The following is a 72089-nucleotide window of genomic DNA, read 5'->3' as shown; positions in this document are numbered from 1 at the left end:
CCATTTATGAGATTCACCTATGCTAGAAGGATTTTTAGGAGGATTTCCACTTACAAACATATCTCGCCATTTGGCCTATCTGGTGGAGATGTCGTTTCACTATATTTTGGTGAAATACTCTTTATTAACTAAGTACATTGAAGTTGTGGGTGTTTTGGGTCAATAAGAATCATTTGGAAACAATCTCATGCACTAGTAAAATATGTACAATTACTGAGAATTGTCATCGAGAACGAAAGAATGCTCTCGGGAATATTAATATCACTGAGAGCAAAGGATTGCCCTCGTAGATAGTTGTTAATATTACTAAGAGTAAAGGATTATCATCGATGATAATTATTATTACCGAGAGAAATTGGATACCGCTCTTAGCGATATTCATTTAATATTATCATCAAGAGCTCCCGACAACGTCCTCGGTAAAAGTATTATTGTTTTGCCCTAATTTCGCATCTGTCTCTTTCTTCTTCCACTCTCTTCCTCTCGGTTGCTCCTTCTCTCCCGGTCCATCGAGTCCACTTGCCTTAACCATCTAAAATTGGCATTGAATCGCACATCGCTCTATGAGTTTCTAAGGATCCCTGTCAGAGCCACATGGATAGAGATCAATGCGTTTAACAATTACTAAACTTTGTTCAATGCGCTACTGGAAGGTTAAAGATTGTGTGTCATTGCGTTAAATGTGCAAATCGACACTTTAAAAAATCAGAATCATGAACCGTTTATCTTAGAAAGTCAATAAAAACAAGTTGTTTACGTTCCAAATATGTTATCAAGTCCAAGTTGGAAAATTGTGGCGATAATAAATCCACGTTATTCGAACATCTAATTAAGGTTTAATGGTATTTTATTTAATTTAATTAGTTAAAATTATGTTACATCATTTTTTTAAGAGGGGAGATGATACTTAAACATAATAAATCAAGTTATAGAGGAGGCATGTCTGGGTAGCTCGAGAATCTTTAGAGGAAAACCGATCTCCTCGAGGTGGGTGTCTTTAATGAGCTAAATGGCTCACCTGACCATGTGGATCCGAGGTTTCCAAAGGTTGAGATGACGAAGACATCATCCTCCCAGCCATGGTATATATTATTACTCTTTGAATACATAAAAAATCAATTGTTAATGTTGTCTAGTACTTTTGCAGGATCTACATCAAAGAGAAATTGTCGGAGCAAAAATAAGAACAATGCTCTCTCGAAATTGATCACGGGTCAGAAAATAACAATACAATTCTGGCTAAGTGGGAATGTGTGTTGCGACAACGACACAATATGGTTCAAACATATTGGGATTGTGGTTCAGGACCCCACTGTGATATCACATTCATTGTGTATTGCATTGATCAGACTTGAGCTCCACCGACAAAGAACATCTTTGGAAGTCGATAACGGTAAGTTTTTAATATCTTATTTTATTATATTTCATTATTTACACATAATAATAATTAATGAATAACTTAATCATGTGTCTTTGCAGAATCATTTTGAGGTAGTGTTGGAACCTATCGAGCATTATCGGCAACAGATAATAGAACATGTTAAAGTGGTTTGGGATAGGTTCTGATGTGATATTAAACGAAATCATGTTAAAGCTCATTGATGGGGATGTAGCAGCTATCAGAGCAAATATCTCGGATGAATATTCGCAAGATGATTGTAATTACATTTTGGAGCGCCACTTTCTTCGAGACGATTTTCAGGTGAATCTTTAAATTCTAAACTTTATGCTTGTTTACAATGTAATTAAGTATTAATTGATATTTTCAAAAATATGTAAGAAGTGAGCAAAATTCTAAAAACATGAAGAATGTTTGATCGACACATCATGTGGGGAGTGTGTCATTCTCTCAAGTGGAAGCAAAACTGGTAAGTTTATTTATTCGAGAGTCAATAATATGTTAACTATATTTTTATAATTAACATTAACATTTAATTTTACAAGAGATTACTACGAATAAGGCGTCATCACACATTGATCTTTTCTACTAGACACATAGTAGAAAAGGAACATGAGAGGACTCTACTCGTGTGGTGGATCACCATGTATAGGAGAAGATTGTAAGTGTACTTCATATTTCACTTACTTATTGATTATATAATTATCTAATCAATTTTTTTCATTTTTGTAGGATGCAATGTGTCAAACAATGGAGAAAAATCCTGATATATCCGAATATGAGCTGATCGAGAATATTTTTGGACGACAAGGGAACAATAGGGTCATTGGGATGAAATTTGTGGAGAGGCCCACAAAGTTTCGAGGAGATTTGTAGAGTGAAACCCAATCGCAGCGGAGGGAGCAAGAGCTCGAGCAGTTGCGTAGTGAATTACAAGTTGAGTCTTCGAGGAAAATAGAAAATCTGATGTCTCGATTACAAGAGCAAGCAAATGTGATACAAAAGCAAGCACTTGAGACATAAAGACAACTGGAAAGACAAAGAGAAGAATTACAGAACTAGCTAACGACGTTTATGGCGAGATATCCTCCACTTCCCCCTCCGGATCAGTCTGGTATATGATATTATTTAGAACTAGCTTTTATCTTTTAAATTTTGACTAGTATATGATGGATTTTTGGATGATTGTACTTTTGAATGAACTGTGATTTTGGTTTATTGGTATATGAAATTTGGTATATTTTTGTTATGATTTTGTGTATGATTTCTGAAATTATTTTAGTTTAAATAGTTATAATCGGTTTTACAACTATTTTATTTAAATAAAAATGATTATCACGAAAGCAATAGACGTCTGCTCTCGATAATATTTAAGAGTACTACCGAGAGCTAAAGAAAGGCTCTCGAAAATGATTTCAGATTATCACCGAGAGCATTGGCTCTACTCTCGGTAAAAGAATTGAATTATCACCGAGAGTGATTAGTGCTCTCGGTAATAAATTATCTCTGACGACTTCAAATGCTTTCGGTAATACTAATTTTTCTTTCACCGACAGTCGAATTACCGACACCTTTCGAGAGCATTTGTCACCCTCGATGAAAACCATCACTGACGATAATTAGTATTTCACCGAGAATTTTTGCCCTCATTAAAAGCAATTTTTATTTTAGATAATTTAAAATATAAAAATTAACAAAAAATAATAGAGAAACTCCCAATTACACAACATATGTAACATTTAGTTTTTTAAGTCTGACAATCTATTTCATATTTAGGTAATTCAAATTTCAAAATAAAAAATTTCTACACGTACCAATTGCACTGTTAAATTTTATAATTAAATGTAATATAGTTCCACTTTCGAACAATTTAAGATGAACTTTGTGTGAGCAACCAATGTTTTCTAGCGTTTAAAAATTCTTTTACTTGAAGCACTATTAGGACATTCGAGAAACTGGAAATTGAAATAAGAGAATTTGTATTGAACCTATGCCATTCTTTGTTCATCTAGAGTAATATCAGTATGTGCTCTTTTAACTTCCGGGTAGGCGGGGTCCTTTTATTTAGAAATGACTATTTATCTTTATTAAATAACTCTCAAAAGTGTTTTTACAGGAGAGATTGAAAAAGGTGAAAACACAAACCGTCTCACATCAATACAAATAACAAAGCAAAATAAACTATGTCACAAAAAAATAGAAAGTAATCTGTAAAAGCCTAAAATTTTAACTTATCACATAAGTCCATCACCTTCTCATTACTAATTCTTTCACTCTTGACAAATAAGTTAAATATGAAATGCCATATGAAGGCCTCACCAATATTTAGTTATAATCAACCTCATTTTGTAATTATTTTTATCAATTTTAGATAATTTTTAAAAATTCTAACATTTCACTACCTCATAATCTCATATATCAATGACTAGAACAAACATTTATAGAGGTTTGAAGAGAATTTACTTTTAATTCTTTTAGTGATCCACTGTATATTTGATTTTCTATTATTTTCATGTGTATCCTTAAGTCAACATACAACTATTAAACTTTCTCTACAATTGTGGGAAAAAAATACTCACAAAATATGTGATCCAAATTTTCATTTTGAAGTAGTTTGCATTGACACTAGTGGATTCTTAACATTCGTTTTGATTTTAATGAAAGTACTGGAACTATCACTTTCTTAATAACTTGAAGAGTGTCTCAGCCATGGTTAACTTGTAGATGAATTGTCTAAGAAGTCTCAAACATTCTAGGTCTGTCTAGATCATGCCTAGAATGATCTCTTAAACTCGTGGGTTTTTTCCCCATTTTTGGAAATTTTTAATGAAATAATGCTAGGTCGTTTTTTCAAAAAAAAAGTCTCAAACATTTGTTTTGATTTTGGGACTTAGAATCTCTTGTATTCCTCTTTGAAGAATCATTAATCATATGACATTAGGGCTGGTTGTAGCTAGCTCATTCTACAAATGTCCTGGCCTTCTTTGGTTTGGGTTATTTGAATAACAAAAAAAAACATCATTTCACTCTCATCTCATCTCATCTATCATATCACTCAATTAATTAACCAAAATACTAAGACATTATTCGATTTGAGTTATTTTAATAACTCAAATATCATTTCACTATTTTTTATCCATCATATCACTCAATCATTAACAAAAATATTAAAATATTCTTTATTTTTTATTATTATTTTTTATTATTATTTTTTATTTTATTTATATATATTAATACATTTTAAGTCTTTTTACCAAAAATAATCATTACCTACTCAAAATCATCGACAAACATTATTTTTTTCTCCCATTAGATTATTTTAAAAAAACACATATCCGAATAAATTCAAAAATACTCTCTATATTAAATTATTAATTTTTATATTATTATAATATATTAACACTCCTTAAATTTTCTTGCTAAAAATATATATCTCCTCAAAATCACTATCCATCAATACTTTTTCAAATAATCACACACATATATATATATATAATGATGCTTAATTTTTAAAGTATTCGGATTGTCGGGTCGAGAGTTGTGGTTAATTTTGATAGATATGTGAGAGTAAATTGATACTTAAGTTGGATTGTGGGTTGACCCGGCCATAAACTTGAAACGGTTAAAAATAAAATTAAAAATGTTATATGTATATTTCGAACTTGCAACCTAACAAAACAAGTATAATATTTTAACCAGTTAGGATAATAATACTTTATATTTTAAATTCAAGAACACCAAATTTTATGAACGCGGAACATTTTTAACTAACTAATCTATCTATATATATATATATATATATATATATATATATATATATATATATATATATATATATATATATATATATATATATATATATATATATATAATATGATGCTTAATTAATTTTTAAAGTATCTGAATTGCCGGGTCGAGAGCTATGGTTAATTTGGATATATATGTGAGAGTAAATGGATATTTAGGTCGGATTGTGGGTTGACCCGCCCATAACTTAAAACGGTTAAAAATAAAATTAAAAATGATATATGTATGTTTCGAACTTGTAACCTAGCAAAACAAGTACAATATTTTAACCAAGTGTGATTGGGATATGGTTTGTCGAGGGATAATAGGTCGGTATTAATTGAAAGTGGTTAAAAAAGTATGAATCAAATATTTGATTGACCAAAGTGTTAGGTCACGATATTAAACATTAAAAAATATGAATCAAATATTTGATTAACCAAAATGAAAATGTAAGGTCACAAGATGGGATGTTAATTCGGAAAAAATATGTGATGAGATATGTGAGAAGATAAGTTGTTTAGCGAAGTGAATAATATGTAAAATGAGAACGTTTTATTTGTATTTTAATATATTATTCGTGTTTTATTTAAAAAATTTAAACATTGAATATATATTATTATTATTTTTTTATTAAATTTATTTTATTTATATTTTTATCCGTATTTATCGCACACAAATCTTTCTAGTTTTTTTTTTTTTTTTTAAATCTCAATCTGAACAAAACTTTCACAAAATTTTTTATGGGAGTTAGGCCTATCAATCTTGTGATGCAAACAACTAAAATATCTGTTGAGTTCTAAGTTGGCCTTTGAGTATTGAGCTTTGTGATTTATCTTTTTGTATTTTTGTATGTTTCTTATTTATGAACTCTTTTTTTATGAACAAATGAGAACCTATACACGATATGCATATATTATTAGGGTTTACTTTACACCTTAGGTTTATGGTAGATAATGAAAAGATTCTTTTTAAAAAAAGGATCTTAATCATTTTTGAAAAGTAAATGATTTGTAATCATGAATATAAAATGACCTAATCATTACAAAGGGCAAATAAGTCACTATATAGAAATGGCATGAAGGAAGTACCGAAATGATACAACTAATATGGAAATCAATAAAGCCTGGTTTGGTGGTAAGAATTCTCAACAAAATCACTCTACATATATAGAGAGTAAATTATAATACTCTAAAGGTCATTTTATTGAGAACCTGATTAACAAAATTTAAATAGTCATTTCTAAAAGCATAGTATTAATAAAAGCAAGACCTAAAATTACAGTAAATATTTGTGCGAGATCTTATGTATATCTTCCAAAAAAATTCACTATTTCAACACCACTAAATAATCAATAAGATTGTAACACATTAACTAGTATAAAGTTATACTAATTTTACTAGCTAATGTATCCATCATTAATCCTAATAAGTGAAAGATAAAATGATGGTTGGAATAGATAGAATAACATTTGCTATAATTGCTTTAATTTTCTTGTAACTAACTCGCATTTTTCATTATGGTTGTGAATTTTGAAACAAGTGCAATAAACGCAAATAGTTCAAAGATGAGAAAAAAAGAAGGGAAGATAACTAAAGGGGATATATATATATATATAAACAAAACCCTCCCAATTTGATAAAATTGACATTGATTAAAGAAAACTGAGTCTTCATGAAAATAGAAAACATGTTCGAGTGATCAAATCCTCCTACCTATTTATTGAACACCCAATTTTCTTATGCAATTAAATGAACATAAATTTGGATCGATCTGGTATCCTCATGATAAGGAAAAATCCCAACTTTTCTTTACCATAATTGGGTATTTGAAAACAACCAAACATAATAAGTTATAATAGTTTGAGAACCCAAGAAAATATAAATCATTTGAAACCATTCACTAATATTAATCAAGTTTAAAATGATGCAAGAAAAATATCCCTTTATTTATTTTTCAAAACGATATTGCGACTTTTCAATCTATGCGAAATATCCCTTAAAAACGATAAAAAAAAATACAGATTTTTGTATGGTTGTTTTCATATTTAAGTCGAAGTCACTCTTTCATAAACATTTTTGTATACTTTGTTTTGATAAAACAGGAGATAGTACATGAAATTTCTAGGGTCATCCTCATTTTTATGCTAATAGTAGAAAATTAACTCTTTTTTTTTTCAAAAAGAATAAAGAAGATAGGATAATTAATTAATACATATAGCATCTCTCAAAATATAAATTTTATATATAATGAAATTCAATAACCCGTGCAATTATTAGTAATGATAACCAAGATTTAAATCCCAAACTAACAAAAATAAATATAGCATGATTATGAAAAGTATAGGATACCCTATATCAATTAATTAATAATTTAGTACCTTAGGGTTTTGTAAAGTTCAACCTCATGAATCTAAAACTCTCTAGCTAAGGATCAACGGTTGTCCTCCTGTCATCACCGGTCAATCCTCTAGGTAAAGATTGTTGAAACTGATGATGCCCATGTAAACCGATGATTTGGTCGTAGTTATTATTATTATTACTATTGTTGTTGTTTGCGGTCGGTGTTCTTAAGTAATCAACCACTTGTTGTTGTTGTTGTGGCTGTTGTTGATACTGGCTGCTGATGTTATTACTTGGAAAGAACTGATGATGATGATAATTATTATTATTATTATTACTATTGGCACCGCCGCTGTTGAAAGGGTTGATCCCGTAATTACTGAGTGATTGATACTTGGATAGTTCCGATTTGGCACATGATAGATCGATCTGGAGCTGTCGGAGCTGGTGTTGGAGGAGAGAGATTACTCCGACACAACCGTAGACTGGGTCGCGGAGACGCATGTCGGCTTCGTATGCTAGCGAGTTCACGGCGTCTTCCCGTTGGTGGGGATGAAGTTCGTTGAGAAGCTTTGTAACGTTGCTAGCTCCGAACACTTTGTGAACGTTTGCAAATTTTTGTGGCTGGTCGGGAGGGAAATAGGGCGCGAAAACGCACTCTGGCTGGCATTTTCGGCGGAGGAATTTGCATGCGGCGCAGGGGGAGCTGGTTGATGAGGAAGAAGACATGTGTATAGTTTTTTTTTTCTTTTTTTGTTATGGTATATGATGAAGATTGAAGATCTGGATCAGCTAACGAGGAGCTCTCCTGACAAAAGAAAACATTCAATTATATACATAGAGATCTGTTAGGGAGAGAAATAATGAAGAGATTTATGATTATTAAGGTTATATATTGTACTAAACATACTATAATTTTGCAATCTTCCCAAAAATATAGACTATATAGACTAGTGAAATGTTTAATATTGAGTCCATGAAATAAATGAAACTATCTTTTTGATAGTTGTTGACAAAGCATACCTCTTTCCACGATTTGCTTTTGCAAGAATATATTTGAGTGGTAAGGGTAGAGGATCACAAAATTCAAGTTATTAGGGTTTTGTGGGGAAGAAGAGAGGAGAGAGAAAGTAGGAAGAAGAAGATGAAGATGATGATGATGAGGGTTTTAATTACCAGCTGGTTTTGAAGATCGGATCTCGTGTATGTGTATGTATGTATGAATGAACATTACAATGAAAATAAATAATGGGGGCCCATTATTTCTTACTCTCGCTCTTCCCTAGGCAGCATCACTCATTCACTATGTGAGAGAGAGAAAGAAAGAGAGAGATGTTGCTTGAATTTCATCCAATGTCAAAGACCCATATTCTAAGGAAGCTTTAAAGTTAGTTCATGTGCCTATAAAGAAGAGATTTTTAGCCATAACATTCATAACCCTATAAATGAATTATGAAAAATAATATATATATATATAGGTAGCTATATATGTATAAATAATGATGAATTAACAAGTTTTGATATTGGTGTAGGTTCTTGTTAATCAATAATCAATCTCACATAGAAAAAAATAGTTAATGAAAATAAATATTTGTCAGGGAAGGAAACATTAATTAATACCCATCAATGAATGAATGAATATGTTTGGTGGCTGATCAAAATCCTTGTGTCTCGATTTCTTCGGTCAAATCTCTTTCTTTAAAAGATGGAGATGATGAATAATAATATTAGCTCGGATCTTGCGAAACCTTTTTGAAGCTTTTCAAACTCCTGCCCTTTTGTCTCCTGTTTCAAAGCTTCTTTATTTTTTTCTCTCTCTCTGAAAGCTGCAAACAGTGAGTGAATGAACGAGTTAGTGTGAGAATCGTCTAGTCTACAGAAGTAGGAGGGGACAAAGCAGATTGATCCTTTTATTTTCCTGTACAGTGGGACTTGGACTATTCACCTTTTTGAATGGAGAAGAATTTATGGGGATATTTGTCTATGCCAGACTACAAAACCCTTTTTTTTTTTTCTATTATTCTTTTTTTAACATATATATTTAAAACCATCTCACTCAAATTTTTTAAAAAATTGACTCATACTAGTTACTATATTATTAATTTGTGATAAATATATATAAATCACCTAATTAGAGTTTGTTTGATTATTTGTTATTTGAGGGTTTTTTTTTTATATAGTTTTGTCTAAAATAAATGTTTTTATTTTGCTTTTTAATTTGTTTAATTACTAAAATCTTATTTTTTATTTAAAATTTTAAATTAATAAAAATAAAGTAGAGGTATTTTAGTTAAAGAAATAAGTGATTTAATGATTAAGATAATAATAATAATAATATAGAGAATTTATAAAAAAAAAACTAGGTAAAAGTTTCTGAAACATCTCAAAAATCTCAATCAAACAAGCTCTTAGAGCTTGGTTGATGTTTTTTTTTTTCAATTTTTTTGTTTAAAATAAATATGTTGTATGAGATTTTAACTGGTGTAATTACTAATTAAAATGTATGTTTGTATTTTAAATTTGATAAAAATAAAGTAGGAGAATTTTAGTATTTTAAGATCAAATGAGTGATTTAATGATTAAACTAACAATGATATGATAAAAAAAAAAATTATAAAGAAAAACTGTTAAAAATCCAAAGAAAAACCTAAAAATCATATGGACTCTTAGGGCTTGTTCTATATAAGTTTTTTAGAGTAAACTTTGTATTTAAAAAAAAATCATAATATACATAATTTTTAGAAAATGTGTTTTTTTTAAATGACTTACAGAGTTATATATAATAATAAAATATTTTTTTTTGTAATAATTAAAAGATATTTTAAATTTTAATTAATAAATTAAGTAACGTGATTAATGAAAAAGTATATAAAATGATATTTAATTATATTATAATTTTTATTTAAAAACCAATCCAACAAGTTTTCGTTACAAACAAAAACAATTAAAATGAATCAAGTTTAGTACTCCTATTTATGTCAAAGTTTAGGTCTTTCATTTTAGTCTTAGACCATTTTTTTATTCCTTTTGAACTTGAGTTTATTTTCTTTTCTGAATTTAACTTGAGTTTATTTTCTAAAATAAGTTAATATGATTCCGACCCATGGAAATTGACTTCTTGAAAACATTTTTAATGAATATGATATTTGGTGTATTAGCCTAAGACTTTTTACATTTAGCTATTCAAGTGAGTTTAAGCTTTTTAATTCTCTTAATTTTATCTTCAATCTCAAAAAAAAATTGAACTTGTTTCAACGTATTTGAGATCATCATTTTTATTAGTATTAATTTCTCATCAAACATTTACAAAGCATACATGATACATTGAGCCCATTCAATAATCCATTTTTGAAGTCTCTCTTTATATATTTAATTTATTGTAATTCGATAAATAAATGAAAACTTTAGACAAGATGAAGAGTATTACACAAAAAGGTTTAATTATATAAATTTTATAGCAATTAATCATATATCTTGTTTCGCTTTTAGTTTTTTTTTATAATGTTTTTCGATAGTTTGTTTTGTCATTAATTAAAAGTATAGACTATAACATTAAGTGTTTTTTTTTATTGGGTGTCACTCCAATATTTGGTGTTCTAAAATATATGAAGTAATAAAATAGTTTATATTTAAAATATATAATAATTTGTTATTAAATTTATTTAAACAATTAAGTACTCTTTTAATATGTACTAATCATGGATCATGCATATGGTTCTTCTTTTAGTCTAACAATCTTGTCTTGCTTGTAAAATTGTGTAAAATCAAAATGCAGTATAGAATAACTAAGCACATAAAGAATGTGATTGGTTATTTACTAGAGAAAATGTTTGTATGGAAATGAAAATATTCACTTTAATTATATACAGATTATAAGTAATGAATTGTTTATTAATAATAATAATAATTAAGCACATAAAGATGGTGAATTGAAGGCATACCCGCAAGAATAGGAAATACTTATGTAATGTTCACATGACAATTAATGGAACTTAAATTTTTAGCTCAATGTAATGTTTAATTAATTAATTTTTTTTATTTAGTGCTACTTTACATAAAACTGAATATAAGCATAAAAAGAAGAAGAATTTGTAGAGTATGAGCATAAAATATAGGTAAAATAAAAAATTATATACTTTAGTAATGGTTGCTCCCTTGAACATTATATTCAATGATATGATATATAAGAAATTTAATTATGATTAATAAGGACATTTGTTGGAAAATGTTAAATAGGAGAGTAATAAAAAAAACTAGTAACTTCTAAAATAAAATTAGCTATATGAACATCAAATAGAGCGCTTGAATAATCATAAAAAATTAATATGGAGAGATTTACGTCGAATTTAACTTATTTGAGAACATTAACACATGAAGCGGTAACAATATTTATGATAATGTTTTTCTGCATAAATTTAATTGTTGTTTGGCCGTCTATTAATGTTCTTATGAGTTTTCTTTTTGGTGTTTGTAACTTAAGACCAATTCGGTTCTAACTTTTTCTTACATATTTTTTATTGGGGTTTTCATCATATTTTTTAAAATTTGCATGACTATGAATTAGTGAAATGGTTCTATCTTTTAAAATATATATATATATATATATATATATATATATATATATATATATATATATATATATATATATATATATATATATATATATATATATATATATATATATATATATATATATATATATATCAAATCAGTTGAAATAATAATCAAAATTAAGAATTTTAGGATTTTCAATTGATCTCTTATACAACTATATATTTCATAATCTCCAGTCATTAATTTTTAATGTTATTTAAAAATCTTTTATTTATTTTTTCATTAAATCTTTAACATAATTGAAGACTGATATGCATCATTTAAGAATAAATTAGATCAATTTGATAATTGTTTGTTTGTGGAAAGTGCTAAGCAAAGTAAAACATACGATCCATATGAACAACAAGTGTTTGTCTCTAATAATGTTTTCTTTTCAGGAAAGGAATTTATTCAAGAAAATAGCGGGGAAGAGACATGTCAACCAAAACCACACAATGAGATTACAATAGAACTTGATATACTCAAACATATAGACATGAAGAAGAGACTTGTCAACCAAAACCACATATGCATTCATATGTTGGGTTGTTCAACTATCAAGTTTAGATGTCTATTGTCCTTGGATGGGAAGCTTTTCCTCACCGATAGATCTAGCACCTCTAGAATTTCACCTAGCCCCGTCAAGATGTCGATCGAGATTGGGAAGACAATGATGTCGGAACTGCCAATCAGATTGGAATGTGAAGTTGGGAGGCTTTCTCTGATTCCAAGAGAGATGTTTTCGCCCATCAGATGGAGCCACCTCTACTAGCGAACCAAAATCCTTTTGCTGACTAATCCTATGGCTCGACTTCTGGGAAAGACTCAACACTCGTGATCGTATCAGCAAGTATATGAGCATTCCGGACGCGAGCTGTCTTCTATGCAAAGGAAATGAAGAAACCATAGATCATCTATTTAGGAGCTGTTGTATTGTTTCGGAGCTTTGGAACAGATTCTATATGAGCGAATGGAGCCAAGGGAAATAGATTTGCAACAAGCGTGTTCAAGTGCAGCTTTGGAGCAGTGGTGTATAACATTTGTCAAGAACGGAATGCAAGGGTATATGGTAGAACCCACAGGAGCGTTGAAGAGTTATGGAAAGATATTGTATCGGATTCCAGCGCCCTCGCAGAAACGTGGAGAAGAATTCCAAGCACGGAGCAGAATTGGAATATCTGTAGGAACTGGAATTTACCATTTTTTGAACTCACTAGAATTGAAAGCATTGTAATCAGATAATTCATTTATGTTTTTAGTTTTTTAGCTTTTATTCAAAAATGTTACGACTTCAAAATCATTCTAGGCCTGTCTAGAATGATCTTTTAAACTTGTGGTTTTTTTTTCCCGTTTTTGAGAATTTTTAATGAAATGACGTTAAGTCATTTTCCAAAAAAAAAAAATCCTTTTACTGACGTCGATAATATTCTCAATGGAGGGCTTGCTATTTTTTAGCCTTTGATGTATCCTTGTTGTGATTTTTGTTTTTCTAATGTATGTTTACGATTGGATTTTGATTTATTTGACAATTTATGTGAAAGCTTGTGTAATATTTTTTTATAATATTTTAAAAAGATTTTGGGAGAGAAGTGATATTTTATTTTATTTTGTTTATTTAGCCTTGCATTACAGAGCCTTAATATATAAGCTAAAAAATAACTGATAAATCTTTTTAATAAATATGAGAATTTTACCCTTACACTCAATTTAGGGAAATAATGTAATAAAAGTTATAATTCTCTAATAATATCTAATCAATATGGTGAAAGTTACACCACATTAATTTTAACACCCCTTAATGTGTTGTCAGATTCCAAATTTAGCTTGGAGTTGAAACTTTTTTCTTTGGAGTGCTTTTGTGAGAATGTCAAATATATGTTCATTAGATCGACAAAACTCAAATTGAATTTCTTTGTATTTTATCGCTTGTTAGATAAAATGATGATTGAGTGTTATATGTTGAGTTCGATTGTGGTGATTTGGGTTCTTATCCATAACAGTTGTAGACTTGTTGTCGTAGTACATTATGACTCCTTCATTCTGATGATGACCGAGGTCAGCTAAATTTTTTGAAGCCATATTATTTGTGAAGTGGCTAGTGATGCTGAGACATATTCAACCTTGGTAGATGACTGTGCAATAAAAAAAAATTCTTAGACAACAATGAGACACCAAAATAAAAACAGTATCCCGATATGATTTTCATGTCGTCTAAGGATTGACCAAGATCACTGTCACAATTACTAACAAGGTTAAGTGCATGATTTTTCAGAAAGCTCGGACCGAGATTGGTTATTCCTTTGACATATAGTAAGACTCACTTTGTTGTATCGATGTGGTAATGGTCAAGCCTTTTCATAAATCTTGAAAGTAGGATTGCAACATATATGAGATCAGGTCGGGTTACTATAAGATATAGTAAATTACCGATAAGGTTAGGCATGGCAAAGTGGACCCGACGGTTCTAGTACCCAAAGAAACCAAATCGATCGATTCATGTAGTTTCTTTGAGTTTCGATTTTGGGGAAAAATTGAGTCAGAACCAATCGGTTTGGGTACCTAGTGAATAAACTGAGTCCAGAACCGAACCAAAATTAACTTAATAATCTATTTCAAAAATCTAAATTTACTTTCTTTTCTTCTAACTTTGGCCATCTAGACCTCTAAATCTCTCCGTCCGCCACCCAACAAAGAAGTCAATATTCTTATCATTCATCATCGTCTACCCTTACTCCGGTGAGACTTCCCTTGATTATTCTGGTAGCTGCAACATTGGTGGTTCTGAGGACAAGACTTCAATATTTCTATAGAATTTTGTCAGTATTTGAAGATCCCAAAATTAGACTCAAGCATCAAGTTCTTTTGCAAAGCTCCAAAAGGTAATGGGTTTTGTCAGTTCTTTATGAGGCTAAAAAAGCTAGAGTGAAGCTTCTACTAGAAATAAATGAATCAAGAATCGCTATCACCACTGACATGTGGACTTTCACATACCAACAGAAATTGTATATGGTTGTGACATCATATTTTATCGATAATAAATGGGTCTTGCAATGTTTTTTTGTTGAGATTTATATACGTACCATGTCCATATAAGAGAGAAACTTTGGTCAATGTGTTAACGAGTATATTTTTAGAATATAATTTGGACTTCAAATTATCAACCATCACCGTTGACAATTGCTCTACAAATGATGTAATGGTTTAAGATATGGTGCGTAGGCTGCACAAAAGTCATTATTTATCTAACGATGAATATGTTCATATGCGTTGTTGTGTACATATTTTTAATTTGATTGTGAAAGATGAGTTATATGTCATTAAGTCTTCAATTGAGAAAGTACATGATAGTGTCGTGTATTGGTTGGCTTCGCCTAGAAGAATTGAGGAATTTGAAGATAATGTAAGGACACTTGAAATTCACATGGGTAATAAATTGTCTCTAGATTGTCCAACTCGATAGAATTCAACTTTTTTTATGCTAAGAACTACTTTGCAATATAAGTTGATTTTTTGTCGATGCTCTCTTCGGGATAGACAATACAAACACGAGCCAAACAATAATGAGTGGATCTTGCCCAAGAAATATGTGAAAGACTTAAACTATTTTTCAATGTGACTTAGTAGTTTTCTTCAACAAAATATAATACGTCCAATATATGTTTTTTCTAAAATATGTGAGATTAAGTTGACTTTCTCTACTTGGATAGAGTCTCCCAATGAAAAGATCCAAGATATGACAATTTTAATGATGTCAAAGTTTGACAAATATTGGTTAGATACACATATCTTGATGGTTGTTGCTTGTATTTTTTATCCGAGGAGTAAATTGAATTTGGTTCAATATTACTATACACGTTTTTACCCATGTGAATGGAAAACAAAGTTAGATGAAGTGCATCAAAAGTTTTATCATTTGTTGAAGGAATACACAAATAATATTTTCAATTCCCCAATGACCACGAGTGACACAAATATTCTCCGATCAATGAGTATTATCTATCCTACAGACTTTACTAGCTTTTGTGAGAGCGACAAATATATGAACACACAAATGAAATTTGAGTTAGATATGTATTTGGAGGAAAAATTGCTCCCAACAACCATGAATATTGAAGTTCATGGACACAAATATAAATTTGGACCTAGATTGCGATAATAATTTTGGTATAATTTTACCATTTACGATCATAATTTATAAACGCTTTTAGCTAACTATTTTTGAATTTTTATAGACGTAGATGACGTTGAGGAGAGGATTGAAGAATAAAGATTTCAAAATTTTGATATATTTTGGAGAAAATGTATTTTGAATTTGATATATATTGGAGATATATTATTTTGTTTAGGTTAGATGTAGTATTTTGTTTGCTAAAATTGATTTTGGATTTGTGAAAAAAAACTTAAGTTGTATACTATATTAGATAGATATGTAATTTTGTGCTTAAATAGAGGAAACATATCTTTCACATTCTTGTTGCTAATGACTAGTTACTGGACTTTTCTAAATAGATTGAAAATTTCTGATTCTATAAATTTTAAGATGACATTCATCTAGTTTATGCAGATTGAGATGATGAGTTCTTCTTAGTTGGCTAGTTCCAAATATATGTAACATATATTAACTTTCTCTAAATTTTTGTATAGGATTGCTTAAAATTAATTTTTTTTATCTTATTTTAAAAAGGGTAAAAATAATATTTTAACAGGTGTAAATAAATATTAAATTATCAATTAGATAAAAAAAATTAGGCAAATTAAAAAAATATAAAAAAATAATTCTAAACTTCCAAATCTAAAAATCGAGTTGGGGTCGGGTCGGGTACCCATCGGGTCGGAACCGATCAAATTCGGGTCAATCATGGATCCGGTTTTTCATGGGCAATATTGGATCCGATTCGATTTGAGTCCCCAAAAACCCGACATTTTTCCATGTCTAGATAAGACTATAGTAATGAGTGACATCTATTACTTCTCCTCCATCTTTTTTCTTCAATTTTCCCCCCATAATGAGTGGTCTAGAGACGAGATTATATCCCAACATGTTGAATTTTTTCAAAATCTTTTCTGCATACATCTTTTGACAAATAAAGACCGTAGCTTCTTCACATGCCCAAGAAATGTCGAAGTAGACCCATATCACTCATTTCATACTTTTAAGTCATGTCATCTTTGAACTCTTTTATCATCTTTTTGTTTTTCTAATGAAAATTAGATTATCAATATAAAGGTGACTATAAGAACATCGATATCTCGTATGTTGAAATACAAGGTTGCTTCATTCTTACTCCTCTCAAATCATGTTCAATTGAAATAGTTGTCGATCTCACTATATCAAACGCGTGTTTAAATAGTTGACTAATTAAAACTCAAGTTATCCTCTCGTTCATTTACTTGTATTTAACTTTGACTGAAATGCACTCTGTATTGGTTTTTCGGGGTGTCTAGATAATCATTACTCAAATGATTCGAAGGATGACATCACTTCTTTAGACTGTGAGTATTAATAGATCATTTGTTTCTTTAATGACGGCTACGATTGGATCGTATTTTTTAGGAAGGCAGATGAGAATCTTTCGCATCATTCTCTAGTATGTGACATCTTCACTGTGAGATTTCATTTGATTGACTAAATCAAAGATTTTGGTCGATAACTCCATAGTGTCTCTATCTTCTTCATTTTTGTATTTTCAAATTCTCTAAGTAGTTATTAGAGCTTAATTGTTCTGACTTTCACATCTTCTTGAAATTCACTCTACAAGATCTCACATGTCTCTTTTGTTGTATTGGCACGCATGATTTTGGGAAAGATTGCTTTATTGATGTCGGTTTCTTCCTTTAGCTCATTCACTCAATTCTCCACAATCTCTCATTCGTTAAGAGATCGAAAGATAGTCTTCATCTTTATGTACCAGAAATCATAGTTTTTGCATTAAACTCTAGAATGAGATGGTTGATATTTGTTGAAACCATTAATTTGGGTGGATTTGTAAAAAGTTTTGCTTGATTGGTTAAATCTTGGAGGATTTAATAGATTAGTATAAGGCTTTGTAGATTGGTAGAACCTAGGGAGGGTCTAATACCAAATGTTAAAATATTTTGAAGAGACTTTGGTATTTTTTTGTTTATTTAGCTTTACATTACAAATTCTTAATATATATGTTATAAAATAACTGAAAAATAGTGATAATCAATATGGGGGTTCTACCGTTTTGCTCATATTTGATTGAAATAAAATTTAGGAAAATAATATAATTTATAGTTATAATTACTCATAACATCTAATTAATATGGTGAATGTTATACCACATTAATTTTAACAATGTTTACCATAAATATGACTTTTATGTAAATGTGGAATATTAAAATTATTTATGGACAACTGTAACCGCTCTGTGGGTAGCTATTGATTCATTTGAAAAAGTTTAGAGGAATTTATTTATGTAATAGAATTTTATATGAATGCAAATGTATAAGTGGAAAATAGGGTCGAGATGGATGATAACTGGTGTATTGTCTCTTTCAAAAAAACAAGAGAAATAGTGATAGATTGAGAAAGGATGTAAGAGACATTGATGTTAAAAATGTCTTAGTAAACCAAAATAAAGAAGAGTGCATAAATTCAGATGAGAAAAGTGACATATGTGTCATAAGTATCCTCATTTCAAATTAAAAAGAGGAAGATGTTGGAATGTCCAAAGAATAAAAGAAGTAAAGAAGAGTGAAAACGATTTGTAGGTTTTCAAGAACCAACACTAAAAGTTAAAGAAGCATAAAAAGTAAACAAGTTAGCAAGAAAGATACTAGTAGCTAAAACAAAGACAATGTCGATCAATTATTTAGGACTCTAGGATCGATTCCACCATTGCATGGAAGGTATGAGGTCTAAACGATAGAGGCAGGAAAAACTTATTGATATCTTCTTTCATGTGGTGGAATGTGATATTATTTGTTTTAGCGAGACCAAAATTGTTAAAGTTGAATTGAGTTGATTATAGATTAAATGAGAGTGTTTGTAAATAGAGATTGGTGGAGTGGGTGGCTTTAAACTCGATTGGTGCTTCTAGTGGAAACCTAATGGCATGAAACGCAGAGCTTTTCGAAATGATTATGTTGTTATTCGTGAATTCTCTATTAATGTTAGATTCTAAAATCGCTAGATAATTTTAATTGGAGGTTATCGACAATTTACAATCCATTGATAAGTGTGACAAGAAAGAGATATTTTAGTGAGCTCAATGACATCAAAGGATTTATAATCTATGACAATCGTTATAGGTGATATAAATGTTGTGAGGAATCCTAAAGAGAGGAGTGGTGCTAAATGATTAATAAGCGAAATGGCTAATTTCTCTGATTTTATTGAAGGATCGTGCATCATTGATCCATTTTTTAAGAGTGAAAAGTACACATGAAAAGGTAATGACTTGATCTTGCTAGGATTTGAATCCCTCAAATCTAACCTACTTAAAACAATATGTAAAAATGCAAGAAAAAGAATAACACAAGAAGACACAGATTTATAGTGGTTCAATCAAAAGAGCTATGTCCACTTTAGATGCCACATGATTTCATTATGAAGAAGACAAATCTAGAGTTTTTGCCTCACATTTTGTCTCTCTAGAATTTGTCTTAATATGTAAACCCTTAACAATAACATATTTATAGGGTAAATATTCAGGTAATAAAACATAAATATCTCTTGGTCAGATCCAAACTCAAACCCAAACACAAACTCAATAAACTCTAATTAACTTATGTAGAGTTTAGTATAAGTGTGGGCTCCACAACTCAACAATATCTCACTTGGAGACTACGTCATCTTCTCTCAATCGATAGTAGTTTTCCATTTGTCTTAATGAAGAAGGTCAACTGAAGTTGCGCACAACTTCAGTTTCTCGTTTGTTACAACTTTTGTCAGCATATAAGTTGGATTCTCTCTCCTGGGAATATTCTCAAGAGTTAACAATACATCTTCTAAAATTGATCGGATGAAATGATAACGAACATGTATATGCTTCGTCTTGTCACGATAAATCAAAATTTTTGCCAAATAATTGACACTCTAATTTTTCGCATCGCAACACACTTCCCTAGTAGTCTTGACCAAATTTCACAAAAAGAGTTGCAACTACATCATATCCGATCCTTAGCAGTTTATGTCACAAACATACTTTACTTGACAACTTAAAAGTGCAACAATCTTTTTAGTTTTGAAACTCAGCCGATTGTAATATCTTCCAGAGTATATATGTATCATGTTGTGCTCTTCTTATTATCAACATCACCACCACCATTGTCAGCATCACCATATCCTTCCAAAACCATATTAGACTTTCGAAAACACAAAGTGAGACTCATAATTTCTCTTAAGTATCGTAGTATTCACTTTATTACTTCCTAAATTTATACGGGTTGCTCATAAATCTGCTAACAACTCTCACTGCATGTCCAATATTTGGTCGTGTGCAAACCATCACATATATAATACAACCAATAGAAAAGACATATAGAACGATAACCATGTAATTTTTCTTATTCTCTATTGAAGGCGACTTATCTTTAGATAGTCTAAAGTGATTAGCTAAGGGGTAGTAACTGGTTTTGAATCATACAAGTTGAATCTAGTGAGAACTTTCTTCACGCATTTTTCTTGTGAAAGTTTGAGAACTTTTTTATCCCTAAAGATCCTTATCCCAAGGATTTGTTTTACAACACTCAAATCCTTCATTTCAAACTTCTTAGACAACTATTTCTTTAGTTTGTTAATCTCATACAAGTTTTCTCCAGAAATTAACATATCATCAACGTAGATGAGAAAAATAATATAGGATTTTTCAAATCTCTTGATATAGTAGCAATGATTAGCTTCACACCTCATAATATTGTTGTATTTTATTAAGCTATTAAATTTCTTGTAATATTGTCTTGGAGCCTATTTCAAACCATACAGAGTCTTCTGAAGCTTACACACAAGCTCAATTTTTTCTTTTATCTCAAAGCTTTGTGGTTGTCGCATGTAGTCTTTTCATTCAAATCACCGTGAAGAAAAGCAATTTTGACATTTATTAGTTGAAGATGAATGTCTTCTTTCACAACTAAACTCAAAATAATTTTGATTTTCATCACCTTAACCACTAGAGAGAAAATCTCATTGTAGTCAATAACTTGATTCTATAGAAATTCTTTCACAACTAATATTGCCTTGTACCTCATGGTTTTATCATGTTCTTCTATAATCTTGAAAATTCATTTGTTGTGAAGTGCTTTCATTCTATTTGGTGGCTCGATGAGCTCCCAAGTCTGATTTGACGTCAAAGAGTCTATCTCATTTAGACTGACTCCTACTATTCTTCGACATAGACATGCTCTTACCTCGGTTGAAATTTGTATCAACATTTATGGTAGAACCTTTGAATGTTTCACTAGAATCAATTTTACAAACATCTTCAGTAAAAATGCGATTTCTAACTTCAATAAGTTTCAATTTAGAATTTCAATAGAGTTATTAATTGATGCCCTTATAGATTCTCAGCTATTTGGTAGAGATGCTAACAAAATTAGTGCACTCACTTTGTCTTCAAAATCAATCTCAACAAATAATAATTGATTTACAATTGTATTAAATTCGTTCAAATGAGTAGGACAGAAGTACCATCAATCATTCTTAAATTGAAGAGCCTTTTCAGTATATATATTTTGTTGTTAGTAGATGTTTTCTCATACATATCAGAAAGAGTTTTCATTAGACCCATGACGGTCTTCTCATTTGCAATATTGTGAACAACAGTCTTGGCTAGCGTTAATCAGACAACTCCCAAAACCCGTCTATCAAGAAGTTTTCATTCACCTTCATCCATATTCTATAGTTTCTCATCTTCCATTTGCATGCATCCTCTAGAACGCATAATTTATTCCATCGAATCTTCCAATGACATGTCATATACTGTTCTCGCCTTCCATCATTTCAAATGCTCTAATCTAGTCTAGCAACTCGAATATCAGTTGTTAGGATTTGGATCCCCCAAATCTGACCTACTTAAAATGATCTATAAAAACGCAAGAAAAAAAAGAACACAAGAAGACTCATATTTATAGTGGTTCACTCAAAAGAGTTACGTCAACTTCAATCGCCACCTGATTTCATTATGAAGAAGAAGAATACATAATTTTTGCCTCACATTTTATCTCTCTAGATTTTGTCTTAATATGTAAAACTTTTATCAATAACATATTTATAAGATAAACATTCAAACATGAATAACTCTTGGTCAGACCCAAGTTCAAACCCAAACTCAATAAATTTTAATTAACTTTTATAGAGTTTATTATAAGTATAGGCTTCATAACTCAACAAATATTTCGAATTTATTAATTCATTTTCTATCAAATATTTTCTAGTCATGCGAGGCTCTTTACCGCCCAATCATATATTTTTTTTTGTCATGAAAGCTATTATTATAACTCTGCCTTCTAGATTTGATAACAATTGGTTTTGAGTGAAAAAATTCATGACCAAAATTGAGGAGTAGTGGAGGTGTAATATTATTATGTTTTCAGCATATTCTTATTGGTCACCAACATAAAGGGCTTGAGAAACAAATCAAGAAATGGATTAAAGAAGATCATCCCAACTTCAAGGAGAATGTAAACTCGTCGTGCAACAACCTTCTTACGACCTTCTTAAGCATGAGACAATTGACGAAGAAAGATTATTAACTCATGAGGAATCGATCAACAAATTAACCAAACTTAATGATTTTTTTGGTTCTTTCTAAGGAGGATGAAATGAACTCAATGAAACGAAGTATGGCAAAATAGTTCAAACTGGTTGATAATAAGAAAACAATGTATTTTAGGATTGACAAATCAAAACGTGTCAAAGCTGTTTCTTTTCGAAAATGAGAACATTAGATTTTTGTGGACAACTTCATATTAAGAGCTTGTTTGAGGTAGGTTTTTTTGAGATTGAAATTATTTTGGAATTTTATCTAATTTTTTATAGTTCTCTATATCACACCACTATAATTTTAACTATCAAATCACTCATTTTATCAATTAAAATATTTTTATTTTATCTTTATAAAAATAAATTTTAAATATAAAAGAACATTATAATAATTTGACAAATTAAAAAATCAAATAACCTATTTTTTCTTCAAACATTTTTTTTTTTTTGACAAAATCTACAATATTTTTAAAACACCAATATGAAAACAAGAGTAATTTGAACCACAATATTAAGGATATCATTTTAAATATATTACTAGATGATATGGAATTTATTGAATAAGTACGCCAAGTTTTGTACAATTGTGTGGAGACAGTGCACTTGGACTGGACATGATTACTTTATGGAATTCATTAAGAAGGCATGGTTGATTCTCAATGACAAGATCATGAAAGTGATACCCACATTGTCCTTATTTGTATAGCCATAAGAACGATTGAGCACAATAAATTTAGATCCATTTACTTAATATTTTCCTTAAATAAGATCATTCTCAAATGTTTGGTCAATAGATTGCAAAAATATTTATAACGGTCATCATAAAGAATAAATAAGATAGTGTCTTCGTTAAAAATTTCTTAATAGACACAATGTCACAAATGAGCATGGGCAATATGTGGATTAAGTGTATCGGGTTTTGTATATCTACTGTAACGTTCTCAATTATAATTAATGGGAAACCACAAGTTTTTTAGAGAGCTCAAGAGGTTAGAGTTACGACAATCCATTATCTCCTCTCGCCCTCTAAATGTTGAAAAATTAAGTGAGGCAAAATCAAATCAACTCAAAGATTATATAAGAGAAGAAAAACAAGGCTTGTAGCATTTTGTACAACGAAGATTGAAAAACATCGTAAACAATTTTAATAACTTTAGAAGCATCTAAAAAATGTATTAATATTAATATCTTTTAATTATTTTTATTTAACCACTCAAAACTCATATCAAACAAAATTATTTAAATAATCAAAATCCAAACAAAAGCTTGAAGAGTAATTTTTTTAATTTTTTTTTAAAATTGGGCTATTTATGAGTTACTAGAAAAAAAGACATTATAATATAAAATAATTATTTCTTAAAATAAAAATTAATAATATTTTATTTGAATTATGAGTAAATTTTGATTATTCATATTATCCAAGAGGCCTTATTAACTTTTTTTTAACCTAACCAATGAGTAAGAAATTTTGTTGGCAGCCCAATAAACAAAACTAGTTTCAATTTTCAAATAATTTTCTTTGAAATTGGGCTTTCTACTCTCATAACTCTACTAGCAGCGGGAAGAAGAAGAAGAAGAAGACGAAGACTGAACAACAAAGAGAGAAAGAAGAAAACAATGATGCTGCGAACAACCATTCACGCCGTCCGCAGACTTTCCTCATTCCAACCTAAGAAATCTGTTTTTCCTTCATGGCGCCATAACACAATTCCGCCTTTTTCACTTGTTGAAGCTGGAACTGTAAATACAGGTCACTCTGCCTCATTTTTCTCTACCACCACCGCCATAAACTTCAATGATCAACCGGCTGTTACTTTCATCCCTGATGAAGTTGATGACACTGCTGCGGATATCTCATCGCATACTCTATCTCCGGTTCTTCTAAACTCTGTTTTGACGGATTCTGTTGATGCGTATTCAGCTATAGAGTTGGCTCTTGATTCGGTTGTTAAGATTTTTACTGTTTCCTGTAGCCCCAATTATTTTCTACCATGGCAGAACAAATCTCAGCGAGAAACTATGGGTTCTGGTACGTATAGTCGTGGTTAATTTCATTTTGGCTGAAGTTTGCTTTAGTGATTCACTGATTTGTCTTTCCTCTTGATATAGCATTTGGGTCAATCAAAAGTTTTGATTTTTAAGTTCATTGGATTAGCTAGTAATGGAGCTTGATAAAAGAATACTCTCTTTGCTAGATTTCAACTCATTATTAATATGATTGAACATATTTTAAGCTCCTTGGTTTAACTTTTCTTTTTTCCTTTTTGATTTGAAGCTTGATATTTGTTGGATTATCTTCATTTTGATTATGTAGGGTTTGTTATCACTGGCAAAAGGATCCTTACAAATGCTCACGTAGTTGCTGATAATACTTTTGTGCTTGTGAGGAAACATGGTTCTCCTACCAAGTATAGAGCAGAAGTCAAAGCAGTTGGTCATGAATGCGATTTGGCAATTTTAACAGTAGAAAGTGAAGATTTCTGGGATGGTATGACTTCTTTGGAGCTTAGTGGCATTCCATTTCTACAAGAAGCTGTAGCAGTTGTTGGATATCCTCAAGGTACCAGCGATTCACTAGTCCTAGCATTGAAAAAAAAGAAGCTAATTTTACCTTATTATGGAAATTAATCAATTATTAGCCCCATCTGAAATTAAGCAACTTGGATGTGACTGCTTTAATTTGAATATGAGATAGTTGTTCTAGATGATATTTTACATATGTGAGCTTTTTTCAAAATTTAAGAAAGGGGAACACTTATATTTGTTCTCAAATAGTGCTTTTGCATCTCAGCCACCAAAAGAATATGAAATGGACTGCACAATTGGTTTTTCTTTGTTTGTTTGGATATTCAATTTCACGATCTCATGTATTAAAGCTTGTATTTATTTGTGTTATTACGGAATACATGCTCCCATCTATGTTAATACACTTATCAACGAGCTGGGCGAGCACTTTAGTATTTCATAGTAATTGAGCTTTTTGAAATGGATTTGACACCATGTTCATGGCTGCCATATATACCAATATGTGTAAGCTGTTGAATCTACCTTGAACATAAATTTGTGAATATGGAGGCTTGCCTTGTTGTTAACAATTTGAGAAATTAGTTTTAATAAAAGGAACTCTCATATTGCACATCTCTTTTATATTTTAACAAATATCAATGACCGTTCACATCCTATCCTATTGAGTAAAAAATTGTTATCTGAATGGTTCTGCCTAATTAAGGCCTTGTTTGATATGAGGTTATATGGTTAAGCAGGTGGTTATTTTCTCATAATCCTGTTTGATGTAGGTTAACCTGTTTATTTGGGATTAGTTGAGTAAAATGACATTAGGAATACAAATATTTAATGAATACATATTTTTAAATATAAAAAATAGAGGGTATTTTGGTTGATTATTTGAATGATGAGATTGATGAGTAGATTGTTGATGGGATATAGATTATTTGGAAATAATCTCAAATAACCCACATCAAACAAGCTCTAAGATTCTCTTTTAATTTGTCAAATCAACTATGCTTTTTTTTTTCTTTCTTTTTGAGATCCAAGGTTTATTCCCTTGAGGAAGCTAGCATGACCCCCCACTCCAATCAAGATGTTTTTAGTGGGAATCTAGCCTGAGACATTTGGCCTCTTAAGCAAGACATTTTCCACTCGAACTACGTTGGTGGGTTCAACTATGCTTTTCTTAATGCAATGTACAACCCTTCTATGTATTGATTTGCCTTCAGTTTTGTTTTGGATAGGTGATTGTTGAAATTGCTTTATGTATGTTTCTTTCTATGTTGAATGTATTTAAATGCTAAAATCAATTATATCGTGAAATAAAACCTTTGGTAATACTCCACGGTTGAATTTGCAGTATTTGCCACTTGCAGGAGGGGACAACATTTCAGTTACTAAAGGCGTTGTCTCTAGAGTTGAACCCACTCAATATGTACATGGTGCAACCCAGCTTATGGCAATACAAATTGATGCAGCTATAAATCCCGGAAACAGTGGAGGTCCTGCAATTATGGGCAATAAGGTTGCTGGTGTAGCTTTTCAAAATCTTTCAGGTGCTGAAAATATTGGGTATGATTTAAATGGGTTAATGTTGTTTATGTAATCAATTGCTTTATTACGCAAACAAATCTTCCTAGAATTTCTCATTTATTTATTAATTTTCTTTTTTCAGTTATATAATCCCTGTTCCTGTGATAGAACATTTTATATCTGGTGTGGAAAGCTGTGGAGGTTATGTTGGGTTCTGCTCAATGGGGCTGTCTTGCCAACCAACTGAAAATGCTCAACTGAGAGAACATTTTGGAATGAAGTCTGACATGACTGGTGTCCTTGTGAGCAAAATCAATCCAGTTTCAGATGCATACAAGATTTTGAAGAAAGATGATATTCTCCTTAAGTTTGATGGTGTGCCAATAGCTAATGATGGAACCGGTATGTATATGTTTTTTATTCATTTTTCTTTTTGTATTTGCAGTAGTTCTTTTAAGCGGCTCTGTTTTGGGAGCAAGACCTTGCAATTGATCTTTGATTGGTATATCTGCTTATGGTTTAACAGTTAATAGTAATATGTTTCCTTTTTCTAAGGGTGTGTTTGACAAAACTGAAACTTAAGTATTGAAGGCTGAATATTGAATTTTAAGTGCTGAACAAGTTAGTTTTCTGTAAGTTTTATAAACCAAATGAAAATTTCTAAATTTATGTACTTGGTATGTAAGTTGATTTGATAGAAGGTAGAACTGGTGTTGATAAAGTACTTAAAGACTATTTACCTTTATAATAACGTATTTAATTCATTTTTTTGCAAGTTACATTATTTATAGCTCTTACCATATTAAGCTAGATTTTTTAGCTAAATTTGTTTAGCTTAATTAATCTAAATAACAGTTGTCAAATGAATTCAATTTAAATAAAACACTTAATCCTTTAGATTATGTAATAACCCGTCTTATCAAACACCTCAAGTTTTCTATATTGTACTATTTAAATATTAATGAATCAGATCGACATCTTCATTGGTCATATTAATTATGGATAATTTGAAAAAATAAACTATTTGATTCTTCAGTTGAGAACTTTGTCTTTTCTTGCATAGCTGTTTTGTGAATACTCAATTGCTTAAACAAGTTTTGATGTTTTTGTTATGCAGTTCCCTTTAGGAACAGAGAGCGAATAACCTTTGATCATTTGGTATCCATGAAAAGACCCAATGAAACTGCTCAGGTTAGAGTGTTAAGGAATGGTGAAGAGCAGGAGTTCAGTATCAAACTTCACCCAGTAAGCCACATTTCCTTATTAATTCTTTGTTTAATACATTCAGAATGGCCATTGGAGTCATATTAACTTAAGGAATTGCTTTTGCGTTGTGTTGGAAAAATGAATTATTTGTTATTAGAGGATGGCAAAAGCCATCAATGGTAGGTCTTTCAAGGGAGGGATATTAACCATTGTCCAGAGTATTTTGTAACAGATGGAAAATACTTGAAAGGGAAATTGGCCATAATTTAGGGATGGGGAACCAGACTTGAACTGATAATGAGATTTCTATTGGTGATACACTGACACCATAACCTCATTTGGATCCAATTACAATTAAGAAACTAATCTTTGTCAAAGATAAATTAAAAAATTTATTGGTTGTTTCTCATATGGATGTGAAGATAATTTATACCATGAATCTTTGAAGTTAATCAACATTGTTCTGCATATATACATCCCGCACAGTCCTGGTTTTCTTTATCTTTAGCCTCAAAATATATGGGCCATACCCACCCAGGGTATCACAAGTGCTTAAATTTTGAACAAAGAGGCTAAGGTATCATGTTTGATTCCCACTTAAAGCACCTTAATTCATGTGTAGGGTCATAGTGGTGGGAATTGGGATGTTATGCTAGTTTTCTTCTAGAAACAAAAAAAAATTATGGGCCATCTTGCAGATTTTTGGTTCAAAATTTACTTACTATAGATTCTCTTTGTTTGGTTATTGTACGAGAGTTTTTTTTAAATGCAAGTGAGTGAGAATTGGGATGTTGTGCTAGCCTGCTCCAGGAAAAAAATGAAACTTGGTTGAAAAAATAAAATTTCTGGGCCATCTTGCAGATTTTTGGTTCAAATTTTACTTGCTATAAATTCTCTTTGTCTGGTTATTGAACAATTGAATTTTTCATCAAATGCAAGTGGGTGAGAATTGGGATGTTGTGCTAGCTTGCTCCTTCAGGAAAAAAATTACTTGGTTGAAAAAATAAAATTTATGGCCATCCTTGCAGATTTTTGGTTCAAAATTTTCTTGCTATAGATTCTCTGTTTTTGTTTATTGAACAATTGAGTTTTCATCTTATGCAATGTTGACTACCTTGTGATAAATTTATTTAAATCTAATAGTAGGATTTATGTAATATTTCAGCTACAGCCATTAGTACCTGTTCACCAGTATGACCAGCTTCCTTCTTATTTCATATTTGCTGGTTTGGTCTTTATTCCACTTACCCAACCGTATCTTCATGAATATGGAGAAGACTGGTTCAACACATCACCTCGTCGATTGTGTGAACGAGCACTAAAGGAACTTCCTCAAAATGCTGGTCAACAACTTGTTATTCTTTCTCAGGTTACAGTTCGTTTCGTTACTTGGCATTATATTTAGAGCCATTATATTGTTGAGTAGTGTTATACCCACGAAAACCACCCAACATTTCCAGGATATTTCAGGCTTGTAAGTTACATTATTCTGTTTCTCTATTTTCAGGTTTTGATGGATGACATAAATGCTGGGTATGAACGCCTTTCCGAAATGCAGGTAGCAACTTTTGTTCATTTATGGTCTTATAGCTTTTGTGCTTAGAGAATGTTTCTGACTCAACTTGTTTCTAATTTTGTTTTGTTTGTCGAAAATAATCTTTATACCAAATAAGCAAACAAAATAACACAAGAATCTGTATCATCGTGATCCAGAGAACAAACTTTAGAAAATGAAAATGTGTTGGCTTGTTTCTAATTATTTGAATCATGATTCATATTCTTTTCTAGATCATATTTTCAACAAACAAAACAAAATTAGATCTTCTCATATCATGATCTGAATCGTAAATTGTGATAACAATTAGACTCGTATTTAAGGTCAAGAACTAAGATATTGATCTTCCATTTTTCTTCTTTCTATTTGTCCATTCATTCTTCACAAACAATGAATAGGGTTAAGATGAAATGAAAAAGCTCATTGTCTTTGTTGGGTGGATAGGTGTTCAAAGTAAATGGTGTGAAGGTTGAGAATCTGAAACATCTACGCAAGCTTGTGGATGAATGCACAGAAGACAACTTAAGGTTTGATTTGGACGATGAAAGAGTAATAGTATTGAACTATGAGTCCGCAAAGTTAGCCACTTCACGAATATTGAAGCGTCATAGGATACCGTCAGCCATGTCTGACAATCTAACTGATAAGTTGGATTGAGAATTGATTCTAAAGCTTAGGTTTTTCTTGTTTCAAATTATTAAATCATTTATTGTTGAGCTTTGTACAATTCTTCCTAATTTTCGGCATTAACTAAGAGATTTGAGCATAATCTATTAGATTTTGTGGGTCACATGTCACACTAAATTATAAGCTGGAAAATAGAACAGTTTGTATGATGTTTTCACTTTTATGTAAAGATCAATGAGTTTTCATTTGCATCATCTCCTACATTTCTTTTTCTATTTGCTTGAAGTTTTGACAGCTCCTTTGAGAATTTGTTTAAAGTTATATCCCATTTAAGAAAGTCTTAAATTGAAGAAAGGAGTCACATGGAACATCAAATCAATTATTTGGTGATGTAGATTCTATTGGTGGCTGCAATTTATGGAAAATTAGGACTATGTTAATTAATTTAATATAATTTGAAAACACTATTCAATTAGCCTAGATCTTAAAAAATAACTTTTAGATTTGAACAGGTAGGAAAAGTGACTGTAATTCATAATCTGAAACATTCATCCATCTAGCAGCTGTTGTTAACATACAAATAATACCCCTTGCAAAATGATAAAGAAATAATGCAATAGAAGAGATGAATATTAGGTCTGAAAAAAGGGTAAAGATGGGTAAAAGAAGCCCAAGTGCACAACTGATAATAATGGAAGAAATATTGGGTTTGAACAAATCCAAAGAACATTTTTCTAATAAAAAAAAATATATTCAAACTTCAAAGTACATTCATACATACAATTTATACAAACAATGTAAGCGCATAAATAAATCAAACACCTCTCTTTCTCTTTGTCTTTCATTTCTCTAAAAAAAAATTATAGAAAAGTTGAAAAGACATTATTTTTTATTCTTTTGTGACTTTTATAATGTTAGAGTGTATCTTGGTTTTCTTTTCACCACTTAGATTTGAGTTGGTATTGTGTTTTATTTGGTGCAGCATCATATTTAGTTGGATCAAATTTTTTATTTAAAATATTTGTGATTTGAATAATACTCTAGACGGTTTGTGAGTCATTTGCTGCTCATACCCTCTTCTGATTGTATTAATGATCATTTCTCGAATATGTGTCAGTCCCTTTCTTAACGGTAAAAGAAACAAATCATCGGATCTAGAATTCTTTTCATATTTTTAATAATGAGTTATTTGATCTTTCCTATGGAGGCTCTCTTATATTATATCTCATAATGTGTACTAGTTTTTTTACCATTTCGATCATATATATATATATAAAAGGTAAATTACATGAGCTTTTCCAGCATTGCTTACCAAAAAATCGATTAAATATAATTTTAATTACCGCTGATAATATTTGTTAGAGGTTTTTCTTACATTATTTTATTGGTTTATTTCGATTTATTTTATTTCAATACTCATCATTTTGAAAATTCAAATGAGTTGTCATTAGTCACCTTAACAAATAGCATGATTGGTGAGTTTTTTTAATAAAAAATTTGATTTATTGGTTTATTTCAACACTCATCGTTTTAAAAGTTCAAATTAATTTACCATTAGTCACCTTAACAAATTTGCATAATTGGTGAGTTTTTTAATAAAAATTTTGATTTTGTAAATTATTATATATCTAAATAATCAATTGTTTGCATTTAATTTTATATTATTTACTAATTAAATTTTTATAGGTAACTTTTAATTAGAATTAATTATATATATATATAAATCAAACACAAAAAAAAATTAAGGTAAGCTTAGATGCAGAAAAACACAACAATACCAATAAAATCCATAACAAGAGCAAATGAGAAGAGAAAACATTTGTTTGAAAATTTCTACTTTTGATCCAACTAGACCTTTTCTGGTTGTGATCTGACTCGGTTAAAAAACAGTTTTATTACCCCATAGTCATGGACAGTAAAACTACATTTTTGGGGATACCTAGTTTGGGCTGAGATACAACTTCAAATTTTCTGAAACAAAAACATAGTTTCCACAAAGTGACTCAATGCATACTTACATGCATAAATAAATAAGATTAGCATATATTACTACATTTGACAGAGTTTATGTACAAATATTTGACTCCATGTATGTTAATAGAAGGTACTCTTATACAAATCTACTAGTTATTGATACAAAGTGCCATTTGGCTTATATAACTAGTTAACTCAGGCTATAATACTACTTATCATAAGAGAGAATAAACCCAAGCTAATAAAAATTACAACTTACTTAGTTAACAATAGATATAAAGGAAGATTAACACAACCTCTCCCTCTAACTGAAAAGTACTTATATATGCTATCCGGTTTGAACAATCTCAGAAGTCCGATTTCATGAGCTTTCCTCTAGGCATTAGGTTAATGTTGTTGAAGGAAACTCCCTGTTCTACTTGAATGTAGTCTTTCGTTTTCAGAACCTGCAAATGGTGTCACAATATCGGTTATGTTCAATCTTAAATTGAATACCGCACATCTTAACTCTTTTGCTTTATCATTTAATTTGTTAAACAATCAAATCAAATGCACACATCTGACCCATTTAAAGGCACAAATATGGTTGCAAGACATAAATTATAAAAATATTCTCTTTTCAAAATGAGATATGAATAGTAATTGTTCTTTGTCCCTCAAACCAAACCTGAGTTCGTAAAGGTCAAATTTCAGACAATATTGAGGAGAAGCAAACCAACAATTTAATCAATTAACTCAAGTTTAAAAATCCATACCAGTGCCTCGAAAAACATCCTTGATGCTTCCTTCCGAGTTCTACCATTTAAGAGGTTATCCATCCTAAGAACTCTTCTCCCCTGAATTTCTTCTTTATCGAATAAAGTTTGGAGATACTTGGCAACAGATCTGCAAGAAATTTCAGGGTTAAGACAGCACAAGACTGGTGCTGCACAGCTACTTATATGAGAGGTTTCAAGAATACTTAATTATCAAGGGAATGACTATTTTGTTATACCATTTTTTCGTGTTGATCACAATACAGAATGATAACATTTATATATTTTCCAGTAGAAAATAATATGGATCATACTAAAGAAAAAGAAAAAGAAAAATCTAAACTATAATTTGAATCATGATCTAAAAATGATATGTATACCAAATGAACCAACAAAAACCACAAACGAAAAATACATTACACCTACAATTTCATCTTTAGCAATTTTCCAATGTAACAAATAACAGTTTCAAAATAGGCTCTTTATGTTCATCATAAAATACTTGATGAGTTTACCTTGCCTCCATTTCAACATGTTTAGTCCAAATTTTGATTTTAAACAGTTTATTCTTGCACTGAATAACTGAAAGTTATCTTCATCTACAAACTATAAAAAAAGGAAAACTAACAAGCATGACTTTTGAAAGTAATGCATAAGATTGATCTATAAGTTCATGAAATGACCATTAACAATGAATTAGACGTAATCTTTTAAGTTTGTTTCAAATAAATTGAATTGCACGTGCATTGTATTGCAGCTATGCTAGTTATAAGAAATTTTGCCCAAGGATGCAGTTTATTGACATGTAAACAGTAATTAAAGCAAAGAACTAACTCTTTATACACAATAAATAACTTCACTGGAAAAGGACATCTCAGACCAAGAAAAGGCATTCATGGGAGGATGTACCTTGTACGAGAAGACCAACCACTGTTTTCCATTTCACCAGCTTCTTCCCCATTTGGAATACAATCATCATCATTTTCAAAAGCATCATCATCATCTACGTTGAGAAACTCTGGAAATACATGGGTGGATAGTAGAGACCCATCAAATCAGAAACTAGAAAAAGAGACCTCATGACAAGATTTTTCTTTACATAACCAAGAAGGCAAATGAACCAGAATTTGTTAAAGAGAGAAAAGGGAGTTGCTGGATAAGGAATAGATAGAGATAAGGAATGTAGATAAAGATAGTGAATATGATGTTTGCAAAATATGTATATATATACTATAATGAGTTTGAAGAAAGAAGAATGTAAGATAACTTGCAGACACAAATCCATGCACACTCTGTATAAAATACACCTATTAGTAATCTGAGCATTGCAGAAAATAAAAAGAAATACTACAGATTGACCAGATATATTGAAATCCTTGTCATTTTATAAAGAGTCACTACAAGCACTTCCCAGAAGAGGAATAGCATAGTTCATAATCAGAGAGAAACTAACCTGTATCATGTCCATCCTGGTAATTAAAATCCTACATAACAATAAAATAAATAAATAAGCATATCAGAAACATACCCAGCACCACATCATGTATACATAGAGAGAGAGAGAGAGAACAATCATATGAGCAACATGGTTATGGGTGTAAATGGCATTTCAAACATTGAGCTCCTAATTATATGTTATAAAAGAGAATCAGAAGATGGTGAAGATTTTTTGTGTACAAAGAAGATGGTGATATGATTTAATTTTATAAAAGAAGATGGTGATACGAATTTAGGCAAGTATATGACAAAATGCCATTTACATGGATCAAAATGAGCGGTCTATATATGAGTATAAACTTTTTTTTTCATTGCTTTTGAGAGAGCAGTGTTTTCTGTTCATGGAGGAGGCCTAGCAGAGAAGACCTAAGACATAAGCCTCTTAGTTCAAAACTCATACCATTTGAGCTAACCTACCCTGGTTGGGAAGTTTAAACTATATTGTAAGGAAATCAATCATATAGACTCAAGGGGGGCAAATTCAACGATAAGACTAGTTATTCAATACAGAAAAGCAAAACCTCAATATATGGTACTGCAAAAGTAAAAAAAACGAAGACCCACATAGAAGAACTTGAGCATGGACTTAAATAGCAGATTCTTTAACACAAGGAATTAGAAATAAACTTACATGATCTTCCATAGCAGGATGTTCAGTAGGAGTAATCTCTGTGGCCATGGAAGGATCAGTTCGCTCAGATTCGTGATATTCATAATCTATCAAGGGTGCATGTGTCATGTCCATGTCATGATCAACAGTTAACAAAGTGTCTACTTTTGGTTCTTCGTCAAAGTCCAAAAGGTTTGGGTTCAAGACATTATGAATCAACTCTTCTTCAAGAGTAAAAACCTCGTTTTCAACCTTGTCATAAACTTCCACATTCTCTGGTAAGCATGGATTAGAATCCAATCCATGTTCACCATCCTGAACTGGACAATTTTCTATTGAACCATCAACATGTGTTCCTTCTGGAAAGATCTCGTCCTTTGCCTTCTCTTCATTTTCAAGCATATTGCTCTCTCCATCCTCATTAGTCCCAAAAGAAAGAGGTCCCAATTCCTTCTCTTGCAAGGAAGCGGTATTATCTAAGGCGTCGGGAGGAAACTGGTCCGTACTTATGGAAACAGAACCTATATCAACAACAAAAGTACTTGTCTCTCGAATTTCAAGTTCTGTGAGATCAGCTAATTCTGCAGTTGTAGAATTGGGTCCAGGAACACCTATAGGGTTGTTCATCTGTTCTTCAGCATGAGAACCATGGAATATTTCTACTTTCGCATTGATAACTTCTGATTCAGTTTGAGCAGCATTTATCAACTCAGATCCTCCTTCAACAGGATGTTCAATCCTGTCATTGCTTATCAGTGAGTCACCTTCACCTATATTTTTTGCACCACTCTTGTAGATATTGATCTTACTCAGATCGTAGGTTTGACTGTATAACAAAACAAAATGTGCTGATAAACCTGAAAAGACAGTTTTATTATGTAAGTTGATATATAACTAAAATAAGGACCACTGCAGGAAAGGCCTCAACAGAAAGCTGAAAATATAGTAATACGGATAAGACAAGATAGATGTGTATCTGCATACACTTTGACAGCATTTAAAAGGATTGTTTCATTTGTGAGGACCAACAATAAAATAGAAGAATGAAAGCAAATCTTTTGCCATTATGAGCTCACCAGTAAGTATGGGTTCCATAAATATATCATCTTCCAGTAAATCTTTCTGGATCATACAAATTTCCCGCCGGGTGCAAGGAGCTTTCTTCCTCTGGCGACGTATATCTTCTGTGCTCATCAACTGTTGTCGTATCATACTGGAATATAGAAAGGGAACATAATTTCTACCCAAATATAGATTTCAACAGTTTATGAATGCAGAATTGCCAATAGAACGAGGGTGAGAAAATGAAACAATACTTTGTATATTTTTTGATAAAATGAATATGGAACAAATGAGTAACTTATTAACAAAAGAATTAAGTAAATAAAGAGTTCCAATATGCTTTTACAGCTCGATGAGCATTGGAAAAACATAACATAAATTGGATAGAGGGAGAGATATCATTTAGGGTGTGTTTGATAAAACTGAAATAAGTGTTAAAAGGATGTAGACTGAATTTATGCCTAATGAGTGAAGTGTGAAAAATAAGTGATGAATATACAGCATGAAATATCTAAGTATTAAGTACTTGATATGTAAGTTGATTTCATAAGTGTGAAAATCCGAAACTAATGTCGATAAAGTCAGTTTACCCTTATAGTGACCTAAGGCTTGAAGTTGTCTTTTGCATGCTCTTACTATATTGCCAAATTAAGACATCCATAGCTTACCAAATTAAGCTTTAACTTAATTTAAACTTAATCTAAATAATTAAGTAATTTTAAATAATAATTATCCAAGAAAATTAACTAAAATAAGCACTTAATCTTTTAAATTAAATAGCCATAGACATAATTCTACAATGACAAAAGAAATCTCAAGTATGCTGGATCAAGACATGACACCACCAGGCACATTGAAAGAACAGGGAAAGCAAATACCAGACGTATATATATTATTATTTTTATTTTTTTGGGAAATAAAGGAGAACTAGCATGACACACACAAGCATGGCCCTCCGCTTAAACTCAAAGAGCTTCCAGATGGATTATATATTATATTATTATTTAAAATTACTTAATATATATATCACACAAAAAGACAATAAAATCCACATGCAAAATCAGAAACAGATGAATCAAAGAGGGACAAAATAAGTGAGCCAAAGATGGAAAAAAGAACAAGAAATTGCGAGAAAGATTGAAAACGTGCAACTTACTCGCCATGCAAAACCATATTATCATCCATAAGAACCCTTTTCTTGGAAGCAGGTGTACGGGCAACAATGCGAGGCCGTTTCTTATGCGTTGTTAAATCAGACGGTGCTGGTGTGGCCTTCAATTTCAAAGCTGAAGGGTTTCTTCCAACTGAAGCAAAAAGAAAGATGTAAATTAGATACATGAGTGCAAAGCTTGCAATTTATTATATATACATAGTTTAGGTCTCTAGTGTTAACTACAGCAAGATGAAGATAAAATATATATGCATATATGACTTCATTACCTAGAATAGAAGATAACAAGTCATCATCATCGGGAATGGATCCCTTGGTTCTTTTTGATTGAACCGGCTCATACGATTCAACTGAACTTAGACTCTGCACGGTCACTGTACTCTCAGTGAAAGTGCGTTTTTTACCAAGAATTTGTTTTGTCCCAACATCGTCTCCATTGCCATTCTCTGTATTTTCAATATTCGGTGTAAAATCAACCGTAAAATTTGCTAGGGGATCAGATTGCTCTTCGGGAACAGAAAGCAATCTTTCTGGTGCTGGAAAGTCAGAAATGTTGGACCTATCTAAACCATCCAAATTGGCATCGTCAAAATTGACATTTCCCAAAGCAACTAGTTTGCTAGAATCTGCTGTAGGAGAATGAGGTTCCACCATGCAGGCTTCCACTGAGATTGGCTCAATATTATCAGTTGCATAACAATTATATTGAGGAAATGGACGAGTAAACCCAAAGATAAAAATTAAATCCCAATCTAACCTTGCGGCTCTAAACATATTCCAGGTTCTTGTGGAAAAGACGGCTCAATAACTTCCAGTGGTGTTTCATCCACCTCATTCTGTAAGGTACCCAATATTTCAGAGTTAATGCCCCATTAGTTAACGCTTTTTGAATCTGTATCTGGATCCAGATTCAGAAATAAATTTCCAAACCTTTTTGGATCTGGATCCACATATAGAAACCAAGAAAGAAAAAGTGTTTCCAAAATGGGACCATAATATGTGACATGAATAATCAAGTCTGAAGTGTTAGAACTAAAGCATATGCTCTAGAATACCTGTGTGTGTTGTTGGAAAACTTCAGCATTTGATTCCACCACGTTGCTGTCGCCGAAGGGCTTTTGAACATTGTCAGGATTTTCAGGATTGTCAGAGACATCAGTCCTACATGTAGCTTCGTCATAATCATTGAATACAATATTTGATACTGCACCAACTAAACTAGACTTCTCAGCATGATTGTCACTGATGTTGCACGATTCAAGAACAGGCATATCATGAGAAGGCATAGGTATGGCTTCTTCCAATCCGTGGTTCCAATCATTATTCTTGCCAATTCCATCATCAAACTCTTCCAACTGGATTTAATCAAATGGTTAAGCATTTCTGTTTCCATCAGAAAATTATAAAAACTAAAAAAATGTTGGTTTCAACTGTTCTCTTGATGATACTGGATGTGTACCTTGTTAATTTCTTGGCCACTTGCTTGACACTCATTTTCTAGCGTTGACGCGTCATTAGGCCACTTGCTGGTTGCATTCAACGAGTTATCTTCAACTGCCTTTTCTGGAAGATTCTGATCTTCAACCTCCATGTGATCCTCACAAGCTGAAACTTCTTGGATGTTTGATAAATTTGGCTCCTCGAGTAATCCAGGAGTGGGTGGGGCCTGAGCATGGTCATCAAAATCAGATTGTCCAACCTATTTTTACATTGGGATACAATATCTTAAACCAAATTTGTAACTTAGCAATGACTAGAGGTTTCTGGAAGTTAACGTTTGTCCACAAGGTCAAATATCAGAAATAGAAGAGATTAACTTCGCTTGTAGCTTTACAATCTTAAGATCATAGGAGTAACCTCGTTTTCATTGTCAGCAACCACTTGTTCTAAGTTGTCAGAAAGATCTTGATCCTCATCCTCTTTAACATCATGAATCATTCCTTGATTAGATGGCTGACCCTCCACACTACAATGATGAAATTGAAATATATTAGCTACAGTTTGGGCATTTTTTTTATCACATTTTATGGTCTAAATCGTAATCTGATTTTTTTTACATTTTTTATATTTGCAAAAAATTACAATGATCTAAAAGTAATATGGATCATGATCCAAAAATAATCTTATACAAACTACAATAAAATATGGATCGTAATCTGAAAGATAATCTTCTTTTTTTTAGATTGTCATGAAGGCTTGAACCCCACGACCTTGTAACCAAGAGTTTTGCGCTCTACCACTAAGCTAAAATATAATCTTTATACTAAATAAAGTAAAAAAAAAAAGTATAATCTGGATCATGTTCCAAACACAATCTGTATCAGTTACAATATTTAGATACCAAGAATGAGATGGGAAATCAATGAAATGTGATGAAACAAGGAAGAATCAAGGTGAGACTTCGAAGAAAGGGGGATGGCGATACAGACTTGGCTTTTCAACTAATTTATTATACATAATATAACCCTTATTTCTACCAATTATATACCCACACTTTAATACCTAATTGGGCCAGCAATACCCCAAACCCAAGACATAAATAATTACATTAAGTCCCATTGGTTTTGTATACAATTATAACTAATGACAATCTTATACCAAACAGGAAAAAGTATATCACTTCCAAGTTCATTATTATTTCTGAAGAACTTCTTCATACAAGTTCTTTTACACTCTAGTCTGCCTATGGACAACTTATTCAGTCATCTGTCAAAAATAAAGAGTAAGCTAATGAAAAAACGTACTCTGAAGTTAGTGTATTTCCATCAACTACGGGACCTGTAACCTTGTTCATAAACAATTCCTGGTGCAAAACAGACAACAACAGAAAAACTAGGTTAGTATGTCTATGCATGGAACATTAGTGTTCAAGTAAAAATCACATAAAACAAGAGGCATAAATCATCTTCTACTAAAGAGAGTGTTCTCAATTTCAAGGGATGCATCGGTGAACCAAGCCCGCAATTTCAAGGGATGCAAGTATTTTTACACAGATCTCAATGTAACTTATTTAGGTCTTGATTGATGTAAGTTCTTTGGGATTATTTTCATCCAATCAACAATCTGCTCATCAATCACATCATTCAAATCATCAACAAAATACCAAATATTTATACCCCTAATGTCTATTTACACAAATAACCACAAATAACCCCATTTTTCATAACCTACATCAAACGGGTTGAAAATAATCACGTGGTTATTCAATAACCCCATAGCAAACAAGGCATTAATTAATCAGCATATTCAAAATGCTTTATATTTACCATTTTAATGATTTTTTAAGGGTTGGTGTAGGGTTTAGTGTTTAAGTCTTTTCAATAAGATGACTATAATGTCCCTATGCAAAATTCCATGTTGATAATACAAGAAGTCTCTAAACATTGAAAAAGAAATATTATCGGTGTTTATGAGTAAAGCAGACCATATTTTTATGTTATGATATCCAACAAGTTGATTTCTATGAGACGATAAATTACCTCATCAAGGTCCAGCCCCGAAGTATCACCATCACCAAATCGTTCTGAACCAAATTTGCAGCAGAAAAGTGGTGATCAATAATTAGCTGTAATGGAAATCTACAAACCACATAAAAGAAAGTATACTAACCATCCAATCCAAACTGTGATGTTGAATAGACAACACCCTCCATTGTATCCTGGAGAGTAATCTGCTCTCGTGCACTGATATGATGATCAACATAGTTACTGCAATTTTGTATCTTGCAAAGTTAGAATATGAGCAGAAATCCGGAGAATCGCAAGACTCTTACTCTCTAGTAGAAAACTAACCAAATGATTGAATGTTAATGAGGCATTTAACTATTGGTAAACTAACTAATGAAATAAGTACAAAATATGCTTATAGAGAAAACAGCTCACTTCACCAATAGGAGACATTTAAGCCAAAACCCTTTTACTAAGTAGAAATGTCATATGAATGTCCCAAAATAGTTGTTTCCCTGGACTTACCAATTCAACAAAATATTTTTTTATTTATTTGAAACATTTGATGATGTGGAAAAATCCGAGGTGGAAAAAAAGGAAACGGAACTATGTTTGTTAATTTTTCCACTTAAAAAGAGAAGATATCATAATACCGGCATACTTTAAGGTCGGATATCAAAATATTAAACTTTAAGGAGGGATATCAAAATATCATACTTTAAGGGTTCTCTCTTATCTAAAAAAATAGAATTAAAAGGCACCAACCCAAGAAGAATATCACTATCTGGCAGTTCAAAATCATCAAGGTCAAAAGTCTCTGGCAGAGTTATTGAGTGATAGGGTGCTGTAGATTCTTCAGGTGGCAAATCAACAGCAGCAGAGCGAAATGCTTGCTTTATTTTGAGCAAAGCTTCACTGCAGTCATCAAAAAGGTAGTTCACCTTCTTTGAATATATTCTCACTACACCCAGAAGAAGGTGGCTGGACAACCGCAATGCAATTGGCATATCTGGGAAAAGAATCGAATCTGTATAAAAAACAACGAAGTTAGAAATGTGGAATGTAGTCTATCATGAATGGAAGAAATCAAGCATCTTATGTACAGTAAGTGATTTTATCATTACGGTTTACACCAGCCACTGTAGACAATACTGCACTAGACAGCAACAAAAGTAAGGCATGAAATATTAAACAAATATTGTTCAATCACATTGGGCACAACACTGAATATAACTGGTCTAATTATCATTGATAAGATTAATAGAATACTTACCCTTGATTGTTTTTAAGCTCCTGATAAGACTACAATTGTGAAGCGAAACTTTTGGAGTCGGAAAGTGTAATTAAAATTAGAACTTGTTTGATCTTGGGTCCAAAAAAGAAATCATTTTTTTATCAAAACATATTGTTTGATGTAAAAGGTGGTTTATTTGGGTAATATGACTAAAATATCATTAGTAGTTATTATTTTAAAATGTTATAAAGAATAAAGTTAGGGTATTTTAGTTGATGATTTAAATTGTTTGATGGAAGAAGTGATTGATGATGGGACGCATGTTGAACAATTATTTAAAATGCACATATAAAACATCCCTGCCCTATTGTTCCTCACCTTACTAGTTGTACAGATCACGAACCGTCACATAAAAATGTCGCGAAAATTAGGGATATATAGTCATTATATCCAATACAAACACATCTGCTTGCAAATTCCATTCATTTGAGTTTCGATCAGATTCGAGTCCACGTTTAATTGGTCGCCAGTGAAGAACAAACCAAGCTCTAAACTATTTCTTAGTTCTTACCATGACATGGACAAACCTAGCAATATCTTACATTTTGACATGCAAACATACATCATCCTTACATAACCATAATGCATATTCTAGGTGTATAAACCAAGCCGAATTCATTGTAAAATTTTAATCCATATTTCAAACTTATTTATATATGTAATCTGTGAAACTCATATCAGATGACCAAATGATGCCCCTTATGATCATGGACGTTTTGATCTTCTTGTTTCACATTTTATTGCAAAGACTTCACACACTTATAAGTCTTTCATTTCCACACACAACTTAAATTCATTTTCAATCCTTCATGAATTAAGGACAATGGCGGCAGTTCCCACCTTTCATGGATCTTGAGGACGATTGGTCATGACAACATCAAACAAGCCCTTAGTGTTTTTCCTAGTATTATTAATAAACTTGACGTGATATTTTGCCCTAAAATGCGTATAAAGTATAAACGTTAAGACAATAATATCTGAGGGAAGTCTAAATAATATGCTGACACAGTAGAAAAAAATAATAAAACCTTTCATTTTGTAATGTCAAAATGGAAGTCTACTTGGCATCATAGTTTCTAACTAATGCTCAACTTAAAAGAATTTATATCTATTCATGGGGACGTTGAGGATATTCCCATTATACTTGAAGCCCTAGAACCTCAAAGAGCTAACATGGAAACCAGGAGTGAATTCAAGACGAAAAAGGCATAACAAATTCTTAACATCTGAGAGGGATTTTTCCTAGACGGTGAGATAAGCAAGTAATAGCTGCTTCTACTATTGTAGCTACTTCTATTTGTACCTTATATATGTAACATCATCTGCAGTAAACAGACTCTCACTGAGAATTAGTTACTCTAGCATTCAAATTAACCTCAACCCAAAAAATGAAAATTCATTCTCAGACTCAGTGAGAACCATTATTAAGAATCACCTCCATAAAAATAAGGTAAAAAGACTTTTTACTGTTTTAGGGTCAAAATGTGACTAAATGTTTTTTCATTATCTCATATAAGTTATAAATGATGGACAATTTCAGACAGCTTCCATTTATTGTACAAGCAAATGCAAGATATATGGATCCTCCAAACAGTTCCATTTTAGCTCGTTATTTAATAAACACACATGCCATTAAAGCATATTGCGCTTGTTACTATTGTTGTAGACTTTCCATTTTTCTTAATAACATCACCAATAAAGGGTTTCCCAAACCTATAATGGGGAGGAACATCAACATGCTCCCAAATGTAAGAACACAAAGCAATTAATTCCCTGTAAATCCATCAATATGGTTTTCACCATCTCCTCTTGAAGCTTCACAAAATATTGTTACATACTAGGGTCTTGATTGTAAGTGGGCCAGGTCAGGTCATTTAACCTAATTAGATAGGATTAGTGTAGTATAAATAGAGTAAAAATACTCTATTTATACTAATCCTATCTAATTAGGTTAATGGACCACTAACAATGAAACCCTAGTATGAACCACATATATCTCGTTTTAAGTCTGATCAAGCCAAGATTACAGCCAATGGTAATGCTTATCGTGTAAAACAAGCTCATAAGCCAAAATTTAATGTTTGTGGGATTTGTTTTTACGTTAATTTTTAGCATTGCTTGATATGTCGGTAAAAAGAAAAAGGGAATTGCACTTAAAAAACCTAAAGAAAAGGGATACATTTGTATCTAATTTTATTCGATGCAAAAATCTCACACATGTCAACGATAAATGATGTTGTTTTAAATAGCTTCTAATAGACTCAGCTATATTAAGACTTATATTGAAAGCAGCCCATGAACGTTAACACAGCTTATCACTTAATCTGAAAAATTAAGTGCTTATTTGAAATAAGTCCATTTGATAAGTATTACTTAAAATCACTTAATTCTTTAGATTCAGCTCAATTTAAACTAGAATATCTAGCTTAATTTGGTATGCTATGAATAACTTAACTAAGTAGTAAAGTATAAGCATACAAAAGACACTTTTAAGTTTTAACAATTGAGAATTAATTAAATTCCGTCACTATAAGGGTAAAATAGCCTTTACTAATTGTTTCGACATTAATTTCACATTTTATAGAATCAACTTGCACATGAAGTACTTCAAATTCAGATATTTTTATTTAGTTTGTGCAGCATTTTATTTTCAGACACTTCTGTAATTCGGACTTCAAATCCAGAATTCAGTGTTCAATTTTCAGTTTATCAAACAGACTCATATTCTGAAGTCCAGACATTATGTAACAGACACCTTAAAGGGGAAAATCAAGCAGAAAATAGAATCTTTTCTTATCAGATCAGTTACTAAATTCATTCCACTAAATGAACTTCATTTCCATCACAGAGATTTCTAAGGTATAGAAAGAAAAGAAGAGTACATACCCACAGAAACACCAATATCAGTATCAGCAACCTGATTCTTCCGCAACTTGCGCTCTAAATGTGCTGCAATCCATATAGTCCCAAGAGGACCCTTTTTTGCTAATATAAACTGAGAATAAAACATCTTCTTTTTTTCTTCCTCACCACAGTAAAAACAGCCAGAAACTCATGTAGTATGTATAGCTTCCTTTGATTCACCCAAAACAAGAAATCCAATTCAAAGTTCAAGCAGGCGTGCAGCTGCAAAACCCAATTAATAACAATTCACATCAAGCTAATCAAGCCTCGGATACATTCAAACCAAACAAAGACAGACAGACAGACAGACACCGAACTAGCTGATTCAATTCTCGGAGAAAGTTGATAAAAAGATAGTCGACATTTAACCGACCCTATCTAAGCAAGCAAACAAACTAAACTAAACTAAACCCTAGCTTTCTTTTTTACCCAGAAAGGAGACGACTTTGGGGATCTAGAAAATTGGATCTTTCAATTGGAATGGAAGCTCCAGCTGAAGAACATACCCGTGACCATCTAAAAGTCGAACCTTGCGAAACTTTCAAGTTTGAATTAATCGATATCTCGGGTTGACGACAAAGACATGGCAAAAAGAGAAAGGGGGGAGAGATAAATACCTGGTCTTTGTATTCCGTGTAAACTTATGCTAATTACCTTCTTCATGTGGTATTAACAATTTCAAGATAATCCATTTAGAAAAGATTTTGGAAATTTTGGATTCTGTATAAATCCAACAACAGTCATAAATCACCGCTCTTTATTACTGATAGTCCACAATAATAAATCAATTACAAAAGTTAACTACTTCCTTCCTATTTTAAGAATATTTTCTTATACATTTTTCATTGTAGGAAAGGTCAAAAGTGTAACCTTTAATGTTTCTTTTTATTTAGGATCCCTATTTTAATGTTTCAGCAGTTTTCTCTATCAACATAATTTTTAAGAATATTAGTTCTTATAAATTTTTCATTGAAGGAAAGGTGAAAAGTAATAATGTTTCTTTTTTATTTAGGATGCATAGTGTTTATTTATATATATATATATATATATATATATATAAACAGAAGGTAATAAAAACTACGAATTTGTTGTCGCTCTTTTTTTTCTTTCTCTCATCGGCTCTTTTTATTTTTTATTCTTTTCGCCTGACGTTTCTTCTTTTTTTCGGCGATTTTATATTTTCATAATCGAAACGATTCGTCTCTTCTTTAACTTGCGGTGAAAATTTATAGATTGTCATTCGTTATTTTATTAAGATTTTTTATTTTTTGTAACTATATTGTTTAGCCGGTTTAAATTTGTTATCTCGTATTAAATTTTGATGAATCGTTTCATGTTTATACATCTAATTGTCTTGATAATTATTTTTAGAGTTTGTGTTCATCGACTTCTTAACAACAAATTAGATAAGGTTGTCAGATATGAAATTGTTTCTTTTTGTTTAATAAAGATATTTAATAAAGAGTTATTAAAACTATGGATTATAGTCTTAAAAAAGTTGAGAAGAACATGAAAAGAAAAAAAATTATAACACTAATATAAATACTATTATTTTTAAGAGGTGAGATAGGCCGTGCTACTTTGATGTTAATTATTTTAAAAATTAGTTATTTATTGTAAAATGTTATTTAAATATAAAGAAAATAAACATAATCTAAAAAATAAAATAAAAATATCATAAACTATAAAAACACTCCAATAACCATATAAACAAACCCTGAAAAAACTATTATCTATCCACCTATTTGTTCACTCAAATAAATATAATCACTCAAACTTAATATGTGTTTTCTCTCTAATGTTTCTAAACATTTTTCTATGGCCAAAGATTATACAGGACTAGACTAGGGTTAGGCTTAGGTTTAATTAGACTTAGGGGTGAGGCCCTAGGGGTTAGGGCTTTGGATTTAGGGTTAGGCTAGGGCTAGGCTTAGGGGTAGGGCTGAGCTTAAGCCCCTACAGCCCAAGGGTAGCTCTCTCTATGAGAACTACTCTTAGGTCTGGTTCTCTTTGGGTTTTCAAAATAATCTAAACAAAATTAATTTTTCAATCAATCACTTCTCAACAATCACACCACTCATCTTATTAACCAAAATACTAAAATATCATTTATTTTAAATTGTTATTTTTTTTATTTTTTTATATATATTAATACCCTTTTAAGTCTTTTTTATCAAAAATAATCATCATCTTCTCAAAATCATCAACAATCATTATTTTTTTCTTCCTCTAAGTTTTTTTTTTAAAAACTCAATCGAACAATGCCTTACATTTGTAAACCCTCCTACATGTATTCTCTCTTAATTATGATTTGGTATAACATTTTCTAGCGTTGATTACGAACCCACACACAAAGATCTTATTGCTTTAAGAATATCTGGTCGAGATTTTTTTGACGTTGTTTAATTGATTTATTCGGTTTACTCTATTTCACTGCTTATCGTTATGGAACTCAATTAGTTCGTATTTAGAGTCACATTTACAAATTTTAAAATTATTAGATATTCTCTATTATAATTTTATTTTGTTATAAATTTGTAATATTATTTAATATTTAGATTTCTTTGTGTTTTGATTTTGTATATATTATTTTGTATTATATACAAATTAATTTTTTATATGTAATTTTATTTGAATAAAGAAGAATTAACCCATTTTTAAAAAATGACTTCATTTTAAGTTTTGTTTCAATATTTATAAGTTTTATAAGAAAAACAAATTTAGATGCATGAACTTATTTAAATGTAAACTATTAAAAATTTATTTAAATTAATCAAAATTTTGGTACATTTAATCTTTTTAAAGTTATTAAGTGTTATTTTTATTCTCTCTTCTTAAATAAATCTCTCATCTATTCTCTTTTATATTAACCATTTAAATTTAACTTATCATTTAGTAAAATTTATTAATAACATGTTTATATTTTTTATATTATAATTAAAGTTTTATTATCTCTAAAAAATATTTAAAAGATTGTTGAAAACTTATTATAATTCACTAAAAAATTAAAATTTTAAAATGTATTATAATTTTTTTAATAAATGATAAGTTGAATTTAAATGATTAATATAATAAGAGATAGTAGATATGATATGTATTTAAAATGAAATAGAAAATATAGTGGTTGAAGGGATAAATGTACATTAATCTTATAATAGTTGAGCTAGTTATACATGCTTTTTATTTAACTCTTTCAATATAACACGAAAATTTTTCGTGTGATGTACACGGATAAGATTAAAAACAAAATAAATTAAAAAATTATAATAATATCTATTCAATGTTTAAAATTCTTAATAAATCACGAATAATATATTAAAATAAAAAATACAACGCTCTCATTCCACATTTTATTCACTTCGATAAAACAACTTATTTTCTCACATGTTTCATCACATATTTTTTTTTAAATGAACGTGATTTTACACTTTCACTTTGTCAATCAAATATTTGATTCATATTTTTAATAATTAGCATCGTGACCTCACACTTTGGTCAATCAAATATTTGATTCATATTTGTTTAACCACTTTCAAATGATACCGGTCTATTATCCCTCGGCAAACCACATCTCAGTCACACTTGGTTAAATGTTGTACTTGTTTTGTTAGGTTGCAAGTTCAAAACATACAAATAATATTTTTAATTTTATTTTTAACCGTTTTAAGTTTATGGACGGGTCAAACCACAATCCGACCCAAGTATCAATTTACTCTCACATAAATATTCAAATTAACCACATCTCTTGACCCGGCAATCCGGACACTTTAAAAATTAAGCATCATTATATATATATATATATATATTAGTTAGTTAAAAAGTTGAACTTTTATTGTTAAAATGCCTCGCGTACATCAAATTTGGTGTTGAATCTTAAATATAAAGTGTTGTTAGCCTAGTTGGTTAAAAGGTTGTACTTGTTTTGTTAGGTTGCAAGTTCGAAACGTACAAATAATATTTTTAATTTTATTTTTAACCGTTATAAGTTTATGGGCGGGTCAACCCACAATCCGACCCAAATATCCATTTACTCTCACATAAATATCTAAATTAATCACAACTCTCGATCTGGCAATCCAGACACTATAAAAATTAAGCATCATTATATATATATAGATATCAACTAACTGATTAATAATAAAAAAATATTTCATATAATTTTAAATAAAATAATCTATCTCATCTTATCATTTTTTAATTAAACAAATTCAGTATACAACTTTAGAATATTTTCTCTAATTAACACTTTAAAACTCTAATCTTACAATAATATTAATTAGAACTTAATAATAAAATAAATTAGAAAAATAATTTTTTTTATGTTTTATTCTAATTAAAATAAAAAAATTATAACAAAATAGGTTTAGAATAAAAAAAATTACATCTTTAAACAACCAATTTTTTAAAATTGTAAATTATTATATTTTTAACTCGGAAAAACTCCTTGTATTGGTTTCCATGAAAAGTTTAAGGTTCTAGAAATTTTAAATCGATTTACGTGTTAGGATTTTTTTAAATAACATTATTTTTAAAAGATTTCATTAATTCCTGACCGCTTTTGAAATTAATTAAAAATAATTAATTTCAGGATTCAATTTTAAATAATTCGAGAATTTACGGCATTAAATAACAATTTAATTTGTAAAAATCTTTTAGTTTAAATTAATTAAACATAATTAATTTAAAAGATTATTTATTTTGAAATATAGTCGACAATTGATTTTTGAAAATCAATAAAATTTGGCATACTTATACAAACGTATTGACTAGAGTTTTCTTTTAGTTCGTATTTTGGTGATACTCGGAAAAGGGCTTTCGCGCTTCATCCTCCGTACCCGTTTTAAAAACGGTCTCTACTTATAAAGTTGATTTTTAAAAATCGATTGCATAACATTTGAGTTTTAACTTATTATTCTTATGGTTCTAAACATGCGTAATGTTTATGCGTTATTTAAAATATTAAAACAACAATATTTAAATGTTGGTATTTGTTGATGATGATCTTTTAAGGAGGAAATACCTAAAGAATATCAGTCATTTTTAAAGGCATTAAAGTTTAGAAATAAACACCAAACGAGCCTTTGCTGAAATTTTTTTGTGAAAATATCCCAAAATTATATATTTTCTAATTTTTCGTTACTTTTAGAAAATGATTTGAAATTCAAAAATTACAAAAATAATTTTGGTTTTTAAAAAGGGGAACCAAACAGGCCTTAGGACAAAAATCTTAGTCCTGGGGTTCGTTTTTATCGGTTAAGGTCAAAAGACCCTCGGTCCAGGTCGAGGCTCAGGATCTTTGGTCAAAGTACCGAAGTCCATCGATCGAGGTGCTAAGGACTCTCAGTCCTTGGCTAATCTTATTGATCTAGGTGTATAAACCTATCGGTCCTAGATTAACACAGTGCTAAGTTTCTCAGTCGAGGTGTATAAATATCTCGGTCCTGGGCTAGCTCTAGGCTATGTCCCTTGGTCTTGGACTCAGGAGCTCTCGGTCCTAAACTTGGGATTTTCAGTCCCAAGCTCAGACCTCTCGGTCCTACCTTATAATTAATTATATTTTTAATATATATATATATATATATTTAATATTTTCAATTTTATAATTTTTTTTATATCTTAATAATATTTTTGATAAATAATTATTAATATAAAAAACCTTATAATTAATTATTAAATCAATAATTCTAATTAATTAAAAAAAACTTCATTATTATTTTTATTTCATTTGTAAAATTATATTTTTTTATTTTTTTATATTGATTTTTTTAAAAATAATTTCTATTTTATAATTTTATCAAAAATATATATTTATAAAATATTTAATATTTTATTCATACTTTATTTTTATTTATTTTAAATGTATCATTTTGTTATTTAATCCAATATTACTTTTATATTTCTTTTATCGTTATTTTATATTTTATATTATTAATATAAATTAATTTTTATTTATATTTATATTTATAAACACGAAAATTTTATCTACCTATTTTAAAAAAATATTATTTTAATTAATATTAAAATAATATTTTAAAATTTTAAATTCAAATTAACTTAAAAAATGAATTAAAACTAAATTAGGGTTTAATTATAGTGATAATTAAATCTTAATTAAGAAAAGTTATTCAAAAAAATTCAAAAATAATTTGAGGTTAAAATATTGTATTTATTTTACCCAAATTAAGCCAAATAAGGGGTTAGAAATATTTAATTATGATTTAATCATGAATTATATTTAATTTTCTGAATTAAAAACAATTAAATAAATACCCAAATTTCCAAAAAATACCAAAAAAATAAAAATATGCATAATTTTTATTATGGTGATAGAAGTATATTTGTGAAAATATTGGTGAAGAAAAACGAGAAAAATGACTAAAAATTAATTTCAAATAATCATTTTATAAAAATTAAATATGATAATCTAGTGTAGCAGGATTGTTTTTAATTTTTGCAGCAGGAACCTAGGCCATCAGATGAGCGCCCATGCATCATCTAACGCCCAAGAACGTGTCACACAGCTAGATGCAGGGAAACCGCGTGCGCCTCCCCACACCGGATCAACTAATGGTTTGGACTAACCTTGTTAGTCAAGGCTGCTGATTGCGACATAACACAAACGACGTCCAACAAAATGACACCATTTCAATCTTCTTCTTTTCTAGAATAGAGCATTCACCGGATTCGCAATCGTGGTCGGGCATTTCTTCTAGAAAGGAGAACTCCATCATTTCTCCACCTTATCCCTTCGTTCTTCTTCCTACATGTTCGTCTTATCCCCGCCTACAAAACCCATATATCTAGGAAGGCCACCTTAGCCTATATTTAGGCTGCCATGAATGAATAAGAAATTATGAATAAGTTTGTCGAATGTCAATTTTGATTTAAACTACCCCTCCTCAACCGACCTACCTCTACTATAAATAGTCTCCAATGATTTCTATACCAAATCATCAAACAATCATCGAAAAATTGCATCAAATTACACCCTGAATCAAAGATTGAAGATTCTAGCCATGAACAATTTTTGTGAAAACTTGCTCCGGCCACCAAGCTTCAATCCAGGCGTTTAGGTAGCTTCCAACACATTTAAGGAGTGTTCTCCAGTTGTTGGTATGAATCCATAACACATGTATATCAATTTGTAATTGAAAATTTGATTTTTTTCAAAATCTTCTAGTTTGACCAGTTTGATATGTTATAGGGTTTTTTCATGTGATTTATTTGTTTAGAATCATTCCCTATATCATGTATGAACTTTCTGTTGAAAGAAATCAGATCAAATCAACATGAATTAAAATTTTTTAAAAATTAAGTTTGAACTGGAAATTTTAAAATCTTGTGTTCTTGAGTTTAATCTTGTTTGTTTGATTCAATTAGATATGAAACATGTTTATAAACATGTTGAGATGAATTCTCAATGACTATAACATCGTTTTGATCACGTTTGATCCAACTATGTTTTTGAAAAATTAAGCTTAAAATCTAGATTTTGTAAAATTCCGTGTTCTTGAGATTAATCTGGATTTTTTGATTCAAATAGTTGTTAAACATGTTTGTAAACATGTTGGGATGAACTCCCAATGCCTGTAACATGATTTTGATCATGTTTGATCAAATTGTGTTTTTGAATTTTTTATTATTTTGATTAAATCTTCAAAAATTGTTTTAATGTTTGAATGATGTTTTTGTTTTGGTTGTGTTCAACTATATTCATCATTTCAAAGTTAATGGAACAAAAATCAGACCTTGAAATGGCCTATTTAAAAAAATCCCAAAATTTGATTTAGAAATTGTTTTTAAAATTTATGCGACGACTCCTCAAACTAACCAAGACAATTCTCCATCTAGTGTACCCAATCGAGCGACTAAAGCCAGACTGATGCCAAACTTGATGAGCTGACAAATGATGTAAAGGAGCTGACAAATGATGTAAATGAGCTTAAAACTGAAATGAAGTTCATCAAAGAGGATCAACGTCTTATGTTCAACCAAATAATCACATTATTGGGGAAAATAAAGAAACATAAGAACGTTGATTCAGTGGAGAAGGAGAGGCTTGATGAATTGAAGAAAAAGGAAGATGATGATGAGTTGGAGTTGAAGAGGCTTGATGAGTTGAATAAAAAGGAATATGATGATGAGTTAGAGTTGAAGAGAGTTGATGAGTTGGAGAAGAATAGACTTGAGGAGTTGAAAAAGAAGCAAAATGATGATGAGTTGAAGAAGAATAGGCTTAATGAGTTGAAGAATAAGCAAGATGATGATGAGCTGGAGAAGAATAGCCTTGAGGAGTTGAAGAAGAAGCAAGATGTTGAGGAGTTGAAGAAGAAGCAAGATGTTGAGGAGTTGAAGAAGAATCAAGATGATAATAAAGATGTTGAGGAGTTGAAGAAGAAGAAAGATGATAATGAGTTGGAGAAGAATGAAGATGATAATGATAATGAGTTGACGCAGGAGGAGAGGAAGAGGAATGAGAGGCTTGAGTTGAAGTGGGTGCAGGAGGCATTGGAGGCAGAGGAGTTGAAGAAGAAGCTGGCTGAGTTGAAGAAAGAAGAAAAGAAAGATTTGGCCACGAAAAAGAAGGAGTTGGCCACGAAGAGGAAGGAGGAGTTGAAGAAGAATAAGGATGATGATAAACAATTGGATAAGAAGAAGGATGATGATCAACAATTGGAGGAAAAGAAGGATGATCATGATTTGTTAGAATTGACTCCAACAAAATTTTCGGGAAACCAGTTTCGAAGAAAGAGGCAAAAGTCTACCTGATTGGGGAACTACACAGATCCTAGTGGGAAGGGTTTAAACTCAATGATCTGGTAACAGTAAATCCTCTTTTAAATTATGGCATTGAACAAATGAAGGAGTTGAACAATTGAATGAAGCTGATAGAGGTGAAGGGTGAAGACTTGAATGATGTGAATACTTGCATAGATGACTAACAATTCTTTGACAGATTGCTTAAGCCTCAAAATTGACTACATGATGATATAAGTTTTGTTCAGTAATATACATTTTGCACCGACATAAATTTATTTTGCACCGACGCAAATGCATTTTGCGTCGACCGCAAATTGCAATTTATGTTGGCAAGTGCACTATGTGTCGACGTACATTGCAATTTGCGCCTAAGAAAATTGCATTTGTATTGGCGCAAAATTCAATTTGCGGCTAAGCAAATTGCAACTTTGAGTTGAATGCTTATTGTCAGTATGTATATTGTGCTTAATTAATTTTTTCTATTGCGTAGGAGATAGATGCATCATGTTTCCTTATTAGAAGAATGGTTGCCGAATTCCCCAGGACTTATGATCCGATGAATGTCACAATATGTGACTATCATATCTCTCCGAAGTTTCAGTCTCATTATGAAGAGTTCGTCGCAAATCCAGGAAACTTCAAGTTTGACATGAGCTTCATGGAATTTTTTTGGGTGATGTTGACAGATTCATGACTTGTTGGAATACCATAGATATCATATATATATATATATATATATATATATATGTTCCTATGAACCTGAATTTGAAGCACTAGGTCATGTGCCAGATGCATCTACAAGATTGGTGCATCAATGTATATGACTGTGAACAGGGACTTTTCAAAAAGGATCATTATGACAAGTTCATGAAATCACTATGTGAAATGCTTCCATATTTTCTTGAACAGAGAATGACCCATGTTGACAAGTCCAAGTATCCTCGGTTCAAATTAGAAAATCTGTCATATGTTGTAATACCACACACAACAGTCCCAAAGACAACCAAGAGTGGGGACTGTGGTGTTTTTACAATTATGTATATGGAGTATCTTACTGTCTCAATGAATGTATCAATTGTGATAATAGAAAACATGAATTTTTAAAGAAAGAAATGGGCAGTAAGGTTATTCTACCAAATAATAGACCAATAGGAAATGGGTAGTAAAGCACCCTTCTACTCGATCCATGTAAGAATTTGTTATATACATGTTCTTAAATAGTTACCATTTGATCAGTTGTCATTTCTGGGTGCTTAAAAAAATGGCTTAACATGTCAATGTGTTTCAGGCTTGTTATAGAATGTTCATCTGTGGACAGTCACCGAAAATGAAAGAACTGAAGAAACTACTTGACATGGCTTAACAGTCATATGTGGGCAAAAAGAACTAAAGAAATTGATGTCTATTTTGACAGTCATATTTGCTTTCTTAAGTTTGAATGCAAATTGATGTATGTTTTACTATGCTATAAGGACATTTTTATTGAGTATATAATGTATAATATAGTCTATTAACATTAATGAGCAAAGTGCACTAATTTGTTACATTAATGAACAAAGTGCACTATTTTCTTTAGTAATATACATTTTTCGCAAGTGCACTATGTGTTGGCGCCAATTGTAATTTGCGCCGACACAAATTGCATTTGCGTCTGCATAAATGCAATTTGCGTGGACTCTCACTGTTAATCACTTTTTGTTATGCTACAAGGACATACCTAACACTCTGACTTTTTCTGGTTCAAGTAAGTGAAGCAATTGAAATATTTTTTTTTCAAATGTAAAAGTTTATACTAAAAGTGTTGTCAAAATGGCGACTTCTAATAATACGAACAAAGTCTATACCAAATCTTGAACAAGTGACAAAACAACTTAACCATCAAGCCACATGAAATCTTAGTATAATATATTAGAAGATAAACACTTTTCTGGGCCAAAATATAAAATTAAAAATGCTTCAGACCATGGAAATACTAACTTAGGCAAAACTAATCAACAAGACCATGAGATAATACCACTTTAGGAAAAATTATTCACTAGACCATGGAAAAGTACCACATTATTTATCATTACATACCTTACACTCTCTTAATTCAATTAATATAATATAAATTATAAATAATCTAACACAATTTGATCAAGAAATATCATTCTATCATGCCAAAGGTTGTGCACTAGATTGTGAAGGTTGTGTACAAGATTGTGATGGTTTTGCAGTAAATGGTGCATGTGTCACTACTGAGTATGTTGCCTTGTTATGGCCTAGACCGCCACATGAGTTGCACTATCTCCGTTCCTTACGAGGCTCACCTTGTGATGATATACGCTTTTTTTGTTGATCGTCCTTTCTTAACCTTAACAAGAGGCTTTAGGCACACTCGTTCCTTGATATTACCGTGGATTTCCCAAGCACCTTCATTACAAACTGGATAATATGTCTCCACATATGCAATGCACCACACTTCAGTTGAGTAAAACCTAAAAATGATAATTAAGTCTTATAAATTCAACATGCGATCAATTGGTTACATTCTCTAACCTTGCGCAACACTCATAAGGAAGCGATTTCCGGGAACGGACAACAATTAGGGCATGCGTACAAGGAAGACCAGATATATCAAATACCCTACAATTAAAAGTTCAAGCTTTGAAATCAACTTGAAAATCAAATTCACCGTCATGCACATGGAATTAGAATCGGTTAAGCGGATTAACGTTGTAGAATCTAGCTTTCTCGGCTTGCACACGTAATAACTTTTCATAATATGAAGATAAACGTTCTGTGTGGTTGGAAGATTTTTCTCTTCTTTGATGAAACTATTCTTGTACTGTGAATCTTAAATAGTCAATTAATGTCGTTATGGGATATTTCCTAGCATTCCTACTCTGACTATTAAAGCTCTCTACATAATTTCTTGTCATTTGATTGTATCGCGAACCGGGGAAATAGGCACGACTCCATCTCTCTAGTCCAATTTATTCCAAATATTCAAAAATCCGAGGGTCTATAGTCCTGATTGTATCAAAATGCAGATGAAACTTTGACACGGTGTATGCACGAGAAGCCAAATCAAACACAACGTGGCAGTTATCAGTTTTAAATTTGGCCTAATATTCATTTTCATGTGGTATGTGCATGCACTGTGATGTGCTTTTGGAAAAACCATGGATAAGGCATTGGCAATACTTGGGTGTCTATCAGATAGGAAGACAAGATCCGTTACTAATCTAATTGCCACTCTTAGTTGTTGCATGAAATATGTCCAGGAGTTATTATTCTCCGAATCAACAACGCCAAAAGCAACAGGATATAGTTGCTTATTCGCATCTAATGTTATCGCAACCAATAGTTGACCTCCAACCTTGTGTTTAAGAAAACTAGCATCGACGCACAATATAGGACGACAACAGCTTCTGAAACCCTTAATTGAGACACCTAGGGACATGAACATATACCTGAAGTGGCCTTGCTCATCCGTCTGGATGTTAGTTATGGTACATGAGTTATTTTTCTACAACATGAACAAGTATGATGGCAATTTACCATAGGAATCTTCCACAGTTCCTTGCACTGCCATTAAGGCATTTTCCTTAGACCTCCAAGCCTTATTATATGTCAGATTTAACCCATAGTTTGTCTGCATGTCTTCCATGATTTTCTTAGGAATGTGGTCATGGTCATGGTCAATGTACTTACGTTTGATGCACTCCCCAATTACCCATAATGGTGCTTGCCTCACATCCTCCTGCCTCGTCAAAATTGAGCATGTGTGTTCTTTTACTAATTTTCGAATCTCAAACATCTCCGAGAATTTTCCTTTGTAGCACTAAATCTCCACTTGCAGTTCTCACCCAGACATTTCACAAACTAAAGATCTTTTGTTGACTTCTCCACTTTGAGGACAAAATGATTAGCCATCGCATGTCTATGAAACCTCAATTGAAGCTCTTTTTTGTTATCAAAAAATGTACCCACGTCTAATCCGCTTTCAAGGGTTAATTGAGTAGTTGTTTCAACCTCGAGTGGTTCATATGAACCAAGCCACTTAGTATGGCTGGATGTTTTCTTGGTATGGGAAGTGATTGGTTCCCGGGGTGCAAGAGAATGACCTACTCTAGTACTAAAAACCAATTCACTAGCCCCCTAACTCGGACGCAAACATGGGCCTTGTTCTCCTTCTTTTACATGGTTTAACAATATGTCATTTTGACTTGGGAAGACATCTTGCTGCTCACAAATGTCATTTTGACTTAGGAAGACATCTTGCTGCTCAAATATGTCATTTTCCTGGTCAAATATTGGGAATACGTCACGATTACATTATGGAACCACATTTCCTAGTATTTTGTTTTCTTGAGTTTAAGGTAGTGACTTCTCTACTAAAAAGACACACAGTGGACTACGATGATGGGGGAGTGAAGTCGAAATTTCTTTTAAATAGAACGCCACATCCCTATCTAGCTTGATAACAGTAGGAGGAGCATTTAGCATACCCATATTATACTTCACTTTGACCACTAAATCATATCTTAATTTGTCCACACCAATAACATCATAAACAATGTCAACTAATTCGTCATATGTAGCATTTTGTGGTAGATTCACACCTTGATATGAACTTGAGACAAAAGAACTAACACCATAATCAACTTTCCACTCTCCATCATAGAAGAAAAAAACACTCACAAATATATTGTGATATGCAATTAATAAAAATTCACAAAAGCGAGTGGAAAGTGTTTGCAAATTGTACATTGCGTTGAAGCTTACACCGATTCAAAGTGCAGTTTGCACCGACGCAATCTGACGCAAAGTGTTGTCTGCGCCAAATGCAAAGTGCAACAAAGTGAGCAAAGTGCAATTTGCACCAATTCAAAGTGCATCTTGCGCATCTTACGCCGACGCAAAATGTAGTTTGCATCGGCGCAAGATGCACTTTGCGATCCCAATTAATTAATATGTGAGAGTAAATGGATACTTGAGTCGGATTGTGGGTTTACCCGCCCATAAACTTAAAACGATTAAAAATAAAATCTATATACATATAATGATGCTTAATTTTCAAAGTGTCTGGATTGTCGGGTCGAGAGTTGTGGTTAATTTGGATATATGTGAGAGTAATGGATATTTGGGTCGGATTGTGGGTTGACCCGCCCATAAACTTAAAACGATTAAAAATAAAATTAAAAATGTTATAGGTATGTTTCGAACTTGCAACATAATAAAAATAAGTACAATTCTTTAACCAACTAGGCTAATAAAACTTTATATTATAAATTCAACACCAAATTTGTTGAACGCGAGACGTTTTAACAATATAAGTTCAACTTTTTAACTAACTAATATATATATATATATATATATATATATAATGAAGCTTAATTTTTTAAAGTGTCCGGATTGCCGGGTCGAGAGATGTGGTTAATTTGAATATATACGTGGGATTAAATTGATACTTGGGTCGAATTGTGGGTTGACCCGCCCATAAATTTAAAACGGTTAAAAATAAAATTAAAAATGCTATATGTTTCGAACTTGTAACCTAACAAAAACACGTACAACCTTTTAACTGACTAAACTAATAAAACTTTATATTTTAAATTTAACACCAAATTTGATAAACGATAGACGTTTAAAAATATAAGTTCAACTTTTTAACTAACTAATATATATATATATATAATGCTTAATTTTCAAAGTTTCCGGATTGTCGTGTCGAGAGATGTGATTAATTTGGATATATATGTGAGAGTAAATTAAAAATGCTATCACATTTTAACCGTAATTTTTTTCTTGGTTTTATTTTATTAATCGTGCAAATGCACGGGTCACATGCTAGTTAAAATAAAATGTATATTTTTATTTATATAACTTTATTTTAATGTAGTGTATATTTATTTTAATTATTTAATTTAATATGTCGAATTTTAATAATATAAATTATAATTATAAAATTAAGTAAAGATAAAATATGTGTGTAATTTTAATATTTATATAATATATATTTTATTTTAATATATAATATATAAATTTATTTATTTAAATTATTTAAGTATTATTAATTTAATTATATAAATAAAATATATTAATATTTATTTCAGAATTTTAATTATTAAAAAATGTTTAATTAATGAGTTAATTATGAATTTAGATAAACAAGATTAGTATTTTAGGAATGGAAATAAAAATATAGGTATATTAGAAAAAAAAAGTGAATGAAAAACAGGTAGATTGACAAATGATTCATACATTACACGGTCTTATAGTGTTAACAGATTTAATTTTAGTTTTTTAAATGATTTAAAAGTCAAACCCAAATATGTTTATTTTCCCTTGCATAGTCTCTTTCTTTCTGCCAGAGAAGAAAGCAAATTCACTCAACTCTCCCTCTCTTCCCTACAGAAATGGTCGGGTTTGTAATAATTTAAAAAAATAATAATGATTAAATAAATTATTAGTTAATTTTTAAAAAACTTATGAAAAAAACTAATATTTTTACTGTAATAATTTTAAACATCGAGTAAACAGGGAAATTTGACGAAATAATCCTAATAATAATGTTATTTCCAAATTTAGCATAGCTAGAATAAATTTAGCAAATATAACATTTTCCATTGGCAAAAGACATCTTTATCCTTTAATTAAAATATACCCTTTTTTATTTCCCAATCCATTTTCCCTCTCTCTCTCCATTCCAGTCTCCTCTTTCTCTCCCGACCCTCAAATCTCTCTTTTTCTTCTCCCCTGACGATCCAAGCGAACCCACAAAACAAAGAAGTCGATCGATCAACTCCCCGAGGTAACGCTGGAATGCCTTCATCATTTCAGGTGAGTTATACCCGTTTTTTCATCGTTTTCCTTGTCTGCATGCTCAAAACGGAAAATGGTTTAGGATTTAGGGTTTGATTTAAGATTTTAGATGGCGGCTGAATGATTTTAGAGGTGGTTGAATGGTTTATGGTTTAATATCCATCTGTCGTAGGCGTCGTAGACGAAAATGCATATGTCGTCTGCAAAAATGCATCTGTCGCAGGCGAATATGCATCTGTCGCCTGCGAAAATTGCGCATCTGTCGCCTGCGAAAATTGCGCATCTGTCGCCTGCGAAAATTGCGCATTTGTCGCCTGCGAAAATTGCGCATCTATCGCCTGGGAAAATTGCGCATCTGTCGCCTACGAAAATTGCAATAGAAGTTCCAAAGGTTCTTTCGTTCGCGCCGTCGCAGTTTAGGATTAATAGAAGCCGCCGGAAAGAACAGAGTTGCGCGGCAAGGTAGTATAGGCCATTTATGCCGGCAAATGAACACAAAACCGTCTTTTTTCCGCTCAATCAATACCCTAATCCTCCAGAGTTAGACCCTCTGGTATGGCTTTATCCTACATACTTTCCAAGACAATCAAATCACAAGCCTTGCTTCCATCATTATACAAATTCTAAAAAAAAATTATTTATTTAAAATTTAATTATATTGGTTAGTTAATTTAACCACTCCAACTTTAGTTTTTCCAAATAAATTTAAATTAGTTTCCAATAATTTTATTTGTATAAATAAATTAAAAAAATAATTATTTGAGTAAAATATATTAGGTATAAATATATAATTAAAAATATTTATTTATTATAAATAAAAAATATTCTAATATTTTGTTTAATATTTTAAATAATATAATTAATTAAATTATCAATTATTTAAGATTAAATGTAGAGTATTTGTCCAAATCACAATATCCTCATTGTGATTCACTCAATTAATTTTGATAAAAATTAATTTTTAATAATTTGGTCTTATATTTGTAATAAAAAAATATCAATCAAACACTTAAATGATACCCTCACTCTACAAAAGAAAGAAAAAAAATTGATAAATAAACAATAAACTCATCTTTAGAACTACAACAGAGAATAGAGAATATATTTAGAATATAAAAATTAAATAAATTAAATAAAATTGTGGTAAATTTGTATAGAGGCTTACACATGTATTTTTTTTATAAAAAAATTGTCTACAGTGAATTGGTCAACTTCCTATTACTAATGACGAACTTATATGGATTTTCTCCAAACAAACAATTGTAGTAGTTAGAGTTTTTTTTTTAAAACGAATTATTTTTAAATACAATTATCTATTTAATCTTATTATTCATCATATAACTAATCTTATCTTTCATTATATAATTTTCTAATTAAACAAGTTCAATATAAAATTTAAAAAACAAATCTAAATTTATTAACACTTTATAAAACTCTAATCCTACTCTAATAATAATTACTTATAAACACTATTATCTCTCACATTTTATACTATATAAATCAAAATTCTAAATAAATTAGAAAAATATGTTTTATTCTAATTAAAATTAAAAACTTAATTTATAATTAAACATGTTTATGAAAGAAAATTTTAATCTTTAAACAATTTTATTTTTTAATTATAAATTAATATGTTTTTTATTTACTTATATTTTATTTATAATTCAAATTTATTATTTCATTACTATTATATTTTAAATAAATATAATATAATTATATTATTATTATAGATTATTAATTTTATTTTATTTTATTTATTTTTTTTAACCATTATATTTTATGTATAATTATCAATCCATAATAGTTTTAATTATTTTATGTCTTTAAATATTAAAATTTCCATTTATATAATTATTTTTTATTATCATATTATATATATATTTTTATTTAAATATTTTAGTAAAATATCTGTATATATTTATTTTGTATACCCATATTTTTATTTAATTATTTTTATTTCTATAATTTCTATATTTTTATATTGTAATTTTATAATTGTATTTTATTATTGTATTTTATTTTAATATTGGTTAATATAACTATTATTTTTTATATTTTTTAATATAATTTTAAATAATATATTATTAAAATTTTAATTTTATTTAAAAATAATAATTATAATATTTTTATTCTTTTATTTTCAAAAAAATATACATTTTTTCAATATAAATATTTTAAACTTTCTGTTTAATATATATTTTAATTAAGTAAAATAAATTAGAGACAGCATCCTAATTTAGTGGTTTTGCATCCTTCTGGAATGCAATCCACAAATAGTTTAATTGTTTTATTAATTTAATAAATTATAATTATATACAATTAATATATATTATTAAAATAATATATTATATTGTATTATATGAATAATTTATTTTTATTTTTTATATTTACTATATTATATTTTAATTTAATATAATATAATTTCTAATATAATTTTTTTAATCTTATGTAAATTTTTTAATATAATATAATTTACTTTTAATTTTTTTTATTATATTTTTAATATTTTATAAACCTTTAATATCTCAATAAAATATTTGATAAAAAGTTTATAAATTTTATTAATTATTTAAAAAAAAATTATAATTATTAATATAAATGTTTTTATTTAATTATTTTTCAATAATTTTAATGGATTAAAAAATGTTATTATTGTTTTTACTTAAATTTTAAAATTATATTATCCATTAATTTGTATTAATTTTACTTTCTATTTTTTTATAAAATATTTTATTTTCATACTTTATTTTTATTTAATTTAAATTTTTATTATTTTATTAATTAATCCAATATTATTTTTTATATTTCTTTTTATTATTATTTATTTCAAATATTTTAATTTTTAATATTATTATTTTTAATTAATATATTATTTTATTGTGTTATTTTTAATTTATATATTTGTATACTATTATAAAAAAATTATATTGTTATTCTAATATCTTTTATTTATATATTTAATAATTTATTATATATATATATATTATTGTTTATTTAATATATATATATTTATATATGTATTAAATGTTTTTTAAATTTATTATTAAAATATTATTTATACTTTAATATTTTCATTATTAAATTATTTTTTATTTATTTAAATTATAAAAAATAAATAACTTTTATTTTTACTATAGAAAAAATGAATGATTTATAATTAAATCTATAATTTTTTTATTTTTATTAAAAAACATTATATATGTATAAAAAATTATCATCATATAATAGATTTTTTAAATTAATTTACAGCTCTTAATCATATTGTTTGTTGAGCTTAAAAATTATTTTTCAATTACATCAATATATTTATAATTATGAAATTATTTATTTTATTAATTAAAATATTCCTATTTTATTTTTATTTAATTTAAATTTTAAATGATTTTTTTAAAAATAATTAAACAATTAAAAATCTAAATAAACATTTTTTTATAGTCATTCTTACCAATTAACCAATGTCATTTGTGTTTAAAGTATGAATGACCACACATCATTTGAAATATGGACAGATTTGTGAAGTTCTAAATATTTACAATAAGAGTTTTTTTATTGGCTACTATTTCATGGATAGAATCTCATAGCGTTGTCATTTGAGATTTTCGAGATTTAGATAGACAAGTCAAACGGGTATATCATTGACATGTTGATGTGTGGAAGGGGACTTCAAAAATTTTTTATTTGGTGTCATTTACAAGTATTTGTTTATAACTAGTTTTTCTCGAATTTATCCTTTATTGCTCTTTTTTTTAATAAAATAAAATTTCATAAAAATAGTAAACCATAAAACCAAGTTTAAACGAAACTTTAGTAATAAAATTTTATTTTACATACAAACACCCCCATTCTCTTCATATTTTGTATGTATATAACATTAATTAAATTCTTATATAAGTGAAAATCAAAATGTAAATAAAATTAGGAAAATATCATCATAAATAAAAGTGTCATACTTCATATATGATGTATCTCATCAATTTTTATGATCTTTCCATTTAATTGTTGAAAGGTTTAATCAAATTTCTATATCTCACTATTTGAATATAAACTAAAAATAATATTTTTAATTTTAGTGAGAAATTTATTTTTAAAGATCTTATATAAACCAACCTATAGACTAAACATGTAACATAAAAAGTGCTTTGAAAATATATCAATTCAAGAAATAATTTCATTAACTTAAGAGACCTGAAGACCCAAATTTAAACTCAGAGTTGTTGCAAGATATTTAAATAATTGATAAAAGAAAAGATATGGAACATAAAGTTTTAGAAATTTACTAGGTGACTGCTTGAACAAAAAGAGTTTTTATTTTGTGTTTAAAAGTACTATTACTTCCAAATTTAATACAAACTTAATTTTGTTTGACAAGCTGTCAAAACAAATCTTGAAAAAGTCGTGGAAGTTTTCAATGGATTTATTTTACAAAAATTGTGATAAAAAAAGTTTAAAAAATTGGTTTTATTTGAAAACGGTGTAAGTTAACATGTTGCGCATCCATCCAAGATTTGGTTATTGACGGGTGGTTGGGGACAGCTCCGATTCTTGATTCTTTCTTAAAAAAAAAAGAGTTCTTTCTTGCTCCCAGAAAACATTTATGTGAAAAAAGGTTTTTCATTAGTTTTAAGAGTTTAATTGATTTTGAATTTATTTTTATTTAATTATTAAAATAATTTTTATTTTTTAATAGAATATTATTTTAATCACAATCTAGGTATTCTAATGTTATTTAGTATTTAATTCAATAAAAAATTATCATGTTTATTATTTTTTAATCATAATATTTTCTAGAGATATAAATATTGATTTTTTTTTAAACATATGTTAATAATAAAATATAAAACATAAATTTATATGTCTGTTAAAAATTGTTCTTAGAATTTAATTTATAATAAAGTATTATGATATTATTAACTTCTTTTTTATTAAATATTTATTTTTGTAAATAAAGACCATATTTTATTTAAAATAATATATATATATATATATATATATATATATATATATATATATATATATATATATATATATATATCATAAAAAGGTGTGTTTAGTAACCCTGGAATTGCCATTGAAATTGGAATTGGAGGGTCCAATTCTAATTCTTATGTTTGTTAGATACTTTAATATTAAGAATTAGAATTAGAATTAGAATTAGAATTAGAATTAGAATTAGAATTAGAATTAGAATTGGAATTGGAATTGGAATTGGAATTGGAATTGGAATTGGAATTGGAATTAGAATTGGAATTGGAATTAAAATTCCAATGAAATTCAATACAGTGTAATTTGATAGTTTTCAATTTGAATCTTTTTATGTCAGAATTATAATTCTAAATTAACACGTTTTCACACATTAAACACGTTTAACACGTTTTTAACACGTTTTTCACACATTAAACACGTTTAACACGTTTAACTTGTTTTTCACACGTTTAACATGTTTTCATGTTTTTGGCACATTTAACACGTTTTTGGCACGTTTAACACGTTTTTGATACATTTAACACGTTTTTCACGTCATTGACACGTTTAACACGTTTTGACACGTTTAACACGTTTAACACATTTGACACATTTTTCACATTTTGGCACATTTTGCACGTTTTGGCACGTTTAACAAGTTTTCCACATATTTTGCACGTTTAACACGTTTTTAACACATTAAACACGTTTATCATGTTTTTGACACGTTTAACACGTTTAATACGTTTTTTTACGTTTTTGATACGTTTACCACATTTTGACATGTTAAACACGTTTTTCACGTTTTGGCACATTTAACAAGTTTTTCACATATTTGGCACGTTTGACACGTTTTTGACACGTTTTCATATTCTTAACACGTTTAAAACATTTTTAACACATTAAACATGTTAATCATGTTTTTGGCACGTTTAACACACTATTGACACGTTTCACATGTTTTTATTTTTTTTGACATGTTTGGCACATTTTTAACACATTTAACAAGTTTTTGACACGTTTTCATGTTTTTAACACGTTTAAAATATTTTTAACACATTAAACATGTTAATCATGTTTTTGGCACGTTTAACACACTATTGACACGTTTCACATGTTTTTATTATGTTTTTGACATGTTTGGCACATTTTTAACACATTTAACACGTTTCTGACACGTTTAACACATTTTCCACACGTTTAACACATTTTTCACGTTTTGACATGTTTAACAAGTTTTTTTTACTTATTTGGCACTTTTAACACATATTTGATACGTTTAACACGTTTTTGTCATGTTTAACACGTTTTTAATACATTAAACACGTTTATCATATTTTTGGCACGTTAAACACATTTTTGACATGTTTAACATGTTTTTCACGTTTTGGCACATTTAACACGTTTGATAGATTTTGGAACATTTATCACATTTTGACATGTTTAATACGTTTGGGCCCGTTTAACACACTTGTGACATGTTTAAAATGTGCTAAAAATACAAAAATGTGTTAAACATGCCAAAAACGTGAAAAACGTGTTAAACATGCCAAAAATGTGTTAAACTTGTCAAAAAGTGTTAAATGTACAAGAAATGTGTTAAACATGTTAAGAACATGTTAAACGTGCCAAAAATGTGTAAAACGTGCCAAAAACATGTTAAACATGTCAAACGTGTGAAAAGCATGTTAAACGTGCCAAATAAATGAAAAACGTATTAAACTTATCAAAACGCGTGAAAAACATGTTTAACGTATTAAAAATGTTAAAAACGTGATAAATGTGCCAAAAACGTGAAAAATGTATGAAAAACGTGTTAAACGTATTAAACGTGCTAAAACGTATCAAAATGTGTATGAGTGTGAAAAACGTGTTAAACATGCCAAAAATGTGTTTAACGTGTCAAAAATGTGTTTAACGTGCCAAAAACGTGAAAAACATGTTAAACGTGTAAAAAACGTGTTAAACATGTCAAAAACGTGCCCAAAACGTGAGAAACATGTTAAATTTGTCAAAACGTGTGAAACATGTTAAACGTATTAAAAATGTATAAAACGTGTTAAACATACCAAAAACGTGAAAAACATGTAAAAAAACGTATTTAGTGTGTTAAACATGTCAAAAACGTATTAAATGTGTTAAACATGTCAAAAACGTATTAAACGTGCCAAAAACGTGAAAATATGTTAAAGTAGTTAACATTTTGAACCGATATTTTATTTTACACATAAAAATTGGAATTGAATTATAATTCTATTATTTTTCAAAACATATAAATTAGAATTGAATTACAATTCTATAATTTTTCCAAACATAGGAATTGAATTGTAATGCAATAATAATTCTCATGGAATTGGAATTAGAATTCCAATATCAATTTCAATTCCAATGCCCCTAATCAAACACACCTTTCATGTTTTTGGCACGTTTTTGACACGTTTAACACAATTTTCACGTTTTTAACACGTTTAACACGTTTTTGACACGTTTAACACGTTTTTGACACGTTTTACACGTTTTCATATTTTGGCACATTTTGCATGTTTTGGCACGTTTAACAAGTTTTCACATATTTGGCACGTTTAACACGTTTTTGATACGTTTAACAAATTTTCACGTTTTTGACACATTTAACACATTTTAACACATTAAACACGTTTATCATGTTATTGGCACGTTTAACTCGTTTTTGACACGTTAACACGTTTTTGACACGTTTACCACATTTTTGACATGTTTAACATGTTTTTTCACGTTTTGCCATGTTTAACAAGTTTTTCACATATTTGGCACGTTTAACACGTTTTTGACACGTTTTCATGTTTTAAACACGTTTAAAACATTTTTAACACATTAAACACGTTGTTGACACGTTTCACATGTTTTTTACGCTTTTAACACATTTGACACATTTTTAACACGTTTAACACGTTTTTAACACGTTTAATACGTTTTTTAACACGTTTTGACAAATCTAACATGTTTTTCACGCATATTTTTTTTACGTTTTTGACACATTTAACACATTTTGACACGTTTTCATGTTTTTACATTTTTTGTACATTTTACACGATTAACACGTTTTCACGTTTTTGACACATTTAATTCGTTTTTAACAAGTTAAACATGTTTTTGACACGTACAACACATTTTCGCACACTTTTGGCATTTTAACACGTTTTTAATACGCTTAACATGTTTTTCATGTTGTTGACACGTTTAACACAATTAACATGTTTTTCATGATTTTGGCACGTTTAACATATTTGTGACATAATTAACATGTTTAACACGTTTTGACAAATCAAACAAGTTTAACACATTTTGACACATTTAACACGTTTTTAGCACGTTTAACACGTTTTGGCATGTTTAACACGTTTTTGGCACGTTTAACAAATATTTAACACATTTCACACGTTTTGACACGTTTAAACGTATCAAAAACGTGTTAAACATGCCAAAACATGTTAATCATGCCAAAATGTAAAAAACATGTTAAATGAGTCCAATACAACAAAATATACTTCCGGTGACACATAAATGCCAACGCATATTAAGCATTGACAAAAGTTAGAAAAGAAAAAAAGTTTTGCCAACCTTTGAGTGTTTATGACAACCTTTATTATTTTATTTATATTTAAAAAATCTTTAAACAATAATTGTATAGCATTTTGTTTTAATATTTGGTTTCTTTGTTCTATATTTATTTATTTTGTTAATTTTAATTTTGTTTAACAATTAAAATTAAATTATATATTTATTTTTATCTCAAAGTTCACATTAATTTATATTTTGAGTTAAGTAAATATTATTTTATTATTAATATTAAATTAATTAAATAAAATTGATATCAGATGAAATACAATAAATAGTTTCTCTAAATAAATAATATAATAAATTAACTATTAAATAATTCAAGTTCAAAATAAATGTATTTATAATTAATCTAAAATATTGAATTTTAAAAAACCAATTAAAATTTAATTTGAATATTTGCTATTTGAGTTCTTAAACCCATATTTATTCATTATTTATATATGAAGTTAGGTTAAATAGAATTGTGAAGTTTTTTCAGTCTCTCTGATGGTCGTTCTCCTCAATCACGCCATCTCCAGCATTCCTTGATTTGGTATTCTAATCTATCTAGGGGAGATTAGAGAGAGAAGAGGTCATTTCTGGAATTCAGGGGTAACGGCGAAGACAAAGAATGAACTATTTTCTCCCGCTTCATGGAGAGGGGAAGAAGGGGAAATTTGATCAAATAACCTCAAAGATGAGGTTATTTGATCTGATGGTAATTTATTATTTTATTTGCGCTCGTGGTGCTCTATTTTTTTTATACGATTTTGCCCTTGTCGCGAAACGCTAAGTGACTTAGCGTTTCGCTAAGTGGATTAGGGGTTTGTATAAATACTCAAATATTTTCATTTCCTTAAATTTCTTTCTCTCTCTTCTCCAATTCTCTCCTTCACTTCACGGTGGCCGGCGATGACGGCGGCCGGCGGCGACGACGGCGGCCGACGGCGACGGAGTTTCCTTCACTCCATACAAATCTATACAGACCAGATTTACAAGCTCTTCTAACCTAACTAATTCATTTATGTTTATCTATTGCCGATTTCTAACCCTAAATCTATTTTGCTTGCAGGTTTCCGATTCTAGGGTTTATGTGCAGGTCTCCGATTCTAACTATTTGAAGGTCGTCGAGGTAGATGTTGATCTGATGAACAGTTATGTTCATGTTTACATTTTCTTCATTTCAAAAACCTTTTCTTATTTCGTTTTGGTCGTATTTGTTGATTCTTATTTGTTATATGGTTCATATTGGTTCATGTTTGAGCATTTCGTTAGGTTATTATTTGTTATTCGTTCATATTTGCAGAAAATCTCTGTCTGATAAGAGCGTATGTGTTTCCGTTTCAGATCTGCTTACCGTTTCGCTACGGACTTACCGTTTCGCTACGGACTTACCGTTTCGCTAAGTAGTACCTCGCGATTTGCTAAGTGTCAAGATTTTTTGTTATTTATAGTTAATCATGAACTTCATTTGACAAGGTATCTACATCACTTCATGGTTATGAAGAGAACTTGTTTTAGTAAAATAAACCTTATAATTTTACATTAATGGAAACATTTAGATTCTTCATAAAATGCCTTTGAAGAATCTATCATTGACCTCTAGATAAGCAAAGATTGGCTGACTTTGATTTCGTTAGTCATTAAGCTAAAGAAATAAATTTCAAACAATTTTCTCTTATCTGAAGTTCAATGATAGCTTCTTCAAAGGCTTTTTCTGAAGAATCTAAATGTTTCCATGTAAAATGATAAGGTTTATTTTACTAACACAGGTTCTCTTCAAAACCATGACTTTGTTGTTGATACCTTGTCAAACGAGATAGATTACCTATGAAACCAATAAAATTTTTTGTATTTGACGATTCGCTAAGTACTACGAGCTCCAGCTAGGAGAATGGTTTGAATTCGATTTCGTTATTAAACAAATATAGTAGCGAAAACGTATTCAAACCATCTTCTCTTAGCTGGAGCTCGTTGACATCGCGATTCGCTAAGTACCTCCCGATTCGCTAAGTACCTCCCAATTCGCTAAGTGCCTCCCGATTCGCTAAGTACCTCCCGATTCGTTAAGTGCCTCCCGATTCGCTAAGTACCTTCTGACTCGCTACGGAAGTTGAAGAGACGCGCGTACGCACACGCGCTAGACCTTATATATTCAAAAATTTCAGAACATTTCATTTCAACCGCCCGACTCTCTCTCTCTAACCCATTTTCTCTTCACTGAATCTTGTCAAGGCCGATCATTTCTGCTTTCTTCTCGTTCGTCATTAAGGTTTGTTCATTCTTCTCCCCGCCTATCATTTTCTGCTTTTTTGTTCATGGGTTTCGGTTTTTGCATGTTAAGTGTAATGTTAAGTGTTTCTGTTCAGTATATTTTTTTGCCATTAGGGTTTCGTTAGGTACCTCCCGATTCGGTAAGTACCTAGCCATTCGCTAAATACTTAGTGGTGGCCGATCATTTTCTGGTTTTTTGTTTATGGATTTTGGTCTTTGCATGTTAAGTTTAGGTGTTTGTTTCAGATTTTTTGTTTAGGGTTTTTGCATGTTAAGTTTTATTGTTTGTTTCTGATTAGTTATGTATGGTTAATGTTGTCTTATGTTCAGTTAACGGTTTCGCTAGGTACCTCTCGATTCGCTAAGTACCTCCCGATTCGCTAAGTACTTAGCGAATCGGGAGATACTTAGCGAATCGAGAGATACTTAGCGAATCGAGAGGTACCTCCCGATTCGCTAAGTTCTTATGGTGTATGTGTTTGTTCTTACATTTTTGATGATGTTGTTCCTTTTGTAGATGACAGAAACAACTGTTACTGAGTTTCCCGGTCGGATTTCGTGGAAAAGTGCCCTCACCCTGAAGAAGATTGTTAATAAGTTCGAGGAAATGGATCTTCTAGAGAGTGTGTACAATACCCAGTTCAGATCATTATTCACAACCCCCCTCTTGCAGTTCTCAGGAACTATTGTACATCATATGTTGATGAGGAGGTTAA

The 72089-nt window shown here is 30.1% G+C and overlaps 3 protein-coding genes across 7 annotated transcripts; 1 reads left to right on the top strand and 2 right to left on the bottom strand.

The window, feature by feature from the left end:
* Nucleotides 1–7435: 7435 nt before the first annotated feature.
* On the bottom strand, nucleotides 7436–9382 carry LOC124935486 (protein ASYMMETRIC LEAVES 2). 3 transcript variants are annotated; one of them, XM_047475927.1, is made up of 2 exons: nucleotides 9148–9382; nucleotides 7436–8335 (listed from the first exon to the last, which is right to left on the bottom strand). In XM_047475927.1, exon 2 carries the CDS (start codon nucleotides 8254–8256, stop codon nucleotides 7612–7614), a length of 645 nt encoding a protein of 214 aa, XP_047331883.1. In that variant the 5' UTR covers nucleotides 8257–8335; nucleotides 9148–9382; the 3' UTR covers nucleotides 7436–7611. The 3 variants fall into 3 exon arrangements, with proteins under 3 accessions (XP_047331883.1, XP_047331890.1, XP_047331876.1); XM_047475934.1 differs by lacking the exon at nucleotides 9148–9382 and adding an exon at nucleotides 8704–8958; XM_047475920.1 differs by lacking the exon at nucleotides 9148–9382 and adding an exon at nucleotides 8551–8694.
* Nucleotides 9383–24425: 15043 nt separating this feature from the next.
* Nucleotides 24426–30526, top strand: LOC124919821 (protease Do-like 10, mitochondrial). The gene is made up of 8 exons (XM_047460162.1): nucleotides 24426–24875; nucleotides 25161–25406; nucleotides 26731–26926; nucleotides 27030–27289; nucleotides 28005–28132; nucleotides 29259–29462; nucleotides 29601–29651; nucleotides 30093–30526. The coding sequence occupies exons 1-8, from the start codon at nucleotides 24464–24466 to the stop codon at nucleotides 30303–30305; spliced, it is 1710 nt and encodes a 569-aa protein (XP_047316118.1). The 5' UTR covers nucleotides 24426–24463; the 3' UTR covers nucleotides 30306–30526.
* A 1771-nt stretch (nucleotides 30527–32297) lies between these two features.
* LOC124919817 (sister chromatid cohesion 1 protein 4-like) lies at nucleotides 32298–45573 on the bottom strand. Of its 3 annotated transcripts, none has more exons than XM_047460158.1 (18): nucleotides 45418–45573; nucleotides 44971–45210; nucleotides 41556–41817; nucleotides 40954–41051; nucleotides 40824–40867; nucleotides 40089–40147; nucleotides 39202–39310; nucleotides 38804–39043; nucleotides 38400–38699; nucleotides 38102–38180; nucleotides 37614–38009; nucleotides 37330–37477; nucleotides 36188–36324; nucleotides 35133–35968; nucleotides 34458–34488; nucleotides 33914–34022; nucleotides 33005–33134; nucleotides 32298–32695 (listed from the first exon to the last, which is right to left on the bottom strand). In XM_047460158.1, the coding sequence occupies exons 2-18, from the start codon at nucleotides 45092–45094 to the stop codon at nucleotides 32597–32599; spliced, it is 3201 nt and encodes a 1066-aa protein (XP_047316114.1). In that variant the 5' UTR covers nucleotides 45095–45210; nucleotides 45418–45573; the 3' UTR covers nucleotides 32298–32596. The 3 variants fall into 3 exon arrangements, with proteins under 3 accessions (XP_047316114.1, XP_047316116.1, XP_047316115.1); XM_047460160.1 differs by having other exon boundaries at nucleotides 38804–39010; XM_047460159.1 differs by lacking the exon at nucleotides 45418–45573 and having other exon boundaries at nucleotides 44971–45323.
* Nucleotides 45574–72089: the final 26516 nt, after the last annotated feature.

This window comes from Impatiens glandulifera, chromosome 1 (assembly GCF_907164915.1).
Source record: "Impatiens glandulifera chromosome 1, dImpGla2.1, whole genome shotgun sequence".
Lineage (NCBI taxonomy): Eukaryota > Viridiplantae > Streptophyta > Magnoliopsida > Ericales > Balsaminaceae > Impatiens > Impatiens glandulifera.
Note: the sequence above shows the minus strand (reverse complement) of the source record. Positions and strands in the feature narration are given on the sequence as shown.

What these genes read in the sequence shown, in the direction of transcription:
- LOC124919817 (XM_047460158.1), bottom strand. Translation starts at nt 45,094, where the DNA reads ATGTTTTATTCTCAGTTTATATTAGCAAAAAAGGGTCCTCTTGGGACT. An exon ending in GATAGTGATATTCTTCTTGG is followed by an intron (nt 41,052 to 41,555) that starts GTTGGTGCCTTT and finishes ACAAAATTGCAG; the next exon opens with TAACTATGTTGATCATCATA. An exon ending in AATATGGTTTTGCATGGCGA is followed by an intron (nt 36,325 to 37,329) that starts GTAAGTTGCACG and finishes TCTATATTCCAG; the next exon opens with TATGATACGACAACAGTTGA.
- LOC124935486 (XM_047475927.1), bottom strand. Translation starts at nt 8,256, where the DNA reads ATGTCTTCTTCCTCATCAACCAGCTCCCCCTGCGCCGCATGCAAATTC.
- LOC124919821 (XM_047460162.1), top strand. Translation starts at nt 24,464, where the DNA reads ATGATGCTGCGAACAACCATTCACGCCGTCCGCAGACTTTCCTCATTC. An exon ending in TCAGGTGCTGAAAATATTGG is followed by an intron (nt 26,927 to 27,029) that starts GTATGATTTAAA and finishes TTCTTTTTTCAG; the next exon opens with TTATATAATCCCTGTTCCTG. An exon ending in AACGCCTTTCCGAAATGCAG is followed by an intron (nt 29,652 to 30,092) that starts GTAGCAACTTTT and finishes TTGGGTGGATAG; the next exon opens with GTGTTCAAAGTAAATGGTGT.